The sequence below is a fragment of the Aegilops tauschii genome, chromosome 2 (assembly GCF_002575655.3).
Source record: "Aegilops tauschii subsp. strangulata cultivar AL8/78 chromosome 2, Aet v6.0, whole genome shotgun sequence".
NCBI classification, from domain to species: domain Eukaryota; kingdom Viridiplantae; phylum Streptophyta; class Magnoliopsida; order Poales; family Poaceae; genus Aegilops; species Aegilops tauschii.
The window spans coordinates 40,293,579-40,365,667 of NC_053036.3; the positions used below are offsets into that span (position 1 = coordinate 40,293,579).

Below are 72,089 nucleotides of genomic sequence, written 5' to 3' on the forward strand. Positions count from 1 at the left end.
CCAAAAAAACCTCGCGGAGCTTCCTCCCCCTAATCTCCCGGTGCTCCTCGCCCCTCTCCCGGCTCAGTTTCCCCGTTCCCTCGACCCCCAGCGGCAGCCTACGCCCTACAGCCTACAGCTTCCCAGACATAGACACAGAACCCAAACCCCGCCGGCTAATCCATGGCCCCGACCCCGATGGCGCCGAGGAAACGCGCCACATACTGCTGCGGCCTCTGCGGCCTCCTAAAGAAGGGCCATGTCTTCGGCGCGGCTGGTGCAGGGCCGAGAAGAAGCGGCGCCGCCGACGGACCCTGCTCCTGCTGGCGCCAAGAAGGAGGTCACCATCATCACCGCCCTCCCAAACGACATCCTGGGCACCATCATCTCCGCGCTCCCCATCGACGAGGCCGCCCGCACAAACGCCATATCCAAAGGCTGGTAACACCTCTGGCGCGACTACACTCTGCTCAACCTCGACGACCACTACCAGAATAACTAGCGATGCCGACGGCCGAACCTATGCCGACAGCCCCCGTCGGCATAGATTGGCCTATCCCGACGGCCCAGCCCAAGTCGTCGGCGTATATCCATCTAAGCCGACGGCCCCCGTCGGCAAAGCTCAGCCGTCGGCGTCGCGAGAAATATGCCTACGGCGGCCGTCGGCATAGAACATGGGCCCGGCTACCCGGGCGGAAACGGCCTTTTGACGGCGTCAGTCTACGCCGACAGGCTAACGGCGGCCGTCGGCATAGTCCCCACGTCATTGATCCGCGTCGCCCGCCACGTCATCGATCCGCGTCGCTCGCCGGTCCGTGGGGTGGCAAATCTATGCCGACAGCCTGGCCGTGGGCATACGCCTGGCCCATGGATGTTGCCACGTCATTGATCCCCGCCCTTTGCCACGTCATCGATCCGTGGCCGTGTGCGCAGGTATGCCGAATACCTCTATTTTTTTATATTATTTACTTTTTCCTGTTTTTTTTCACAACATAAATGTGCCTTATCTAACAAAAAAACATACCCCGATGGTATATCGATTGCCCCCCTCACGGACGTTGCTGCCGCCCTGCCCCACAGCGACGCCGGTGAGGGGGGGCACACCCCGGAGCTGCGTGCCGGGTGCCTGCGCCAGCCACCACGCTTCCACAACCGTAGGAGGGCCCAAAGCAACACCTAGCGACATTGCTACCCCCCCCAGGTACACCGTCCCGTCTAACCGGGCCCTCATACATGCGGGGCGGTGTGGTGCCATGTCTGAAGAGGCGGGACGGGGGCCCTGGGGGGATAGCAATACCACCGGAGCGTCGCACCGGGCCCTCATACATGCGGGGTGGTGTGGTGCCATGTCCAAAGAGGCGGCGCGCATCTCCGGGGTGTGCCCCCCCTCACGGACGGCGGCGCCGCCGGCACCTGGAGGGGGAAACGGACGCGTCGGGTCTACACGGAGGGGATCTTGCTGTGGGTCTGGCCCGGATGTTGCTCCAAAGTGTTCCTATGGGCTGACCTAACACAACCGGGTGGAGAGTTCCACTGGTCAAAGCCCGTCCGTGTAAAGTCAAAGGGTTAGATCTCGTGGTCTAACACTACATGGTTAGGCGGGACGGGGGCCCTGAGGGGATAGCAATGCCACCGGAGCGTCGCACCGGGCCCTCATATATACATGCAGGGTGGTGTGGTGCCATGTCCGAAGAGGCGGCACGCGTCTCTGGGGTGTGCCCCCCCTCACGGACGGTGGCGCCGCCGGCACCTGGAGGGGGGAAACGGACGCGTAGGGTCTACACGGAGGGGATCTTGCTGTGGGTCTGGCCCGGATGTTGCTCCAAAGTGTTCCTATGGGCTGACCTAACACAACCGGTTGGAGAATTCCACTGGTTAAAGCCCGTCCGTGTAAAGTCAAAGGGCTAGATCTCGTGGTCTAACGCTACATGGTTAGGCGGGACGGGGCCCCTGGGGGTAGCAATGCCACCGGAGCGTCGCACCGGGCCCTCATATATACATGCAGGGTGGTGTCGTGGCATGTCCGAAGAGGCGGCACGCGTCTCCGGGGCGTGGCCCCCCTCACGAACGGCGCCGCCGCCGGCACCTGGAGGGGTGAAACAGACGCGTAGGGTCTCCATGGAGGGGATCTTGCTGTGGGTATGGCCCGGATGTTGCTCCAAAGTGTTCCTATGGGCTGACCTAACACAACCGGGGGGAGAGTTCCACTGGTCAAAGCCCGTCCGTGTAAAGTCAAAGGGCTAGATCTTGTGGTCTAACGCTACAGGGTTAGGCGGGACGGGGGCCCTGGGGGGTAGCAATGCTACCGGAGCGTCGCACCGGGCCCTCATACATGCGGGGTGGTGTCATGGCATGTCCGAAGAGGCGGCACGCGTCTCCGGGGTGTGGCCCCCCTCACGGACGGCGCCGCCGCCGGCACCTGGAGGGGTCAAACAGACGCGTCGGGTCTACACGGAGGGGATCTTGCTGTGGGTTTGGCCCGGATGTTGCTCCAAAGTGTTCCTATGGGCTGACCTAACACAACCGGGGGGAGAGTTCCAAGCCCGTCCGTGTAAAGTCAAAGGGCTAGATCTCGTGGTCTAACGCTACATGGTTAGGCGGGACGGGTACCCTGGGGGTAGCAATGCCACCGGAGCGTCGCACCGGGCCCTCATACATGTGGGGTGGTGTGGTGGCATGTCCGAAGAGGCGGCACGCGTCTCCGGGCTGTGGCCCCCCTCACGGACGGCGCCGCCGCCGGCACCTGGAGGGGTGAAACAGACGCGTCGGGTCTACACGGAGGGGATCTTGCTGTGGGTTTGGCCCGGATGTTGCTCCAAAGTGTTCCTATGGGCTGAAATCGGGGGGAGAGTTCCACTGGTCAAAGCCTGTCTGTGTAAAGTCAAAGGGCTAGATCTCGTGGTCTAACGCTACAGGGTTAGGCGGGACGGGGCCCTGGGGGGTAGCAATGCCACCGGAGCGTCGCACCGGGCCCTCATACATGCGGGGTGATGTGGTGGCATGTACGAAGAGGCGGCACGCGTCTCCGGGGTGTGGCCCCCCTCACGGACGGCATTGCTACCCCCCCCCCCCCCCCCCCCCCCGCCCACAGGTACCCCGTCCTGTCTAACCCTGACACAGACGACCGCCGGGTCTAGCCCTTTGACTTTCGCCGGACGTGGCATGTCCATCTATGCTGACGGCTAAGCTCCAGTGGCATTGCTACCCCCACGGCCCCCGTACCGCCTAATCCCCAGGTTCCCGGTGTCAGAGGCGTCGCACCGGGTACCGGGTCCCATACAGACGGTAAACTAAGAATCTAAAAATGTAATAATTGAATTGATTAAAAACTCCGGTATTCATCATTGAAAATGTACTATCACTGTGAAACCTTTAGTGCCCGGGCACCGGGCCGGCTGCTCGGGCACTGAAAGTTTCACAGTAATTGTCCATTTTCTTCATATAAGTCTAATGAATACCGGAGCTTATAACGTATGGATTAGTGAACTATTTAAACAGGTCAAATTGCTTTTCCCTCGGCGAGGTGGGACTATTTTTTCAAAAAAAAGTAGTTGCCATCTATGCCTACGGCATAGGCCTCCTATCTATGCCGACGGCCTGGCCGTCGGCATAGAGCCACCCTTATCCACTCGATGGCCCTCTCGCTGTCAGGTGGGACCACTCCTATGCCGACGGCATGGCCGTCGGCATAGATCCACCCTTATCCACTCGGGCCACGCCGTGGCCACTCGTTTAACTGCCCCTCCTCAACCACTCCTCCTACTCCGACCCACGCCGCGCCGCCGCCCGACCCCGACCCCCACCCGCGCCGCCGCCGCCACCGGATCCCGACCCGCCGCGCCGCCGTCCACCCCCTCCACCCGCTGCCGCCGTCAGCCCCCTTCCACCCCAGTCCCGTGCCACTGTGCCGCTCCCCCCGCTGCTGCCTTGCTCCCCTGCCGCTGCTGCCTTGCTCCCCTGCCGCTATTGTGTTGCTAGATGAATGGATGGATAGATAGTTAGATAAATAAAAAAATTGTATGTTTTTTGTTCTTCTTGCTACTGTTTTTAGGTGGATGGATGTATGGATTATTTTTTGTTAGATGGATGCATGGATGTTGTTAGAATCATAGATGGTGGATGGATGGAATGTCGGTGATTTTTTAGAAACTTTGTTTGTCATAAATTTAATGTTAGGTCATGTTGATAAATGGATGTTGGTCAAGTTAATGATATATGAATGGATGGATGGATGTTGGACAAAATTTTGACACTTGACTGAGATGTGATGATCTTGCTATTTTTTTATACTCACAATGATCTTGATAAAATAATTGAAGACAAAATTTTGGAACTTACTAAGATGTGATGATCTTGCTAAAAAAAATGATAGTCATGATGATCTTGCTAAAAGAATAGAAGACAAAAGTTTGACACTTGACTGAGATGTGATGATCTAAGTTGTTTTTCGGTGGAATTTGCAGGCTTTGTGGTGTCACATTTCACCGGAGTGGCCGTTGTCCGACGCGTTGGTCCCTGAGCATCCCTCTGCTGTTCGACTACTTCCTCTACAGCGGAGGGTGAGCTACAAATCCATCACCTCCTTTTTCGTGTGACTAGATTTCATTCTCAATTCAACTGGTGTAACCTAGGCGTCTCCCGTCCGAAAGGGTTGCATCGATAAATATGCATTCAATTGCATATTTATCACCGCAGCTCTTTCGGATTGTCCAGCGTTTTCCACAGACAGCCCGAGGATGTGTAGATTGGGTATGTTCTCCATGTTCTACCCCGTTCCGAGACAGGATTTCGGCGGCGCCTCCCCATTGTTCTCCGGAGCACATTCTCTCGGCTATTTGCCGAGACGTGTATCTGGAGAACAGCGGGGAGGTGCTGCCGAAATTTTGTCTCGGAACGGGGTAGAATGGAGAACGTACTCAATCTACACATCCTCGGGTGGGATTAGGACCCATGTTTACCTATTAGAGATGTAGGTGGATTCAACGCGGTAGAAACTGAAAATTTGATGTGATTAATTTAAATGAATCCTTAATTATGTTGTGTGGCTTGCAAAAAAGCAGAGGATGGCAGATAATCAGTGGATGTACAGTGGTTTTATTCGTTGGAATCGAGTAACATCAGAGTGGATCGCGAAAACCGATGTGTATTTGAAGGAGATATTCCGTCGTCCAATGAGAATTATCCCACCATGCCCCTGTGCGAGATGTGCCAGACGTCATCGTAGAAATCAGACGGACATGAGTGAGCACCTTCGCACGCACGGATATATGCCAAACATTGACATGCCGCCGATAAACATAGCCGAGCAGGTTCGTGGTAGAGAGGAGGTGATGCGACAACGCATCGATGGATATGAGGACGACGGGGTCAGGGACATGCTAGATGATGTCACTGTTGCAGAAACGGGAAATGCGACACCTTCAGAGAATGAACCGGAGGAGCTGGAGGCAACCGCAAAGGCCTTCTTGGAGGTCTTGGCCTCGTCGAAGAAACCTCTTTATGCGGGTGCGAAAATATCTCAGCTGGATGCCATCTCGCAACTGATTGCAGTCAAGGCTGAGTACGGTTGTAGCCAGAAATGCTTCGAAGCATTCTTGGGAGTATGGGCTAACAGCCTCCCTGAGGGTCATGAACTGCCGAAAAGCATGTACGATACAAAGAAAATCATGAAGGCACTCTCTATGGATTATGAGAAAATAGATGTTTGCCCGAAGAATGCATTTTGTTTAGGCACGAGTATGCGGATGACAAGTACTGTAGGCAATGCGGTTCGTCTCGGTACATTGAGGTGGTCGGTGAGGATGGTGAGAAAAAGCAGCTAACCATCCCCGTTAAGGTTCTTTGGTATCTTGATTTTATAAAAAGACTGCAACGCCTTTTCATCACGAAGGAGTCTGCCAAAATGATGAAGTGGCATAAGGAAGGTATAAGGTACAATCCAAAAAAAATCGTACATCCATCGGAAGGGGAAGCATGGAAGTCGTTCGATGAAGAATACCCCGAGGAAGCAGCCGAGGCTGGGAATGTCAGAATAGCCATATCAGGTGATGGGTTGAATCCATATGGTATGTCGTCCAATCCATACAGCTGCTGGCCCGTGTTTGTAATTCCGCTCAATCTTCCTCCCGGTTCCCTAATGCAACGCATGACCATGTTCTTGTCGCTCATCATTCCGGGGCCTGATTATCCGGGGAAGCAATTGGGTGTGTTTATGCAGCCGCTGGTGGATGCTTTGCACCATTCTTGGTACTTTCCGACGTTGACATACGACCGGGATCTGCAGAGAAATTTCTTGATGAAAGTTTGGTTGCACTATTGCATGCATGACTTTCCCGGCTATGCTCTATTCTGCGGATGGTGTACAAGTGGGAAGATGCCATTCCCATTGTGCATGCAGGCTCTGCGAATGATTTGGCTGAGTAAGGGTGGCAAGTATGTAGCCTTTGACCTGCATCGACAGTTCCTCCTTCCAGACCATCCACACAGGAAAGACAAGAAGAACTTCACGAAAGGCCGGGTTGTTCATGAAGTAACCGAGATTCCAACATTTTCGGGGGCAGATGTTCTTGCTCAGCTAAAAGCTCTCCAGCCTAAAGTCAAAGGCAAAGCCAAAGCCAAAGCCAAAGGCTTCGAGGGATATGGTGAGACGCACAACTGGACTCACATTACCCCCTTCTCGCAGCTTTCCTATTTCAAGGACCTCAAACTTCCTTACAATATCGATGTGATGCACACCGAACAGAATGTGGAAGAGTCCCTTTTCCACACGATCCTCAATATTCCTGATAAGATGAAGGATAACGTTAAAGCTAGAGCCGATCAACAGAGAATTTGTGATAGACCACGTCTGAACATGAAGCCTCCCACAGGCGGTCGAAAAAACTGGTTCAAGCCAGATGCTGACTTTGTCCTTAAACCGCCAGAAAAAAGGAAGTACTTATCTGGCTGAAACACATTTTGGAGTTCACCGATGGTTATGCATCGAATATAAGTAAGGGAGTCAATCTTTCAACGGGCAAAGTGACCGGCCTGAAGAGTCATGACTACCATGTATGGATTGAGCGGATAATGCCGGTGATGGTTCGAGGCTATGTCCCCGAGCATGTCTGGCGAGTGCTTGCCGAGCTAAGCCATTTCTTCCGCACGCTCTGTGCTAAAGAAGTAAGTAAAGACGTGATTGAAAATTTGCATAAGAAGGCACCGGAGTTGATAGTCAAGCTAGAGAAGATCTTTCCGTCAGGCTTCTTTACACCGATGACACATCTCATTCTGCACCTCGCGAACGAGGTATTGTTGGGGGGGCTGTGCAGAATCGCTGGCAGTACGGCCCTGAGAGACAGAACAAGCATCTCCGACAGAAATGTGGAAACAAAGCTAAGATTGAAGCTTCCATAGCTGAGGCAGTTATCCTAGAGGAGGTGTCAGACCTCAGGACATCATACTATCCAGACCACGTTCCCCATCTGCATAACAAGGTGCCTCGATACAATATAGAAGAGCCGAAGTATCAACCCAGGCTCCATCTATTCAATGCGCAAGGTGGGAGGGCTGGGGCCTCTAAACCTTATAACATGCCACGACAAGAGTGGGAGGACCTCATGTTCTATATCTTGCACAACATCAGGGAAGTTGAGGAAGTGTGGATGAGGTAATACCACTACACCATTCCTTTATGTCTTCCACATCATCATGTTTTATGTTCAGTTAGTCCCGGTCTAACACCGCTTTTCTTTCTTTAGTGATTTCGTTCAAGAGGAATGGACGGGAATGAATCCTCCTACTGAGGCGGAGGCACTTACTCTTCTCCGTCATGGAAACCCTGGACGTAAAATTTTTGTTGCTTGGTTCATGGAGAAAGTAATTTTCCACACTCCCCTATTAAATACCTAGTACAACATTTATTAGTTAACTAATGCACACAACAATTTCAATTATACTTGTAGGGAAAAGATCCGAACATATCTATGGATGATGAATTGAGATGGGTTTCCATGGGTTTTGACCCTGCCGTCGTGACATTAAAAAGTATGATGTGAATGGGTATCGCTTCCATACAGAGGAGCACCAGAACAGCCGGCCTGATCCCAAAACTATAAATACCGGAGTGTACACCCCCGGTCAAAATTCAATAGACTACTACGGAAGGGTACAAAATATATACGAGATTAAATTCCACCAGGGGCGCGAGACCCTAAGTCTGCCTGTGTTCAAATGTCGATGGTTCGATCCGCGGGAGGGGGTAAAACATACGCCTTCCATTGGTTTGGTCGAAGTTAAACCATCAACCGTCTATGCCGGAGCCGATCTCTTCATTGCGGCTACCCAAGCTACACAAGTATATTATCTGCCTTACCCATGCCAGAAAGAGTACCTGAAGGGTTGGGAAGTTGTGTTCAAGGTGTCGCCACATGGTAAGCTACCAAACCCGAATGAAGACGATTACTACAACATTAACCCCATGACATACGAGGGAGTGTTCTATCAAGAGCAACCTGATGATGATGATGTGGTTAGAAACGATGACGCTAGACCATTGGGTGATGATGATGTGGATCCAAACGACGACGATGCACGGAATGATGGTGAGACCATTGTCAATGAAAATGACATACTTATGCTAGAAAAGTTAAACGAAGACGCTGACGATGAGGAAGAGCCTCCACCTCCGTCAGACAACGAAGATGATATGATTGATAGTGATGATGAGACGGACCGAGAAAGAGGTTACAAGAAAATGATTATGCTAGAAAATGATTCATATGGTTTCTAGAAGATGTACGTGTCAAGTCTTTTTTTCTATAGTTTAGGAATATGCTTTTTATGCATTTTTATTAATGTGTTTATTATCATGCATTTTCCTTCATTTCATTAATTTACTAATTTCTTATTCTCTTTTCAATGCAGGTTCGTGGAACATGGCCAAGGGGAAGGCCGACGGCGTGGGTTTCCTACGCAAGGTCGTCGGGCTGCCTAGTCGGAGTGGTCGAGCACGTAATCCCCCCCCCCCCCGGGCTATTTGACGGTGACTCCTCACAGGGTGGTCGAGGGAGAGGTGCCCCTAGAGGAGGAGGGGGCGGGGGGAGAGCCCCTAGAGGGCGAGGTGGTGGGGGGAGAGCCACTACAGGGGGTCGCGGCCAGAAAGAGCGCACCCTCACCGACTTAGGGGTGTTGTCTTCGAGGCCATCCTCTAGTGAGGTACCCTCCTCTAGTGAGGTACCGTCCTCTGGTGAGGAGGAGGAGGAGGACGAGGCAGGCGAGGAGGAGAAGGTTCGGGATGGGGCCGAGGAGGAGGTGGAGGAGGAGGACGAGGAGGAGCAGGATGAGGAGGAGGTTGGGGAGGGGGAGGCAGGCGAGGAGGAGGGTGGTGGCGGGGATGGTGGTGGTGGCGGGGAGGGGGTTGACAACAAGGGATGGCTGCGTGGTAACGCAAAGCTACCAAAGCAGGTTCCTGCTACTGAGGAGCAGAAGTGGCTCATTGAGCCCACGGGGAAAGAGTAAGTGCCACTTTATAATAATTTCATTATTTTGCTTGTCACATGCTCATTCCGGTTGTTATTTATTGTGCTTGTCACATGCTAATAGTTCATTCTTTTGCAGCAACTGGATATATTCTAAAGGGGTCCGTATTCCCAACGGCCTCATCACCGTCTTGCTGAAGTTACACTGGCCGGGGTTGTACCGTCCAAATCCAGTCAGGCACCCGAACCATCGGGTCTTGGCCACGAGCTGGGAGCACTGGGAAGCGGCCCTCCACGCGGACCATGGGACCCATGCCAAGGCCGTGATCACCACTTTCTGGGTGAGTTCTCTTCAGAAGAACAAGTCCATTCTAGTTTCATGAATGATTTAACTCATGGCTTCTTCCATTCTTGTTTCGTGCGTTGTAGAAATTCTATCGAGTTCTCCCGGAGCACAGGGCCAGAGCGGACCAGATCGTGATGCGCCAATGCAAGAAGAAGGCCCGCCAGATGCAGTACGAGGTGCGCTATGTGGCCATCTCGACATACCATCACGACTATCTTGGTGTGAAGATGACCAAGTAAGACGCGCGGAGGATGGGCATTACCTTGGAGAGGGACGAGTTCTTGAAGGTAAGTATAAAAGATTTTTCATTATGCTTTCATTATGCTTTCATTATGCTTTCATTACCTTGTGGTACATTTCACCGTTTCGTGTTGACATGCCATTATGCTTTCATTATGTAGGTGTTACCAAATTGGTGTTATGGAAAAGACGAGTCCTGGGCGGCATTGGTGGATCTTTGGTGTGATGAGGCTGGAGCCTGGGCGGCTATGAGAGTCAAAAACAAGGCTAACCGAGGGAAGGAGGGAGTACATGCTCAGGGAAACCGAAACCACTATCTCCACAAGGCAGTTAATGTATGACTAACCCCATTAAACATTCTTCTTCTTCTATTTACCATCACTTTCTTATGTATGACTAACCTCTGTTTGGTGGTGCAGGAGGAGAAACTGAAGCGGCCGCTCTCACACATGCAGGCGTGGGAGATCGCCCATACGCGGAAGAACCCCAAGCCTGGCGAGCCCAAGTACTACGGCAAGAAGACCGTGCATAGGAAGAAGGCCTACTCCGATGGGTATCTTGCGTTACATCCTGACACACCTGACCCCATTGCGGCGGATCTGGACGAAAGGGTGGTGGTGGGCATGGGGCCGAAGGAGCACGGTCGGGAGGCGGTTCTCGATGCTGTGATCACTCCTACTATCTGCTACACACAGCTCTGTCGGATCGACCCGACCCTGAGCCAGCGCACGAGCACGCCCATGAGCAGTGCACCATCACAGTCCCTCTTCCAGGAGCAGCAAACTGTAAGTATTTTCCCTTTTATCTTCATTGCTCACTTTATTTTCCGCATTTAATAGTTTTAAATCATGTCATACTGTAGGCCTACATGGAGTACACACGCCAGGAGACCATGGCGTGGCACGACCACCTTCATGCATACCATCAGCAGAGGGATCGCCAGATGCAGCATGCTTTTCAGGAAATGGCGGCCGGCAGGTGTCCTCAATGGCCATCAGCTGAGGGTCCTCCAGCACAACCAACGTTGCTGACCTTTGAGGAGTTTGTGGCACAGAACGCTGGCCCCTCGCCGGTTAGTTCATCCCCAATCTATTCACTCAAAACATATCATGCCTTTCAACACAGTCATATATCCCGTTAATATGTCTTTTCAACATCCAGGGAACCGGTGGATCAACCGTTGGCGGTGGTCTTCGCAGCACTCCCGAGTCACGGAGCCCGACCACTCCGATCCACGGAGGCGGAGGCGGAGGCGGTCTTGGCGGTACCGCTGCCGCTAGTAGTGACGACCTGGGCTTCGGCGGTCTTGGCGGTGACGACCTCCGCGGTGCTCGATGTCCTGGCGCTTAAGCCTTTGGGTCACATTGTGGCGGTTCTCGATGCTAGGATACTTATATGCTTGTGATGTTTCTTATCTTATTGTTGTTTGTGATGTTTCTTATGATGTGTGATGATGAATTTGTTGTGTGATGCTGCTCCTTATTGATACGTGATGCTGCTTCTTATATATGCTGCTTCTTATATATGTTGTGTATATTCAAATGAATTGAGCTGAAAAGAAACAGAAAAAAGAAAAAAAACTGGACAGAAACTATGCCGACGGCCTGGCCGTCGGCATAGGCCTGGCGTGAGCTCCCAGTGGCCGACACGTGGCAGGTCTATGCCGACGTCCTAGCCGTCGGCTTAGTTTGAAATTATGCCGACGGCTAGGCCGTCGGCATAGACCTGCCCCAGGAGGGCCCAGTTTCTCACATGTGGCATGTCTATGCCGACGGCCTAGCCGTCGGCATAGTTTCAAACTAAGCCGACGGCTAGGCCGTCGGCATAGACCTGCCCCAGGAGCAACGGCTTCTCGCCACGTGGTGAGAAGCCATTGGTCAACACTTGACGGCGGCCGCCGTTAGGCGATGACGTTGCCGACGGCCAGGGCCGTCGGCATAGATGTACGGCCACCGTCGGGATAGGGGCTATGCCAACGGCCTTTCTATGCCGACGGGCATCCTGGCTACGGCGACGGATATGTTGCCGACGGCGGCCGTCGGCATAGGCCTGTCCCGACGGCTAGTCAGGGCTATGCCGACGGCCCTGGCCGTCGGCATAGGGTGCGATTCCGGTAGTGGACCGTGACCTCCACAAAATGGCCTGGACCGGAGACAACCTAGTCGACCTTATCTCAGACATCCTCGAGGCTCCACGCGAGGTACGCGCCCGTCGTCTTTCTCTCAGCACGCTATGCCGGCACTCCGGCGACCGAGACCGCTACCCAATCTTCGACCGATGGTTCCGATCCAAGGTTCTGGGTCGCCTCAAAGATTTTCATTTCAGCTACCAGTGGGTGAACAACACCGAACCACTTCAGGCTGGCGAGTTGATGCCGCCGCTGCCGCCATCCGCGCTGAGCTTTTCCTCCCTCCGTGTCGCTAGCTTTGGGTGCTGCCATTTCCCTGAGAATATCTTAGCCTCGGGTGGCATCACTTTCCCATATCTCATCGACCTCACTCTCTGCCGGATCACAAACTCCGAGAACACACTGCATGCCATGATCGCCGCATCCCCAAATCTTGTCAACTTGTACCTTCACAGAAACTATCACTTCCGCCGCGTCCACATCAGCTCGCATACTATTGTAAGGTTCCGCATGTTCATTGACCCTGACAGTGATATCATGGAAGAACTCCTCATTGTCAGCACTCCAAGCCTGGAGGAAGTGATGCTCTGGGACCAAGGTTATTGTGGTCCACGAATCATACGTGTCCTGGTTGCCCCAAAACTTCACATGTTGGGTTGTCTGCACAGTGACATCATGTCCGCCGTACAGCTTGGGAAGACAATACTCCAGGTATGTATGTATCTGGAGCCACTTAGGGCATCTGTATATATCATTCTTTTGCAATCTTACTCATATACATATATAGTCACCACTTCTAATTTCTTTCATATTTTGATGATCCAGGCAATGGTTGACAGTAGTCCAGTGTCATCGCTGCATAATGTAAAGATCTTGAAGCTCGTTGTCCATGGTCTTAGGTTAAATCATGTCATTGATGTGCTCCGATGCTTTCCCTGCTTACAACAGTTTCACATAAACGTGAATTTTTTTATTTTTTTTTAAGAAAGAGGATGACCTCCGGCCTCTGCATCTGAGAGATGCATGCGGCCATTTTATTGATTATATATACGTGAGTAGGGTCGACTCTCTCTTTCTTTATGGAATGTTATCTAGATTTTATATACTCTGTATTTATGCGTTCCTATGTGGAGTAATTCTACTCTAATTTTTTCTCTTGCTTCGTTTTCAGACACTGATGAGCCATGTTCCAAACAAGCAGAACGGCATTCCAGTAGCTACTACTGTTGAGTGTGTTGACAGACATCTAAGAGCATCTCCAGCCGCGTCCGGCGCGCCCTCAGGACGTCGAAAAGCGCCGGTTCGGCCCGTTTTTGGGCCCGGCGGTCGCAGGCCGAACCCGGCGTACTGGGGGGCGATCGAGGGCTCCAGCGCAAGGGAAAAGCGCGGCTGGCCCACACCGTCAGGTGAAAAGTCAAGTTTTTTTTCCCCGACTCGCCTCCCACCCCCCGCGCCCTCAGCCGCCACTAGCTGTATCCCGGCGCCGCCCGCCGCCCTTCGCTGCTAGATAGCCAATCCCCGCCGAAAAATAGCAGAGGTTCGCTGAGGCAGCCCCTCCACCAGTAGCTGGGCGTTTCCGGCCGCCGTTTCCGGCCGCGGAGGGGCAGTTTGGCGGCGGGTACACGCCCATCGGGCGCAAGGTGTTCGGCGATTTGCCTGCCTCGGCGATGGACATAGATGACGAGGAAGCGCTCGCCGTGCTGCTGGAGGTAGAAGCTGAGGCCGACGTCCAGGAAGAAGAACATCTCATGGTGCTCGCCGCCCTCACCCAGCTGCTGGCGAGCAATGAAAAGCCGCGGCGAGGTGGCTCGGCGCCGGGGCGGGTGAAATCAAAGAACCGGCATCGTCTCGAAGGCTACTGCATGCTCTACTCCGACTACTTCGCCGATGCTCCACTTCATGGCGACAAAACATTTCGGCGCCGTTATCGGATGAGCCGAAAGCTCTTCCTCAGGATTGTGAATTCCATCTGGGAGTTCGACAGCTACTTCAAGTGCAAGATGGATTGCACTGGCAAACTTGGATTCACCTCGATCCAGAAGTGCACGACAGCGATGAGGATGCTTGCATACGGAGCTCCCGGTAATTCACTCAACGACTATGGGCGCATGGCCGAGTCCACTAGCATTGAGTGTTTCTACAAGTTCTGTCGGGCAGTGGTGGCAGTGTTTGAACCGCAATACTTGAGAACACCCAATGCAGAAGACACTGCTCGGATCCTAGCACAGAATGCAGCAAAAGGATTTCCTGGGATGCTTGGAAGCATCGACTGCATGCATTGAAAATGGAAGAACTGCCCACTTGCTTGGCAGGGGATGTACAAAGGCGCCAAAGACGGTTGTAGTGTGGTACTTGAGGCGGTGGCCACACAGGACCTCTGGATTTGGCACTCCTTCTTTAGTATGCCAGGAACTCACAATGACATCACGTGCTGCAGTGCTCCCCTGTCTTTGCCAAGCTTGTTGAAGGTCATTCTCCTCCGGTGAACTTCGAGGTCAATGGGAGGCACTGCAACAAGGGGTACTACCTAGCTGATGGCATCTATCCGAGATGGTCTACATTTGTGAAGACTATCTCAAACGTTGTGCCAGAAGGCAAGAAGTCCCACTTTGCCAAGGTGCAGGAGGCTTGCCGGAAGGATGTCGAGCGGGCATTTGGTGTGCTCCAATCACGATTTGCTGTTGTCCGGTACCCTGCTCAGACTTGGTCGAAAGATCAAATGTTGGAGATCATGACTTGCTGTGTCATCTTGCACAACATGATCATTGAGAGCGAGCAAGAAGAGTCAGTGTTTGATACTGAACCATACTATAGGCAGGGTCCTCTAGCCGAAGTTGATCACCAGCTACCGCCAACCTGGACTGCCTACCTCAGTATGCGTCAGGAGATCCGAGACCCACAGGTGCATCATCAACTGCAGCAGGATCTGATGGATCACCTATGGAGGCTTAAGGGCGAAGCCGGGCGCGATGTGTGATGAGTTTTTATTTGTTGAACTATATAATTTGTATTGAACGATTTGTTGTTGCACTATTTTGTTGAAGTATTTAATTTTCTGTGATGAACTATGTGATAAAAAAAAATTGTTATGATAATTGAAGGCCGAGCCACGACGAACCACGCCGAATATGGGCCTATTCTCGCCCATATGGGCCCTTTATTCGCCGAAAGTGGGCCTAAAAGTGGGCCAATATCGGCGCCTGAGGGCGACCTGGGGGCGACGGCTGGATGCCCAACCGCCCCCAACGCGCCTTGAAGCTCTAATTTCTAAAAAACTATGAGAGTGGGAGGGTCGAACTCAGGATCTGCAGTGCACGCGGGTTCAGAGCAGACCTCTTACCGCTGCGCTAGCACTAGTGTAGAGAACATTTTGTGCTCAAGGCTTTTTTATTCATGTCTTAAAAAAATTTGAATTCAAATTTTGATTTTATATTCTGCTTGATTTCTTTCAGAATTTCGTGGTTACCCTGGTAACCGAGTTTACCACCCTGAGAGAAAAATGTTCCATTTGGAATCCAAAACCTTGCATGGTACTCCAATATAATCCTAGGGAGTACCACCTCAAAGAAATATGGAGTACCTTGATGTTAGGGGTAAAATTGTAATCAATGAAGGCTCGCGGCTCCCCCTCCCTAGGGTTCCGCCCGCGCCGCCGCCGGCTCCCCCGTCGCGGGTAGCCGCGGCTACTGCCGGCGCCCGCCGCCGCTAGCCCTCCCCGACCCCGACCACCTCCCTTCCCGCCTCCCCCTCCCCATCCACCGTACCACCGCGTCGCCTCCCCGAGCGAGGCGACCGGGGGCTCCCTCCCCGCCCTCCCCAGCGCCTCCCCTCCCCTTCTCCCCCTCCCGCCACCGCCGGCCTGGACTACCGGGCCTTGCTAGGGTGGTGCCGGCGGCGGCGGCCCCGTCCTTTCCCCCCGTGCAGCGCCACGGCTCGGGCGGCTGGCGGCGGCGTACTTCGGCGGCAGCGGATCCGGCGGCGGCGTGGCACCTTGGGGGGGCGCGGTGCTGGGTGGCGAGGTGGCGGCGGCGTTGCTGCTTGGCGGCGGGGTGTCGCAGTGGCTGGTGGCGGTGCCCTCCCGGCCCAGATCTGGGCCCTTTTGGGCCCCATCTGGGTCTGGGTGGGCCTGGTCGGAGCTCCTTTGCGGCGTCTCCGGCGGACGGCGGGGCGACTCGTGCGGGGGGTAGCGGCGACGGCGGCTCGTGTACTGCAGCGCGGCGACGAGGGCTTCACGAGCCCGTCTCGGGCTCGGCCGGGCCTATCTGGGCCTTCGGCGCAGGGGCGAAACATGGTTTCACGAGGGAGCTGGAGCCGGCACAGCGCCGGTAGTGGCCATGGGCCACTTCTCCACCTTCCCTTTCCCCCGGTCGATTTGGTCGCGGTTGCCTGGTTTGCCCCTTTTGCTACGTCCGGCCGGTTCCCGCCATGGGCGGTGGAGGTTGTCCCCTCCTGCGTGGCTGCTGTTGCTGCCGCCCCTCGTTCCCGGTTGCCTTCTCTGTTCCCGCCGGTTTCGCTTCGTTTGCCACGGTGAGACGGCGATGGGGACTGCACGGCCGTGGTGGCGCATGTTGGTGGGCGGCGTGTTTGGTGGCGCACGATGGATCGTCTGGAGTCGTGGGTGGTTGGTGGTCCGGAGAAATCCATGTCGGCTTGTCCGGCACCGACGCGGTGACGTCTGTGGGCGCCGCCGTGCCTTCCTGAAGGGCGTCGGGTTTGCCCCTTCCCCGCAATCCTTTACATACCGGGGGAAACCCTAGGACTTGTCCGGGCAGCAGCGTCGTCGGCGTCGCGGTCCTTCTTGAAGGTGTTGCTTGGTATGCGGCAGTCCGGAGTGCTTGGAGTGTGGTGGAATTCTCCGGTGGGCGCAGTGGTTTTGGGTCTTCATCGTTTTCGTTGATCCGTCGTTGTTCGCATTTGTTTCTTTTTTTGTTTTCTCTTTCGTTTCTTTTGAGCGTGATTGTGCTGCTTCCGCCCCAGCACCTATCGTTGGCTGTATCGAAGTTGGTTGCTTTGTAATACAAAGCGGGCGGAAACCCTTTTTCGCAAATTGCAATCAATGGGTGATTTATTCATTTCTCAATCTTATATTAATTATTATAGAAATACTAAATAGAATGAGATGCCAATTTAGTAAGACTAGCTCGTAAGGGTGTGAACGCATACTTCAAACATAATTTTCCGATGAACCCTAATCCCAAATCAATGTCATTGGTAAAAAGTAAAATCCCAAAACATATAAGATAATCATGTGTGGCGGCGCATGATGATCGCATGGTCATCACCACCGAGGTGATTAGGAGAATGCCATAGCAGTTGATAATCCAGGTTCTGCACACCCGTGATGACCATGTCAGTGGCCGCCCCCAATGGTTGCACCTACGCGAATTAGCTAGGGATGACTCTGCCGGATACTTGCCCATCATGGGTATATGGGAGGAGCGCAGTCCTCCACACCAGTTCATAAGTTTGTGAGTTATTTGTGACTAACTAGCACAAATGCTCGTGAGTTGTGAAAACATTGGTTCCTAATTCCTATGTGTCAAGGTTGGCCTGGTCAAGAAACAGTGTTGTGCAAGAACAGTTGTGATGACAAAAAAGATATTCATTTGGGGATCACATCGTCAGCTCACCACATGGGTATGATTGTGAATAAATTAATTTGACTAAACAACATTAACTTGAGATTATTTGTTCTATAATGGTGAAGGAAGTGGCAAATTCATTTCTGAAGAGAAAATACATTTGTCCAAAAAATAATAGCTGCTTCTTTTACATATACACATAGAAAAGATTGAAGTAATATTCTTCACAGAGAATGCATATAGGTACTTTTGGATTTTTTAATAGACGTTAACAAATGTTTATGATGGCAGAACCACTATATGCACATAAGATATAAAATGAAACATTGAACAAAAACTCATGAAAATCTCAATTGATATATAAAATACGAAAAAGGGCTTCAGGTGAAGGAGAAAACTGATTGGGCATAGCTCACCACACAAGATTGGTCAAAGCTGCCATTGTTGTACGTGCGTTCACGTTCGAAAGATTGGTCAAGGCGTGCAGCACCCACATCACGTGCTCGCCGTGTCCGAGCATTGGTGTCCTGCAGCCGCACACCTCGACAAGCTCGAGTCAGAGGCCGGCGTGGAAGCCCGCCATCCCGTCTTCCCACATGCAGTATTGTATCACATCCTCGCCGTGTGACGAGACTTAACTACCCTCGTTTATCTTAGCAATTCTCGATCCAGCTAAGCCATGCCTCTTTCTTGCGTAGTATTCTTGGTGAGCCAGCACACTTTTAGCGCCACATCCATGGTGCGTGCATGTTCTTTTTTCATTGAGTATCTCTTATTATAGGAGAATCGATCGATTCCTTTATTTCACTCGGGCAAGCATGGCACTTTATCAACTGTGTGTTGATTTTCAAGCCGCTGCTGATTCTCATACAAATCCCGGGCAAATATAAATTAGTTGCGTTTCATGTAAATGCGCGAGGTGGGACTATTATTCAAGTAACAAACCTACAGTTGTAGCATGATCATCAATTGGCCTAGCTGGCCTAAGCCTTATAGCACGGGAGTGAGGTTTGGAGTTTGATACTCCAGAGGTGCATATTTCCAAATGTGGCGAACATCTATTTTTTTGCGTCCTCGTTGTTGCTTGGGCCGTTACTGCCGCTGGGCTAGCTCGCCGATTATATGGGCTGAGGCCCAGGCGGTGACGATTGAGCGGGCAGGCTCCGGTTCACGCATGCGTGCAGGTCCTGGCAGGCAATTTCAGCCTAGCCAAGCAGAAGAAATCAAAATTAGGTCCCCGAATTAGTACCACCTCACATATATATTGATTAAATAAAATCACCTAAGTGGGACGAAACCAAGAATATCACCTTGCTTTATTAGTAGGTATAGAGGTATAGATATAGATGTGAGTCCATGGATTATACACACTCCCATATTTTCGCAATTTTCTAGCCTCTTCGGTACCGTGCATTGCCTTTTCTCACCTCGAGAGTCGGTGCAAACTTCGCCGGTGCATCCAAACCCCGTGATATGATACGCTCTATCACACATAAGCCTCCTTATATCTTCCTCAAAACAGCCACCATACCTACCTATTATGGCATTTCCATAGCCATTCCGAGATATATTGCCATGCAACTTCCATTATTATCATATACATGACTTGAGCATTCATTGTCGTATTGCTTTGCATGATCATATAGCTGATATAGTATTTTTGTGCTCAGCTACCGTTCATCATTATCATACATGTTACGCTAGATCATTGCACATCTTGGTACACCGCCAAAGGCATTCATATAGAGTCATATTATTCTAGATATCGAGTTGTAATATTGACTTGTCAGTAAAATAATAGTGTGATGATCATCATTATTAGAGCATTGTCCCAGTGAGGAAAGGATGATGGAGACTATGATTGCCCCACAAGTCGGGATGAGACTCTCGACGAAAAAGAAAAAGAAAAAGAAAAAAAAAGAGGCCAAAAAGAGACCAACAAAAAAAAGAATAAAAGAGAGAGAAAAAGAGAAAACAAAAGAAAACAAAAAAAAGAAAAAGAGAGGAGGGGCAATGTTACTATCCTTTACCACACTTGTGCTTTAGAGTAGCACCATGTCTTTCATATAGAGAGTCTCCTATGTTGTCACTTTCACGTACTAGTGGGAATTTTTCATTATAGAGCTTGACTTGTATATTTCGTTGATGGGCTTCCTCAAGTGCCCGAAGTCTTCATGAACAGGTAAATTGGATGCACACCCACTAGCTTTCAATTCAGCTTTCATACATTTATAGCTCTTAGTGCATCCGTTGCATGACAATCCCTACTCCTCGCATTGACATCAATTGACGGGCACCCCATAGCCCGTTGATTAGCCGCATCGATGTGAGACTATCTTCCTTTTTATCTTCTCCATATTAATATCTACCACTGCATCCTATTTCACCCATAGTGCGATGTCCATGGCTTACGCTCATGTATTGTGTGGGGGTTGAAAATATGAAGCGCGTTAAAAGTTATGAAAAATTGCTTGGATGACACCGAGGTAGTACATGATTTATAGTTTGTGTTAAGAAGATGGAGCATGACAAGGGATAGCGTTCTTTAGCATTTTTATTCTGAAAGGAATGATTGTTTGTTGGTATTCCTGAGTATTGATGTCTTTATAACAAATTATAAACTAATCATTTAAATCACTCGTATCTTAATATTCATGTCATGATTAGATTATATCATCAAAATTATGCTAGGTAGTATTCCTCATAAAAAATATCTTTTTTTATCATTTACCTATAGGACAAGCAGAAATTAAGCTTGGGACGCTGATACGTTTCCGTCGTATCTGTAATTTTTATTGTTTCATGCCAATATTCTACAACTTTCATAGACTTTTGGCAACATTTTATATTATTTTTGGGACTAACACATTGATCCAGTGCCTAGTGCCAGGTCATGTTTGTTGCATGTTTTTTTGTTTCGCGGAATATCCTTATCAAACAAAGTCCAACGCGATAAGAATTTATGGAAATTTATTTTGGAATATATGTGATTTTTGGAAAGAAGAATCAATGCAAGACGGTGCCCGAGGGGGCTACGAGGCCCTTGGGTGCGCCCAGTGGGGTTGGTTAGCCACTTGGTTTCAGGAGGGGTTTCCCACCTTCAGTACGCAGACGATACACTACTGCTGTTTGAGTCGGACGGGCATAGCATAGCCACAGTCAAGGCTATCTTGTTGAGCTTCGAGCTCATGTTCGGTCTCAAAATCAACTTCCAAAAGTGTGAAGTGGTGTCCATGGGGTGTTGGGGAACGTAGTAATTTCAAAATTTTCTTACGCACACGCAAGATCATGGTGATGCATAGCAACGAGAGGGGAGAGTGTTGTCCACGTACCCTCGTAGACCGAAAGCGGAAGCGTTAACACAACGCGGTTGATGTAGTCGTACGTCTTCACTATCCGACTGATCAAGTACAGAACGCACGGCACCTCCGAGTTCAGCACACGTTCAGCTCGATGACGTCCCTCGAACTCCGATCCAGCCGAGTGTTGAGGGAGAGTTTCGTCAGCACGACGGCGTGGTGACGATGATGATGTTCTACCGACGCAGGGCTTCGCCTAAGCACCGCTACGATATTATCGAGGTGTAATATGGTGGAGGGGGGCACCGCACACGGCTAAGAGATAAATAGATCAATTGTTGTGTCTATGGGGTGCCCCTTCCCCCCGTATATAAAGGAGCAAGGAGGAGGCGGCCGGCCAAGGAGGAGGGCGCGCCAAGGGGGGAGTCCTACTCCCACCGGGAGTAGGACTCCTCCTTTCCTTGTTGGAGTAGGAGAAGGGAAGGGAGAAGGAGAAGGAAGGAAGGGGGCGCCCCCCCCCCCCTCCCTAGTCCAATTCGGACTAGTCCATGGGGAGGGGTGAGGCCACCCTTTGGGGCCTTTCTCTCCTTTCCCGTATGGCCCATTAAGGCCCAATACGAATTCCCGTAACTCTCCGGTACTCCGAAAAATACCCGAATCACTCGGAACCTTTCCGATGTCCAAATATAGTCGTCCAATATATCGATCTTTACGTCTCGACCATTTCAAGACTCCTCGTCATGTCCCTGATCTCATCCGGGACTCCGAACTCCTTCGGTACATCAAAACACATAAACTCATAATATAACCGTCATCTAACTTTAAGCGTGCGGACCCTACGGGTTCGAGAACTATGTAGACATGACCGAGACACGTCTCCGGTCAATAACCAATTGCGGAACCTGGATGCTCATATTGGCTCCCACATATTCTACGAAGATCTTTATCGGTCAGACCGCATAACAACATACGTTGTTCCCTTTGTCATCGGTATGTTACTTGCCCGAGATTCGATCGTCGGTATCTTAATACCTAGTTCAATCTCGTTACCGGTAAGTCTCTTTACTCGTTCCGTAATACATCATCTCGCAACAAACTCATTAGTTGTAATGCTTGCAAGGCTTAAGTGATGTGTATTACCGAGTGGGCCCAGAGATACCTCTCCGACAATCAGAGTGACAAATCCTAATCTCGAAATACGCCAACCCAACAAGTACCTTTGGAAGCACCTGTAGAGCACCTTTATAATCACCCAGTTACGTTGTGACGTTTGGTAGCACACAAAGTGTTCCTCCAGTAAACGGGAGTTGCATAATCTCATAGTCATAGGAACATGTATAAGTCATGAAGAAAGCAATAGCAGAATACTAAACGATCATGTGCTAAGCTAACGGAATGGGTCAAGTCAATCACATCATTCTCCTAATGATATGATCCCGTTAATCAAATGACAACTCATGTCTATGGCTAGGAAACATAACCATCTTTGATTAACGAGCTAGTCAAGTAGAAGCATACTAGTGACACTCTGTTTGTCTATGTATTCACACATGTATCATGTTTCCGGTTAATACAATTCTAGCATGAATAATAAACATTTATCATGATATAAGGAAATAAATAATAACTTTATTATTGCGTCTAGGGCATATTTCCTTCAGTCTCCCACTTACACTAGAGTCAATAATCTAGATCACATCGCCATGTGATTTAACATCAATAGTTGACATCACCATGTGATTAACACCCATAGTTCACATCGTCATGTGACCAACACCCAAAGGGTTTACTAGAGTCAATAATCTAGTTCACATTGCTATGTGATTAACACCCAAAGAGTACTAAGGTGTGATCATGTTTTGCTTGTGAGATAATTTTAGTCAACGGGTCTGTCACATTCAGATCCGTAAGTATTTTGCAAATTTTATGTCTACAATGCTCTGTACGGAGCTACTCTAGCTAATTGCTCCGACTTTCAATATGTATCCAGATTGAGACTTAGAGTCATCTGGATCAGTGTCAAAATTTGCATCGACGTAACCCTTTGCGACGAACTCTTTTTGTCACCTCCATAATCGAGAAACATATCCTTATTCCACTAAGGATAATTTTGATCGATGTCCAGTGATCTACTCCTAGATCACTATTGTACTCCCTTGCCAAAATCAGTGTAGGGTATACAATAGATCTGGTACACAGCATGGCATACTTTATAGAACCTATGGCCGAGGCATAGGGAATGACTTTCATTCTCTTTCTTTCTTCTGCCGTGGTCGGGCTTTGAGTCTTACTCAATTTCACACCTTGTAACACAGGCAAGAACTCTTTCTTTGACTGTTCCATTTTGAACTACTTCAAAATCTTGTCAAGGTATGTACTCATTGAAAAACTTATCAAGCGTCTTGATCTATCTCTATAGATCTTGATGCTCAATATGTAAGCAGCTTCACCGAGGTCTTTCTTTAAAAACTCCTTTCAAACACTCCTTTATGCTTTGCAGAATAACGCTACATTATTTCCGATCAACAATATGTCATTCACATATACTTATCAGAAATGCTATAGTGCTCCCACTCACTTTCTTGTAAATACAGGCTTCACCGTAAGTCTGTATAAAACTATATCCTTTGATCAACTTATCAAAGCGTATATTCCAACTCCGAGATGCTTGCACCAGTCCATAGATGGATCGCTGGAGCTTGCATATTTTGTTAGCACCTTTAGGATTGACAAAAACCTTCTGGTTGCATCATATACAACTCTTCTTTAATAAATCCATTAAGGAATGCAGTTTTGTTTATCCATTTGCCAGATTTCATAAAATGCGGCAATTGCTAACATGATTCGGACAGACTTAAGCATCGCTGCGAGTGAGAAAATCTCATCGTAGTCAACACCTTGAACTTTGTCAAAAACCTTTTTTCGACAAGTCTAGCTTTGTAGATAGTAACACTACTATCAGCGTCCGTCTTCCTCTTGAAGATCCATTTATTTTCTATGGCTTGCCGATCATCGGGCAAGTCAACCAATGTCCACACTTTGTTCTCATACATGGATCCCATCTCAGATTCATGGCCTCAAGCCATTTTGCGGAATCTGGGCTCACCATCGCTTCCTCATAGTTCGTAGGTTCGTCATGGTCAAGTATCATGACCTCCAGAACAGGATTACCGTACCACTCTGGTGCGGATCTCACTCTGGTTGACCTACGAGGTTCGGTAGTAACTTGATCTGAAGCTTCATGATCATCATCATTAACTTCCTCACTAATTGGTGTAAGCATCACTGGAACTGATTTCAGTGATGAACTACTTTCCAATTCGGGAGAAGGTACAGTTACCTCATCAAGTTCTACTTTCCTCCCACTCACTTCTTTCGAGAGAAACTCCTTCTTTAGAAAGGATCCATTCTTAGCAACAAATATCTTGCCTTCGGATCTGTGATAGAAGGTGTACCCAACAGTAACTTTTGGGTATCCTATGAAGACGCACTTTTCCGATTTGGGTTTTGAGCTTATCAGGATGAAACTTTTCACATAAGCATCGCAACCCCAAACTTTAAGAAACGACAACTTTGGTTTCTTGCCAAACCACAGTTCATACGGTGTCGTCTCAAATGGATTTAGATGGTGCCCTTTTTTTACGTGAATGCAGCTGTCTCTAATGCATAACCCTAAAACTGTAGTGGTAAATCGGTAAGAAACATCATAGATTGCACTATATCCAATAAAGTATGGTTATGACGTTCGGGCACACCATTAAGCTGTGGTGTTCCAGGTGGCACGAATTTGTGAAACTATTCCACATTGTTTTAATTGAAGACCAAACTCGTAACTCAAATATTTGTCTCCGCGATCAGATCGTAGAAACCTTATTTTCTTGTCACGGTGATTTTCCACTTCACTCTGAAATTCTTTGAATGTTTCAGACTTATGTTTCATCAAGTAGATATACCCATATCTGCTCAAATCATCTGTGAAGGTCAGAAAATAACGATACCCGCCGCGAGCCTCAACACTCATCGGATCGCATACATCAGTATGTATTATTTTCGAATAAGTCAGTTGCTCGCTCCATTGTTCCGGAGAACGGAGTCTTAGTCATCTTGCCCATAAGGCATGGTTCGCAAGCATCAAGTGATTCATAATCAAGTGATTCCAAAAGCCCAACAGCATGGAGTTTCTTCATGCGCTTTACACCAATATGACCTAAACGGCAGTGCCACAAATAAGTTGCACTATCATTATTAACTTTGCATCTTTTGGCTTCAATATTATGAATATGTGTATCACTATGATCGAGATCCAACGAACCATTTTCATTGGGTGTGTAACCATATAAGGTTTTATTCACGTAAACAGAACAACAATTATTCTCTAACTTAAATGAATAACCATATTGCAATAAACATGATCAAATCATATTCATGCTCAATGCAAACACCAAATAACACTTATTTAGGTTCAACACTAATCCCGAAAGTATAGGGAGTGTGCGATGATGATCATAACAATCTTGGAACCACTTCCAATACACATCGTCACTTCATCCTTAACTAGTTTCTATTCATTATAAAACTCCCGTTTCGAGTTACTACTCTTTAGCAACTGAACCAATATCAAATACCAAGGGGTTGCTACGAACACTAGTAAAATACACATCAATAATCTGTATATCAAATATACCTTTGTTCACTTTTGCCATCCTTCTTATCCACCAAATACTTGGGGCAGTTCCGCTTCCAGTGACTAGTCTCTTTGCAGTAGAAACACTTAGTCTCAGGCTTAGGTCCAGACTTAGGCTTCTTCACTTGAGCAGCAACTTGCTTGCCGTTCTTCTTGAAGTTCCCCTTCTTCCCTTTGCCCTTTTCTTGAAACTAGTGGTCTCGTCAACCATCAACACTTGATGTTTTTCTTGATTTCTACCTTCGTCGATTTCAGCATCACGAAGAGCTCGGGAATAACTTTCGTCATCCCTTGCATACTATAGTTCATCACGAAGTTCTACTAACTTGGTGATGGTGACTAGAGAATTCTGTCAATCACAATTTTATCTGGAAGATTAACTCCCACTTGATTCAAGCGATTGTAGTACCCAGACAATCTGAGCACATGCTCACTGCTTGAGCTATTCTCCTCCATCTTTTAGCTATAGAACTTGTTGGAGACTTCATATCTCTCAACTCGGGTATTTGCTTGAAATATTAACTTCAACTCCTGGAACATCTCATATGGTCCATGACGTTCAAAACGTCTTTGAAGTCCCGATTCTAAGCCGTTAAGCATGGTGCACTAAACTATCAAGTAGTCATCATATTGAGCTAGCCAAACGTTCATAACGTCTGCATCTGCTCCTGCAATAGGTCTGTCACCTAGCGGTGCATCAAGGACATAATTCTTCTGTGCAGCAATGAGGATAATCCTCAGATCACGGATCCAATCCGCATCTTTGCTACTAACATCTTTCAACATAATTTTTCTCTAGGAACATATCAAAAATAAACACAGGGAAGCAACAACGCGAGCTATTGATCTACAACATAATTTGCAAAATACTATCAGGACTAAGTTCATGATAAATTTAAGTTCAATTAATCATATTACTTAAGAACTCCCACTTAGATAGACATCCCTCTAATCCTCTAAGTGATCACGTGATCCATATCAACTAAACCATGTCCGATCATCACGTGAGATGGAGTAGTTTCAACGGTGAACATCACTATGTTGATCATATCCACTATATGATTCACGCTCGACCTTTCGGTCTCTGTGTTCCGAGGCCATATCTGTTATATGCTAGGCTCGTCAAGCTTAACCTGAGTATTCCGCGTGTGCAACTGTTTTGCACCCGTTGTATTTGAACGTAGAGCCTATCACATCCGATCATCACGTGGTGTCTCAGCACGAAGAACTTTCGCAACGGTGCATACTCAGGGAGAACACTTATACTTTGATAATTTAGTGAGGGATCATCTTATAATGCTACCGTCAATCAAAGCAAGATAAGATGCATAAAAGATAAACATCACATGCAATCAATATAAGTGATATGATATGTCCATCCTCATCTTGTGCTTGTGATCTCCATCTCCGAAGCACCGTCATGATCACCATCGTCACCGGCGCGACACCTTGATCTCCATCGTAGCATCGTTGTCGTCTCGCCAATCTTATGCTTCTACGACTATCGCTACCGTTTAGTGATAAAGTAAAGCATTACAGGGCGATTGCATTGCATACAGTAAAGCGACAACCATATGGCTCCTGCCAGTTGCCGATAACTCAGTTACAAAACATGATCATCTCATACAATAAAATTTAGCATCATGTCTTGACCATATCACATCACAACATGCCCTGCAAAAACAAGTTAGACGTCCTCTACTTTGTTGTTGCAAGTTTTACGTGGCTGCTACGGGCTTAGCAAGAACCGTTCTCACCTACGCATCAAAACAACAACGATAGTTTGTCAAGTTGGTGTTGTTTTAACCTTCGGAAGGACCGGGCGTAGCCACACTCGGTTCAACTAAAGTTGCAGAAACTGACACCCGCCAGCCACCTCTGTGCAAAGCACGTCGGAAGAACCAGTCTCGCGTAAACGTACGCGTAATGTCGGTCCGGGCCGCTTCATCCAACAATACCGCCGAACCAAAGTATGACATGCTGGTAACCAGTATGACTTATATCGCCCACAACTCACTTGTGTTCTACTCGTGCATATGACATCTACGCATAAAACCTGGCTCGGATGCCACTGTTGGGGAACGTAGTAATTTCAAAATTTTCTTACGCACACGCAAGATCATGGTGATGCATAGCAACGAGAGGGGAGAGTGTTGTCCACGTACCCTCGTAGACCGAAAGCGGAAGCGTTAACACAACGCGGTTGATGTAGTCGTACGTCTTCACTATCCGACTGATCAAGTACAGAACGCACGGCACCTCCGAGTTCAGCACACGTTCAGCTCGATGACTTCCCTCGAACTCCGATCCAGCCGAGTGTTGAGGGAGAGTTTCGTCAGCACGACGGCGTGGTGACGATGATGATGTTCTACCGACGCAGGGCTTCGCCTAAGCACCGCTACGATATTATCGAGGTGTAATATGGTGGAGGGGGGCACCGCACACTGCTAAGAGATAAATAGATCAATTGTTGTGTCTATGGGGTGCCCCTTGCCCCCGTATATAAAGGAGCAAGGGGGAGGCGGCCGGCCAAGGAGGAGGGCGCGCCAAGGGGGGAGTCCTACTCCCACCGGGAGTAGGACTCCTCCTTTCCTTGTTGGAGTAGGAGAAGGGAAGGGAGAAGGAGAAGGAAGGAAGGGGGCGCCCCCCCCCCCCCCTCCCTAGTCCAATTCGGACTAGTCCATGGGGAGGGGTGAGGCCACCCTTTGGGGCCTTTCTCTCCTTTCCCGTATGGCCCATTAAGGCCCAATACGAATTCCCGTAACTCTCCGGTACTCCGAAAAATACCCGAATCACTCGGAACCTTTCCGATGTCCAAATATAGTCGTCCAATATATCGATCTTTACGTCTCGACCATTTCGAGACTCCTCGTCATGTCCCAGATCTCATCCGGGACTCCGAACTCCTTCGGTACATCAAAACACATAAACTAATAATATAACCGTCATCTAACTTTAAGCGTGCGGACCCTACGGGTTTGAGAACTATGTAGACATGACCGAGACACGTCTCCGGTCAATAACCAATAGCGGAACCTGGATGCTCATATTGGCTTCCACATATTCTACGAAGATCTTTATCGGTCAGACCGCATAACAACATACGTTGTTCCCTTTGTCATCGGTATGTTACTTGCCCGAGATTCGATCGTCGGTATCTTAATACCTAGTTCAATCTCGTTACCGGTAAGTCTCTTTACTCGTTCCGTAATACATCATCTCGCAACAAACTCATTAGTTGCAATGCTTGCAAGGCATAAGTGATGTGTATTACCGAGTGGGCCCAGAGATACCTCTCCGACAATCGGAGTGACAAATCCTAATCTCGAAATACGCCAACCCAACAAGTACCTTTGGAAGCACCTTTATAATCACCCAGTTACGTTGTGACGTTTGGTAGCACACAAAGTGTTCCTCCAGTAAACGGGAGTTGCATAATCTCATAGTCATAGGAACATGTATAAGTCATGAAGAAAGCAATAGCAGAATACTAAACGATCGTGTCTAAGCTAACGGAATGGGTCAAGTCAATCACATCATTCTCCTAATGATATGATCCCGTTAATCAAATGACAACTCATGTCTATGGCTAGGAAACATAACCATCTTTGATTAACGAGCTAGTCAAGTAGAGGCATACTAGTGACACTCTGTTTGTCTATGTATTCACACATGTATCATGTTTCCGGTTAATACAATTCTAGCATGAATAATAAACATTTATCATGATATAAGGAAATAAATAATAACTTTATTATTGCCTCTAGGGCATATTTCCTTCATGGGGATGGGGACCGCCGAGGGACAAGTGGTGGAGGACTTGCTCAACTATAAATTGGGCTCTCTCACATTCCAGTACCTCGGCCTACCGATCGCGGCAAGGGCGCCTACCAGTCAGGACAGGGCCCCCCTTTGCACTACGGTAGCGGGCTGGGTAGGCCCTTGGAGAGGCAGATTTATGTCGTCTGGAGCTCGACTCATCCTTACCAACTCGAACCTCTCATCTCTGCCCATGTTCACCATGGGCCTCTTTATTTTGGCCGACGGTGTGCATACCAAGCTGGACACGCCACGGTCGAGGTTCTTTTGGGAAGGATCCTGCACAAGGCGCAAGTACCATATGGTTAAATGGGCGGCCGTTTTGTCGCCCCAAGTCCCAGGGGGACCTTGGGGTTATGAACTCCAAATTGATGAATGTAGCGCTTATGTGCAAATGGATCTGGAGATTGTCTCAAGGGGAGACAGGGCTTTGGGTTGATTTGCTCAGGGCCAAATACTTCCCGTCCGGCAACTTCTTCGAGGCCACGGGAAGGGGGTCTCCTTTCTAGAACTCTATCCAAGCGTTCAGGCCCATATTCGCCATGGGGCGATGTTTTCCATCAAGGATGGGCGCTCGACGCGTTTCTGGCTGGACCTCTGGATTGGTGAACAACCCCTCTGGTCCAGGTTCAGAGATCTCTACAACATAGCTCTTTAGCCCAACCTCTTTGTGTCTCAGGCTATGGGTGTGTCCCCACCGGCACTGCTCTTCCGCCACGAGCTTACCGGCTTGGAGACAACAAGTTTGGGAAACTTGTTGTCTCTTGTAGGGGAGGTATCGCTATCCCAGGGTTCGGATATTGTGTCCTGGCACCTCAACGCCTCTGGCAAGTTCTCAGTCAATTCCCTCTATCGAGTGCTTGCCCGGAGAGCTTATCAATAGGCGGCATCCGGGCTGTGGAAGCCTAGGATTCCCCTCGAGATTAAGGTATTTCTGTGGCAGATGTGTAGCGATAGACTTCCAACGTCCGTCAACATAGCCAAGCGCAATGGGCCGGCCAGTGGGCCCTGCCAACCATGTTTTTTTTTTCAACTACCACCTGTCTCGCTTTGCGTGGAGCGCGGTCCATGAGGCTATTGGACGGGATTGGGATCCCAGATCCAGTGCTGAGCCGGTTGCCCTCCTGTCCTCGGTTACTGGTAGCGCCCGGCGTGTCATGTGGCGCTGCGTTGGGGCTTTACTATGGGCTTTGTGGCATATTAGGAACAAAGTAACGATCGAGGGTTCCTTCCCGTCTCATCCCTCTGACGTGATCTCCAAATGTGTCATCTTCTTGCAGCAGTGCACGCCGTTGGGAAGGCACCAAGACGCTGATCTTCTGCAACTCGCTCTTGCCCGTCTCCGTCAAGTCTACACTTTGGCAAGAGCTCCTGCGCCGCCTCCATAGGGTCGTCAGGCACCTTTTGGCATCACTTGTGCGAGCCTGCGTGCTCTGATCTAGCTGGCTGTGGCTTGTAATCCAAGACTTCCCCTCCTTTAGATCGATCTTTTGAGGGTGTTGGTGTTATGTAAGACTTTGATTTCGTGTACGCTGTCTAATGTGGACTTTATTAATTCCCCTGGTGTCTTTGTTCTAAAAGAAGAAAGAAAGAGAGAGAGAGATAGATAGATAGATAGAATATCTTCCGCTGATTTGATTTGCATGCTGACATGCAGAGCATACAGAGACTCGTAGAGCGATAATTCTAAAGGCACGGAAAACTACAGACGTTTTACGAGCATCTCCACAGTAATTACTTCTCCCTTCCCCCACCCCCATTTTCACTGAGGTGGGGCCCGCCTCACTCTCTAATCTTCAGTAAAAAAACCCGCCAGCTAGCATCATTCCGTAAGCTCTGTAAAATATGTCTGCTCTTTTAGCATCGCTCCCCGTAGAGCACGAGCAAACCAAAACCGTGACCTAAACTTGCGGACGCAGAGAGATAGAATGCTAGAAGAAACCGATTCGAATCCTGCTGGCATGCAGCACCTGGCCAGATTAGAAACTGTTCCGTAGAGCACGACCAGACCAAAAACTGAATCCGGTCATCCCGTGGCGCAGGTCAACTCTCCCTCCTTCGCTCGCATCACATGTCACACGCATAGCAGACGGAGACCCAAACACCTAGCTCGGGGAGCCCCAACAATGGCTTTCTTCCCCTAATCTTCTGGTGCTCCTTCCCCATCTCCCCCACTCAGTTTCCCCATTCCCTCGATCCCAAGCCTCCCAAACACTGACACATAACCCAATCCCCGTGGGCTACCCCATGGCCCCGACGGCGCAGAAGAAACACGTCAGATACTGATGCGGCTTCCCGAAGAAAAGCAATGCCTGCCGCTTTGTCGACGGATCGTCTTCCGCGCGACTGGTGCAGGGCTGAGAAGAATCGGGGCCGCAAGCGGCTGACCTTGCTGGCGTCAAGAAGGAGGAGGAGGACCGCATCACAACCCTCCCCAACGACGTCCTGGGCACCATCATCTCCGCGCTCCCCACTGACGAGGCTGCCCGCACAAACGCCATCTCCAAAGAGTGGAAACACCTCTGACGCAAGTCCACCCCGCTTAACATCGATGACCGTGACATCTAGAAAAGGGAGGTATGGGGAGACAACCTAGTCGTCCTCATCTCAGAGATCCTCGGGGTCCATGCAAGGTACCCGTCCGTCGCCTTTCCCTGAGCACGCTATGCCATCACTTCGGCGACCGAGACAGGTATCCCATCTTCGGGGCAGGTTCTGATCCAAGGTTCACCATCACCTCGAGGTGTTTCATTTCAGCTAACAACGTGTCAACAAATTTTCCGGTGCCGTGACATGTTGGTTGGTGGACACAAATACCAAGTTAGGGTTTTAGGGCGTGAGAGAGAGAGAGAGAGAGAGAGAGAGAGAGAGAGAGAGAGAGAGAGAGAGAGAGAGAGGGGTATTTTACATGGTTGTCCTGGTGTGATAGATAACTATATTCATGTCATACTTGATTGGGTAGAAATTATATCAAGCCCGTTTCATCTATCCATCATTGTGGTTCCATCAATACAGTGCGAGCTTGTTAATGTTTCACAAGAATCTCGGTCATTCCCACCTAGCCCAGTCACAACCTACAACATCCGATAACTCTTCTTTTGTGGGTAAGTCATAACTACAGTAACTATGAATCACTCTTCATGAGATAATAAATCCATTTGTTGTTTTGTGAGAGAGAGACAGAGATAGTATTTTCAATTATGCCGACAAAATAGCGTTCATAAGAGAATATAAGGGTGTGTTTGTTTTGAGGGATATGTTTGAGTGGTTGTGGGTATCCCCAACCAATCAGCCAGGTACCATTTTCCCTGGTTTCAATGAGTGTGAGTAGCCAGAAATTTATTTGGTTTGATGGATAAAAGGGGGGCTAGTAGTGGTGGATAGAGGTTGTGGTGACTTTTTTTATTAAGGTTGCGAGATTACCCCATAGCTTGTAATTTTTAAACATAGAACAATCAAATAAGATAGTAAAAAAATATTTTTTAAAAAGCAGAGCAGATAACAACCTGGACCAGTCCTACAAGGGAAAGAGAGTGAAAATACTAAGACATGACACCATGCTTAATTTCTAATGTGTTCAGGACTTGAGGTACAGAGAACAGACACCAGAAATAGCGCGTGCAGCCTCCATCAAAGTCGTTGTATTAACGTCTACACACACACACACACACACACCTGTCTATCTGCCGAGCAGCCTCCATCCACATGGCATCAGCGTCCGCATGCGGCACTCACATGTGTCTGCCGCCATGACCTGTGTCGTCCTGAAGCTCGAGCGGTGTAGAAAAAAAGGAAGGAGAGAGTGCACGGCAAGAAGGAAGATATTAGGAAGGAGGGAGTTGCCACGCACTGACCTTTGTCGTCCTCTGGCTCCAGAGGGAGAGAGATCAGACAAACACGGTTGCACCTAAAGTTTCAGTGTCGACCATCTTCATTCTTTTTGAGAGATAGAGAGAGAGAACACCTTCTGCTGATTTGTTTTGCATGCTGACAAAAGTGTAATGCTGCTCGCAGCCCTAGGCCACCCGTATAGCACGAGTGATGTCAGGAGTGTGGAGTGGAAACTGACCCAAAAAAACCTCCGGGAGCACGTCAACTCTTCCCCTCACATATCACACGGAGAACACACGCAGACCCAAAAAAAACCTCGCGGAACCTCCTCCCCCTAATCTCCCGGCGCTCCTCCCCCCTCTCCCGGCTCAGTTTCCCCATTCCCTCGACCCTCAGCGGCAGCCTACAGCTTCCCAGACATTGACACAGAACCCAAGCCTCGCCGGCTAACCCATGACCCCGATGGCGCCGAGGAAACGCGCGAGATACTGCTGCGGCCTCTGCGGCCTCCCAAAGAAGGGCCATGTCTGCCGCTTCGCCGGCGGACCGTCTTCGGCGCGGCAGGTGCAGGGCCGAGAAGAAGCGGCGCCGCCCATGGACCCTCCTTCTGCTGGCGCCAAGAAGGAGGAGGTCACCATCATCACCGCCCTCCCCAACGACGTCCTGGGCACCATCATCTCCGCGCTCCCCATCGATGAGGGCGCCCGCACACACGCCATCTCCAAAGGCTGGAAACACCTCTGGCGCGACTACACTCCGCTCAACCTCGACGACCGTGACCTCCACAAAATGGCCTGGACCGGAGACAACCTAGTCGACCTTATCTCAGACATCCTCGAGGCTCCACGTGAGGTACGCGCCCGTCGTGTTTCTATCAGCACACTATGCCGTCACTCCGGCGACCGAGACCGCTACCCCATCTTCGACCGATGGTTCCGATCCAAGGTTCTGGATCGCCTCGAGGATTTTCATTTCAGCTACCAGCGGGTGAACAACACCGAACCACTTCAGGCTGGCGAGACGATGCCGCCGCTGCCGCCATCCGCGCTGAGCTTTTCCTCCCTCCGGGTCGCCAGCTTTGGGTGCTGCCATTTCCCTGAGAATATCTTAGCCTCGGGCGGCATCACTTTCCCACATCTCGTCGAGCTCACTCTCTCCCGGATCACAAACTCCGAGAACACACTGCACGCCATGATCGCCGCATCTCCTATTCTTGTCAACTTGTACCTTCACAGAAACTATCACTTCCGCCGCGTCCACATCAGCTCGCAAACTATTGTAAGGTTCCGCATGTTCGTTGACCCAGATGGTGATGTGATGGAAGAACTCCTCATTGTCAACACTCCAAGCCTAGAGGAAGTGATGCTCTGGGACCAAGGTTATTGTGGTCCACGAATTATACGTGTCCTGGTTGCCCCAAAACTTCACATCTTGGGTTGTCTGCACAGCGACATGATGTCCACCGTACAGCATGGGAAGACAATACTCCAGGTATATATGTATCTAGGAGCCACACAGGGCATCTGTATATATCATTCTTTTGCAATCTTACTTATATACATATTCTTTCGTGCTTTGACGATCCAGGCAATGGTTGACAGCAGTCTAGTGTCATCACTGCATAATGTAAAGATCTTGAAGCTCGTTGTCCATGGTCTTAGGTTAAATCATGTCATTGACGTGCTCCGATGCTTTCCCTGCTTACAACAGCTTCACATAAACGTGAGTTGGGTCGACTCTCTCTTTCTTTCTACAATCTTAGCTAGATTTTATATACTCTGTATTTATCCATTCCTATGTTGAGTAATTCTACTCTAAATTATTATTCTTGCTTCGTTTTCAGACACTGACAAGCTATGTTCCAAACAAGCAGAACGACAATCCAGCTGCTACTACTGTTGAGTGTGTTGATAGACATTTAAAGCAAGTAATAGTGAGAAATTATTCAGGCAAGAAACCCGATTATAAGTTCGCCAAGTTTTTCGTTTTGAATGCAAGAGCACTAGAGTCAATGAAGCTCCATGTCCCTTTTAGCTGGAACAACGAATGGCGCTCTAGACAACGTATCAAGATGGATTTTAAGAACAGAGCTTCTCCAAATGCTTTGATTTGTTTTGAGGGCACCGAGTGAGCACATGATCAACCGCACAAACGAGGTGTCAAATTGTGTACCCCTTTGGCACTTAAGTTGTGGTTTTTTTTCCGCAATTAACTGTTGCCGGTCAATTTATCCTCTAATCTCTAATCACCCCTAATCATTCCAAATCATCTAACTTCCCGAACGGTCAACCATCCTCCCACTCCCCCAGCCTGAGCACGCTTAACTTCCGGGTTCTATTCTCCCTCGTTTCCAAGTCTGCACTTGTTGTTTTCCTAACAATAATAAGATGTCAATCTATTAACCCTCAGGAATTTAGCTTGAGCATGAAGTGACACATTTCACTGTTTGAGTTTGAAACTATTGTTTTAAAAAACAATAATTATTTAGTAACACTAATATTTCTTGAATAATTAGTTTGACCATTGTTTGACCATAGTTTGACCACAGTTTGACCAGATTTGACCAAAATTCAAAAAAAACTGAAATAATTATTTAGTAACACTAATATTTTAGAATAATTAGTTTGACCATTGTTTGTCCACAGTTTGACCAGATTTGACCACATGTTTTCCAAATATAAAATTTGAAACTATATTTTTTTCTGTTACTAGTAAGTTTCCCACTAGTAAGTTTGAAATTTTTTGAATTTTTTTGCCTCTAGATCTTGAAAGCCTCATAACTTTTTTTCTGTTAGGTTTTTGAGGATTTTGAAAATGTTCAACGGGGTTCCCACGGTTAAATTCGGATGTAACTTTTCGAGTAGATGATTTTTCATATAAAAAACTTTTTAATCCGAGTTCGTATGCAAAAGTTATGCCCATTTTACAAATTCCACAGAGATTTTGCAAATAAAGTCGAAATTCATATTTGTAAATTTTCCCAACAACTAGACCACATATCACATGGGAACTTATTTTATTTTATTTTTTTGACATTTCCATCATTTTCTTTTGCTTTTACGAAAACTGAAAAGGCGGTCGCGGGGGGGGGGGGGGGGGGGGTAGAGTTTGAAAATGAGACCTTTAGTACCGGTTCGTGCCATGAACCGGTACTAATGCCTCAAAGCCCATTAGTACCGGTTGGTGGCACCAACCAGGACTAAAGGTCCAACCTTTAGTCCCGGTTGGTGCCACCAACCGGTACTAATGGGCATCGCACTCTTTAGTCCCGGTTCGTGGCACCAACCGGGACTGAAGGGCCCAGGTGAACCGGGACTAATGCCTTAGCCGCACGAACCAAGACCAATGCTCACATTAGTCCCGGTTCGTGACTGAATCAGGACTAATGTGAATATTGCCCTGTGACCAAAGCCCTGTTTTCTACTAGTGCATGTATGTCCTTGTGGAAGTGTATTGAAAATTGTGCATGTGTGCAGTGTTCCACCGAAATGTTGTGGGTATGATGAATTACCTTGACTTTATGGGAAAAGAATGAGTTCATGATTCCAATTTATGGCTAATATATAGAAGGTTCCTTAGGGCATCTCCAAAGCTGACCCGCAAATAGCTCTGGTATATTTCTGTTTTTATGTCCGGACGTGGTCTGCGGACAAGATGCGGGAGCCGCCCATCCAACCGTAGCCGCAAACATCTGCCTCTATTAATGATTTTCAAGAAATTAACTCCGCCAAATTAATCTTTAGCCAATAGAAAATCCACCTTCCGCCGAATAGAAATCAACCTTGAATCATTTGAATCAACCTTCTGCCATTTGAGGTATAATTATAGATACATAATTACTCCCGTAATTTTAGGTGCGGCAGTTAATGTGGAATTCTTTACTCTTTTAATCCAACGAGCTAATTAATCCCAGATTAATTAATGGAGTAATAAATCTATGATTTTAATGCGTAGCCTCCTTTCCGGTTTATAAGATTTGCGCGTATCTCTAGGTTGACAAATAGACCAACGTATCATTATAAACTTCAAATCGTATACTTTCTAATGTTATAATTTTGACACTATACAACTCATCTTATGTTGGTCAAATTATAGATCTAGGGATGCATGCAAGCCTTATAAACCGAAAAAGAGGTAGTATTGACAAACGAGGAAGAAATCTGCATTGTTAATGTGGAGTAATTAATGGACGATCCTAAACAGCTCTCGGCCCAACCCGTCGTGGGGTATGCGGTGGCTTTTGATTGGCCACGCGGATGTCCGGACTCCCGAAGCCCCACACGTTTGGTTCCGGTTTGCGGGGAATACATGGTCCGGACCACTCGGCGGCCGATACAGGACCGCGTTGAATGGCACAACACATCTGGACCGTGCGGTCCGGATTGATGCGGGCGGTTTGACGGCCTGCCTTGGAGATGCCCTCACATGACAAGAAGCGTAACTAAATACCCTAGTTATTCAAGAAAGTAGGTCTCTCTCTCTCTCTAAATTTGGAAATGTGAGAATGACATAAAAATAATATACTGGAAATTTTCTAATTTGTTGCTCTATTTGATACCTAAATGTCGGTGTACAAAAATAGGGGCTCTCCTTTTTACCCCTCTACTTGTGCGCGGGCAGTCAGAGCCGCACCTGCGGCCACACTTAGCAGGGCAAAGGGAGGAAGCAGAAGCACAAGAATACCAGAGCAACGCTCCAGCCAAAAGCACAAGACGGGCAGAGCAACGCCAAGACCAGAGGCACAAAGAGCAAGAGGGCGAGGTGGACTCCCCCGGCAAGACCCTTGCCGGGGCGGCATCCGCAGCCCCGGCAAGAGCCTTGCCGGGCCAGCTTGCCCAACGCCAGCAGAGCGCGCCACCCTTGAGCCCAAGGGTTCCAACACCATCAACCACATTGGAACCAAGGCTCGGGAGGCACCTCCATGGTGGCATGCAGATCTTTGTGAAGATCATAAAGACACGAGATCAGATGAGGACCAGAAGACGACGATCCTCGCGAGATCCTCGCCGAGGAAATCCACGAGACCTCCGGCAAGATCCTTGCCGGGGACGACTGCGATGCCACGGCAAGACCCTTGCCAAGGACACCTGCGGGGCCGCATCCAGGCCCACGTCTGCCAAGACTCCACTGCCGTTCCCATACAGCTGCCAGCCCAACCAGTTGGGCAGGCACCCGCGTGGCAACACACGGCCTCCAGGCCAACTCAGCAAGTACCTGCGTGGTGGCATGCAGATCTTCGTGAAGACCCTACCACCACGCCATCTCAGCAGCTTGTCAGCCTACGTGGCGCTGCATGCCTCGTTGGCCTCGACGCGTGTCGGAGCGAGGCGGAGCGGCGATGGACGGGACGGGCCTCGTTACCGTCCCCAATAAAGCAACGGGACACCTAAGGGGCGCATTTAGTGCGCCTTGTCCCGTAATGACAGGCGATACCTAAGGGACACTGTATACCTTTCCACCTCCTGTGTGCCACTGTGGCGACCCCTTTGACTATAAAAGGAGGCCCGAGGCGTACTGGAGAAGGATTCAGATCTTTTGGACTACGCATGCACCGCAGCTAGTTCGAGAGCTCAAGAACACTCAAATATACACCAAAGCAGGACTAGGGTATTACGCATCCTCGCGGCCCGAACCTGGGTAAATGATCCTTGTGCTGACTACCAGACCCGCTCTTTGCACAACCCCGCGCCCGCCAACCGTAGAAGGGATCCAGTGATCCCATAGGTGTCATTTCCACCGACATCTTTGACGCGCCTGGTAGGGGCGCGCAGTTGTGAAAATCTGGTCTAGCAGTTAGTTTAGCACTTCTTCATCGAAATGGCTCCCAAGAAGAAGACGATCACAGCGATCGGTTCACCGGGGGCCGAACAACCCGTACCAGTGCGGGCGAGTGGTGGGGCGGTCGCGAACGGAAGCCGAGGCGCGGCCCGCGAACACCCACATCGCTCTGGCAGTCAAAGCCTGGCGAGCGGCGTCGTTCGTGCGCGAGACGACAGGCCGCACACCGCCAAATCCAAAGACGGAGCCAGGCCCCCCGCAGGCGGCGCGGGGCCCTCCAAGGGAGGCGTCGTGCCATCCACGGGCGGCGCGGCGACTTCCAAGACGCCTACGCCGGCGCCGATGACGCGCTCTTCCCAGGTTGCGCGCGACGAGCAGCATCACCACGCTGGTGACCCCGGGCGCCGCCGTGGGAAGAGTCCTGTGCCTCATTCGCGGGACGTAGAAGGCCAGCATGCACGCCGAGGCGCTGGCGAAAATGGTGCACAGCCGCAAGGCCCTGATAGAGCTCCTTCTAACGTGTTAGAAGTCGGAGCGTGTCACGGTCCACGCAGCTTTCGCCGCCACCCACGCCAATGAAAGCTTTGGTGCGCGCGCGCAGTTGCTCCTCGACTTTCCTCCTGCTGCGGAAAAGCTCGACGAGTGGATAGCCACCATCCGGAGCCTCGTCGGCTTTGCCAACAAAGATGAGCCACGACCAGCGGGGCCCTCAGGCCAGCGCTCCGTCGAGCCACCGCATGCCAGTGGTGGAAGGACCGGAGGTGCTGCGGCCACGGTGCACTCTCCTCCCCCACGCCAGCCACCGCGGGGGTCAGTCCGTCGTGATGACGCTTGTGATAACATTTCCATACACTACAAAAAAAAGACACATCCGTGACATTTTGGGCCGAACAAATTTTTTTCTGTCATACATATGACACTTCTATGACGATAATTGTGACAAAACCCGGTATCATCATAGATGTAGTGGGCTCCTACTTCTATGACAAAAACTCATGACAGAAAATGGGCTTTTCGTCCTGGGCGGGCCGGAGACGCAGCTGCATGACATTCTTTGGGCCGTCCATCACGGAAAAAACCGTGGTAGAAGCGAGGGCGAGGAAAATTTCGGGGAGTTCCCGGTTACGGTGAGAGGTCGGGGGCCGAGCGATGCATGTTTCTCTCGTACATGTACGCGCGTGTGTGCGAGGCGTTGGCTCTAACTGAACCCGAGCGAGGCGTTGGGCTCTAACTGAACCCGAGTGATTGCACTGCAGGCTATGCGTTACTGAACCTGAGCGATCGATCGATGGCTGTTAACTGAACCCGATCAAGCGATTCCTTCGCTACTGCTGCTAATTGAAGCCGATCGATGCTGCCTCTGGATGAACAGTGAGTGTTGCTGGGGGGGTTTGGATGAACAGTTCCCGGTGAGGGTGGATGAATAGGACCCCGTGGTGTTGCCTCTGGATGAACAGGACCCCGATCGATCGAGCCGGTTGGGGCTGGATGAACAGGACCTCGTGGAGGGCAGGATGAACAGGACCACCCCATGGAGGGTAGAATGAACAGTAGATGGTGGAGGGGTGGTTGAACAGTAGCCCGTGGAGGGGTGGTTGAACAGTAGCCCGTGGAGAGGGCTGATTGAACAGTAGCCGGTGGAGTAGCGCGTGGTGGAGGCTGGATGAACAGGAGCCCGTGGATGAACAGTCGCAGGTGGAGGCTGGAGGAGGTCGACGATGGATGAATAGTAGCCCATGGAGGCTGGAGGTGGTCGACGGTGGAGATGAACAGTGTCTCGTGGAGTCCCGTTTTGCGGTACGCCACACCCCTCTCGATGAACAGGACCCCCGTTTCGACCGTAGCGCTCCAACACAAGTCCGTTTCCTCCGTTTTGCAGTACACCACACCCCTCCCGATCAACAGGACCCCCGTTTCAAACGTGGCCGGTCGAACACAAGGCCGTTTCCTCCGTTCTGCGGTACGCCAGGCCTCGTTTCCATCGGCTGTTCCGTCCAAGCCCTCCCGATGAACACGACGACGCATTCCGTTCTGACCCAGCCGGTTGGCTCCCCATGAATACGACGACGACGCTGTTTCTCCGTTCCGACCCAGCCATGTACACGAGCCCTGGCCGTACGTATGCGCGAGTAGGCGTTCGAGACCCTGCCCGTATGTACGTACATGGCCGTATTTTCTTTCTTGCACACTGGCCGCTGTACGTACGTGTACATGCTACGTGCATGCCTCTACTACGACACGTGCGCGCCTCTATATCGACCAGTATGTACGTACACGTTCGCGACCAGAATGACAATGCTACGTACGCTTCGACCAGGTGGGTCCCGATTGTCAGGCACTTCCTTGCCTGCGAAGATGTAGCTGGTGGGTCCCAGCAGTCAGGGGGGCGAATCATTTTTTTGCCCGGACGCACTTCCTTGCGTGCGAAGATGTAGCTGGTGGGTCCCCGCAGTCAGGGGAAATGTTTTTTTCACGAAATACGGTGGCCCATCCGGTGGGTCCCTGCTGTCAGGTGGAGGAATAATTATTTTCCGCGTAATAAGGAGGCACTTCCTTGCTACGGCTGTGGACCCAGCTGTCAGCCTCTCCATGTACAGTCCACGTCCGATGGAAGCCGTTCCTTGACCACGTTGACCACGCCGCGCCGAGAGCATCAGGGCGGTGGACGACGGCGAGGCCTAGGAAGGGGATGATGCGGAGCCGGGGAAGACGCGGCAGTGGAAGCCCGCACGGAGAGGAGTACGAGGGTTCACTGGTTCGGCTGCGGTGTGAGGCTGCCGTCGCCGCAGGGCCTGGCCAGCGGTGGGAATAGTAGGGGGCGGTGAGTTCTCCGCGGCAGCACAGCCGGCCACGGGAGGCAGGAGCATGCGGCACGACTAGCGCTGCTCTGGGCGGCTGGAGCAACAAGACCAGTGGTTGAAGAAGCACTACGGCCGTTGGATGGACATCATACGGTCTGGAGCTAGAATCGTGCATATTGACTAAGTTGACAAAGCCCTCCGTCCCCGTCAACTTAGTAGGCCCACAAGTCAGCCTGCCACTATACTGGGTCCCAGCTAGCAAGGGGAGCATTCATTTTTTTTGCGTAATAAGGACGCACTTCCTTGTGTGCGAAGATATAACTGGTGGGTCCGAGCTGTCAGCGGCGGTAACGTTTTTTTCGCGAAATACAGAGGCCCTTTCGGTGGGTCCCAGATGTCAGGCGGAGGAATCATTATATTGCGCGTAATAAGGAGGCATTTCCTTGCGTGCGGCCGTGGACCCAGCTGTCAGCCTCTCCACGTACAGTCCACTTCAGATGCATGTCGGTCGTTGAGCACGTTGACCAGGCCGCGCCGGGAGCACCAGGGCGGTGGACGACGACGAGGCCTAGGAAGGGAACGACACGGAGGCAGGGAAGACTCGGCAGTTGTTTCCCACGCGGAGGGGAGTACGACTATACGAGGGTTTACTGGTTCGTCTGCCATCGCCGGAGAATAACAACAGGTGTGGGTGAGTAGAGGGATGGCTAGGCCAGCGATGGGAGTACGGTGGGGCGCTGAAGCCTTTGCGGCAGCACAGCCGGCTGCGGGGAGGAGGGAGCAGGCAGTCCCGCCGGCGCTTGTTTGAGCGGCTGGAGCAGGAAGAGCAGAGATTAAAGAAGCACGACGGCCGTTAGATGGACATCCAACAGTCACTGCTTGTGCGTCAACCTTTTTTTAGGAAAGCCTCAAATCTATGGAAAACAGCATACAACCCATCTGCCATTATTTCTAATAATTTACAGCCCATTTGCTAATTCTGAAGGTTTTTTTTGGAGCCCATATTCTTTTTGTTAGCATTACAGCCCATATTGTGGCCACGGTTAAAAAATTATACGAAATGTTATATATTTCGGTGTGGTTCGAACTGTTTTTAATCCCGAAATTTCGAGTCACATTCAAACTGATTTTAAAAATAAATGTATATCAATATAAAATCCAACAAATTTTCCACGCATAAAAATTAATGCAATTTAAAATCTTGAAATGAAAAAAAGAAATTTGAAAGTAATTGCCGGTTTGATGTGTTTTAAAAATGTACAGCCCATTTCTCATTACTGATAGGCCATTTTCTCGTCCAGCCAAATGAAGCTCTCCTCATCTTGAAAGATTTGCAGCCCAATAGGCCTGAAAAAGCGACTTACTTGGCAAATCACAAAAAAACTGGGCTAGCCATTTTCAGAAAGAAAAAAAACTACTTGGATGGTCTGTGGTAAACATAAAAGAGAAGGCTGTCTAGATATGCCAGAGTGCCCCGCACAGTCCAGTTGACACCCTGCTTCCGTCTCAAAAACAAATTAGATAAATGCCACAACAAATATGGTGATTCATAAAAATGCCACTGTAATTTCCAAACTTTGAAAAATGCCACTTCAATTTTTGCAAACTTTGGAAAACGCCACTGCAATTTGCAAACTTTGAAAAACGCCACTCCAGACTTCGAAAAATGCCACTGGGATGGCATGAAATGGCATTTTTCAAAGTTTGGAAATTGCAATGGCATTTCTTAGAAACACCAGATTTGGAGTGGCATTTATCAAATTAACCCAAAACAAAAATAACTGGGCGAGCTGCTGGGTCCCTGATGTCAGCCACTCGTTGTGCAACTCTCTCGTTTATTGACTACGTTGACAATGGCATGGGACCTAGATGTCGGAAATCCATTTCGAGGAGCCATTTTTTTATTGGATTGAAATAAGGAGGCACTTTGCTTGCGTACTGCCATGACCTTGGCGGCTCCATGCTGTCATCCTCTCCACGTACAATCATCTCCTGGTTGTGTACGCGTCAACTTGGTAGGCCCACAAGTCAGCCTCTAAACCCGTGGAGGACAAATACAACCCATTTAAAAAAATAACAGCCCATTCCATATGTTCAAACGGAAAGTTCAACATTCAGAGTAAAGTAACAGGTCTGATCCACATATAGAGTACTGAACTTCCACGTCGACAACCATCATAGCCAAGTTAACTATCTACTTCCACTAATACTCTAGTAGCGTACAAGTACTAACTTACTCTTAGCTAACTAGACGATGCCGGCCGCCATCTGCGATACACGCTAAACGCCGGCACCGGCGTCCTCCGCCTCGCCTCGGACTTGCCAGAGGTGCGATAGGGCGCGTTGCTCACGCGCATTGGCCTATTCCATGCCGGCATGGTCCACTGAAGCTTCGGCTTCTAAGCGGGAAAACCACTTGACGAGCTGGTAGTAAAAATCGGCGTCGTGAACGCGTGCGTGCCCGACAGCCTCCAGTGCTATTTGCCGGGCGCCGGCCTCCACGTAGTCGGCCAATGTGCGGGCGCTCTGCTCGCGACTCAGAGCGTCGGTGCGCTGCTCTCCATGTCCCGCTGGCGGCGCAAATCGGCGATATGCTGCTCATCCGCCAAGCGGTCGCGCTCCAACAACTCCTGCTCCTCCGCCAGGCGGTCGCGCTCCAACAAGTCCTCGATCTCCGCATTGCCATCTAAAGACCGATAGAATGCCTCCTCCCTCCGTCTGCCTTCCGTTGAAAAACCAAACACTAGTTCCGGCGGTGACCGCCTCCGGCCACGCCTATCGCGGACGGGCGGGGGCATGGCGGACGTGGCGAGAGCGAGGATAAGTGGCGAGCAACGTCGGGCCGGTGGGGGCTTATGAGGATAGGGCGAGTTGGGTCACGGTGCCACCATAGAAGGCCGAGAAACAGTACTTATAAGCGGAAGGTAGCGCGACGGTCATCGGAATTCAATGCATAATGAAGCAGGCATGGCTTAGCACGCCAGCTTGCCGTGGAAAACTAGAGAAACTGAAATTCTAACTGTGCCGTCCCGTCCCGTCCGTGCTGGGTCGCACGCCGGCCTTACGGTCAAACTAGTGCACTCGAATCATCTCCCTCCTTGTCAATAATGATTCCACGGATTTATAAGGCCCGCAACAATTAAAGCGCATCTTTTTTCGCATCAGTTAGCTACCTTAATTACGGCCGGCTGCATGCGGGCACTCAAAATTGCTCGCAGCCAGTACGCGGAGCTGCATGCAACGAGTCGCAGCCGAGGGCATTAATTGATGAACTTTAGCTGGGAGATAAGGCATTTGCGAACGTTTTTGCTAGCAGTTTCTTCATATTCGCATGGCATTTTCTTTAGAGCAACTTGTCAGTTTCTTCAGAGGTAGGCATTTCTATTCAAAAAACGGCCACTTCGGATCTTGCGTCGCAACTAAAACAGCCAGGAGCGCATTAGTAGGCTAGCTAGTGATCGATCGGTAACTTGTAAACACTGAGCGAACAGATATAAGGAACCGTTAATGCATCTCAATGATTCACAGATCATATACAAATATGTAGCTCCGAAAGCAAAGATCAGCCACAACTAAAACCAACTAGTACGATTCCCATACATAAGATCAACATGTTAATGCATCTCAATGATTCACAGATCATATACAAATATGTAGCTCCAAAAGCAAAGATCTAGAAAAAACATATGTTCTTCCTACTAACATGGATGCTTCTCTTGGCCAACATTCAGTACAGACTGAATGACAAATTTGTTTGTGAAGTCTACAATTCCTCTGGCAAACGTAAGTGGTTTCACCAACAGCTGGAACCATGGGAATGAACCACACATGATGGAGGAACATCCACTGCAATATGATTTGGTCTTCTCTTGATCACACGGCGAGACTATTTTCAGAATACAAACTTTAACTTAGGCAAAATGATGCCCATTGTATAATCAGACCAAAGCAATGAAGCACCTAGTGTTGGGCAATAAATAGTACAGTACTACTTTTCTGCAGTCCATGAAGTGACTATCCAATCTTTCTGTGTCTATTTTCAAATGGCACTGCATGCAGTGACTATACTATTCTCTAGTGCGGTTCAACCAAAATTGCGGTCACTTTGTGTGTTTGCTAAATAGCAACGGGCAGACATCTCTGTCTGCACAAATATCAAGCAGCTAGTAAACATATACCCCACCTTGTATTTTCGGTTTAAACATGTCTCTTCCGCTTAGATCTGTCATGTTTTGCACTGGACAATTTGATATAGTCATGTTTTGCCCTGGACAATTTCATACTGAATTGATTTGCTTGTTCAGAGCAGAAATATAGCGCCTATTCTTCATCAGACCAAGGATATCCATGTTTGCAGTGATGGAAGAGGTGAAATCGATACAACCGAAATTGAGCATCCAGTCATTGAATCATGTCCTGCACCTCCAATGTAGGCCCACCCTGCCAATAAATTCACATGCAAACCACTAGTATTACTATCTAATGACAGTACAAAAAGAGTAGCAAGATAGTAGCAAACCATGTACCTTCTTAATGAACAGCTCATAGTGCCACCAATTGGATATAAAGGTTTGGGAGAAAACATGCTCCTAATGTTGAACTAGTTGGACTTTTTGTGCAGTTCCACTAAACTCGAGCATCCCTGTTTGCATAGATATTGAAAGTGTGATTACTATAAAAGTGGCACTAGTTGAAGCATAGACTCACAAATATAAGCATTCCAATTTCTTAATGGGAAAAGGTAGCAAGACTGTTTCTAACCACCTTTTTGAAGGAATAAATAAGGCAACAGAGGCTGATGTCAAAAAGGCATATATAGTTCTTTCTGAAAGAATGATCGATTCCTGACCTTTCCTCTTCTTTTAAGCATATTTTGTGCAGTTCAACTAAAATAAAATGCCATCACCGCCTTGACAATTCAGTGACACTGTACAAAAGGAAATGACTTAACATTACATCATGATGTCAGGTATGTAGTCGACAGGCATTAGAGACAAACTTACAGACCTCCTCCGATAACATAATGAACATTAATTTAACAAAGGTGTGACTAGCTTTACCGGGATAATTTGAGTGAACTGTACACCCTCTGTTCCTTAATATAAGAGGTTTTTGCGGTTCAGTTTAAAGTACCCAAACGTCTACTAGTATTTAGAAAAACAGGTAGTAGTTTTCTTGAGCACATATCTGGGAAAGCTTGCCACCCTTTATTTATGTCCATACGCTAATGCAACACCATTCGAAATTTCGAATACTACAAATATACACTAATCCAGTGGCTAGTGCAACAGTAGAGTAGTTATTTTATTACAGGGTACATTACAATGGTTTTACTGAACAGATTTCAATAAACTCTGGCACTGGAAGATTTCTATAAGAATTAACAATACAAAATGTAAAGGTAACACGTTTCAGCATTGGTATACTAGCTGTGCATGAGCATTAAACCAAATACAAAAGTCTGAAGGTAACTAGCATTATTAACTAATGACAGTATAAAAAAATTGCAAACCATGTACCTCCAAAGTAAATATCATTTCGAACTCGGGGGGACCTTAAAAATTGCTATCCCAATCTTGATAATCGATCAAACATAAAAACTTGATCGAACGAATCAAGAGAACAGCCGGAGGAGGAGGTGCCCACTCTTAACCTTTCCTCTTGTCTTCATAAATTTTTGTGCAGTTTAACCAAAATAAAATGACATCAGCGCCTTGGCATTTTGGTGACACTGTACAAAAAAATTAACTTATCTCATGAAAGTGAGGTATGTAATCTATAAGCATTAACAGTGCAAAAATCTGAAGGTAGTAACAAGTTTCATCGTTGGTATACTGGCTATGCAACATCATTAGAATGCCTTAGTTGAAAAATCTTTAATACATCCACAATCAACAGCTAACCCTGAAATAATCTAGTGACATTAAATGCATTACTTAAATTTATCGATGGCATTAGACTGAGTGCGGCATTAGTTAAATGTGGCATCACTTTAGCAGTAGCATTGCTTGACTTGACTGCTGGCGTTATACTAACAGCAAAAAAGTTAGACTAAGAGCATGCGAGGCCCATTCGGACAATGGGCGCACCAGTACGATGTACCTCCACTGACGCATAGAGTGGTGAGGGAGGTATGGTTGCCCAGAGCAACAAATATCCAGGCAGCATATGTGGATTACGTCCCATTTTTGTTATGTTTAGCCACCTTTTTCCTATGTGAGGACAACAAACCGATCGACCTGGCCATTCTCTATTGCGTTGTCATGCCTTTCTACCCTTCTTCAACCAAGAGACACGAGACTCGTTCCTTAGCTACTGATTTTCCCCTTCTCAACCTAGATGCGGGTTCGATGCCTACTCTCTTGGACAGTACAGTCTCCCTTCCTTTCCTTATTCAACCCAGACATGGATTAGTCTGCATGAAGTAGGGTTTCCTTTAATAGTGCAAATTAAGGTTTTCGTCTGCGTGACCAGCAGAGCAGAGGATAGCAAATTGGGAAGATGGTGGAGTGTAAAAAGATCCACATGCAGCGACATGGCAAATGGGGCAATAGAACAAGGGTATGGTTCGAAAGAGGTAGCATACCTGAGGGTCGGCGGGAAGTGGCTTCGCTCGTGGTCCTCGTCCTCCACACGCACTACGACAGCGAGCTTGGGGACGGAGGCCATCCCGCACGGGCGCTAGGTCTGAGAGGACGGCCTTGTTGTCAGTGCGTGACCTCGCTCGCCGACGACAAGTGCGTCAACACTGCACGTCCTTTTCTTCCCCGGCGTATCTGTGACCACTGGTGAGGAGGGAGAGAGAGGCCGTCTTTTTTAGATCTGGAGAGAGGATGATTGTGTGAGAAGCAAGTGGGCAGCCCTTAGCAAGAAAGCTCTGAAGCTCCAGCCTATATATCTTTTCTATACTACTAGTACTAGAGGTGGAGTGGTGGTAGAGTAGTTTATATTTTCTCTGCAAACAGTACCAGTTAGTCGTGCTTCAAAACTGAACGGCACGCCATTAAAAAAATAAAGTCGAGAAATAATGCGGCACCTCAGGCCAACGCGGCCAGATCGCATTTTGCACGAGAAATTACACACGATGTTTCATTGACATGTGGTCCCGTTCCAACATGTCAGTGAGACGACGGCGAGTCCTTTTGTACAATTTCCGAAAGGACGTGTAGGCCGGGGCGCCTCTTCGTGTACCGTGGCAAACTGGCAACCGCCCACCGACTCTTCGCCTTTCCCTCTCGATTTGGAACTGCTGTCGCACGCTCTTCCTCCCTCCTCCATTTACCGTCACCCTTCCTTTTGCCATTGTTCGATCGTCTTCTCCATGGAGGGAACAAGCTGGAAATGACCCCGTTATTCTTGCCCCGATCTGAAAGATGACGTGGTGGGGGAACTCATTGATCGGTGCGACGTCATCACCTCGGCTAGCATGGCAGGTTCGTTCAAGCCCATTCTCGACTCAACTAATAACATCATTACAAGGAACCCAAGGGTCCAGGAGCGGTTTGATCTCCCTTGTCTTCTTCGCTATAAGCCGGTTCGCATGGGCGCGGATGATGGAGGCCTCGCCTTGTGCAAGTTGATGCCACTTGATAATGATACGTGTGATGTCAAGATGCCATCGCTTAAGGGTAAGTCCTGGGCTGGCACAAATGGAGATTGGGTTGTTTATATTTGGGTACAATTGCGAGTGGGAACTTGTGAATGTGTACACTCGTCAGCGGATTCCACTTCCAAAAATCTCCGAGTGCCCTGAGGTTGAGCACACAGACGATCTACGTACGTTCAAATACGATCATGGTGACTGTCGTCTACTGAAGATAGCATTTTGTCGAGTTCCCAACCGCTCTTGGAATTACAAGAACTATCAAGTTGTTGCTATCTTCGACAAGCTTGTTGCCGTCCTTCGTGGTTCGACTAGATGGATATTGCTCAAAAATCAGTTTCTATACACGGATGTGTACTGTGATGCAATTGAATACGAGGATCTTGTGTTTCCTGCCACCACTTGTGGCACTGTTTTTGCATGGGATCCTCGTAGTTTCGGTACGTTTGTCTTCCACCGTAATTATAATTGTTTCATCCACATGCATGCGGGTTAGCAAGTTTCCCTTTACTAATTAACCTTCTTCTTGTGTTTCCAAGGTCCTGTGAACATTCCACCACCTATACTTGAAAAAATTTATAAGCAAGGGGGAGATGACGATGGTGATGATCACGAGCATGAGGAGGAGCAGAACTTATATACTCAGTGGCGCCTGGCAACTAATTCCGATGGATCACCTCTTCTTGTCTGTATACAGTGCACTCAGACTGTTACTACTAAGGAAGTAGGTGTTGTCTCCCATGGTCGCCCTCTCCTAACCTATTCCAACACCCGTTGCATGGTATTCAGGATGGATACTAGTGTGCTAGCGCAAACACCTTCTCCCTGGTTCAGTATTGATAGTCTTGGAACAAACTCGCTCTTCCTTGGACAAAACTATCCAATGATGGTGAAAGGCGATCCAGCTGTTGTTGACACAACGTTACTACAATTTATGAGAAGCAACTGTATCTATACGTCGGACATTTCGGTGGTTACCTACCCTGGTCCTGATATATGCCGCTTCAGCCTGGATGATCAGTCCTGCGTTGCTCTCGATATTGACAATAGTTGGCCCTTCCCAGAGCACCTATGGTTCAAAGCAAGCGTTTCCAGCCGAGGATTAGTTGAGTTGAAGTTCATTTCATTGCTTGTTATTTGTTGTGTGATGAAAACTTTAGTATTTATAATCTATCCTCGTTGTTGTTGTGGGTTGATGACCTGTTCTATGTAATAAAATGATATGCCTGTGATAAACTTACTAAATTTATGAATGGCTATCGAGTCGCTTCTTTGAGTGGGTGCTGCGACGAGGCAAAAAAATAATTTCCGAATACACAATTGTACGTGCATTGCAACAGGTTATCGAATGAGGCCAATCAACAATAGTACACTATTTGTACTAGCTTCACATGCTGCACTATCTCTACGTCTACGTACGTAATACAACAATTTTTAAACTTGAGACCAGCCACCCATCCTCACAAAGAACAATTTTTAACCTAGCACAGACTCCAGGAAATTTGGCCACAGTGTGAGGTGGGCCATATGTTAATGTGTTCGATGTACGTAACCAACACCTCGAATCCTCGATACTACTACTATAAGTAGTACTAGGAGTAGTAGGGTGGCATGGGCCAGAACAAGCATTCACGTCCAGGAGTACGGCACACACCACCAGCACGACTTCCATCTGACACCATACTTCTTGGAGTCCGTGCTACAACAATCTCTTCAACCTAGTCGTTTCTCTAACTCAGCCATCGCGCGGCGGGCGAGGTGGAGGTTTGCCGATAGTCGGTTTCCTCAACTGCGGTCCCACTTGTAAGGCCAACTCCAACGCACGACCCCAAACGGACCTCTGTTTTGCCCGGATTCTATCCGTTTGGGTAGGGCAATGGGGTCGTGTCCGGGCCATTTCTCGGATGCGGTGGTCGTGCGCCGAACGCGCGACCGCATCCCGGCCACGTACATTTTTCTTTGCAAACACATATCTTTTTTTCATCATTGATTTTTTGGTACATGGAAATACATCACCAAAATTTTGACTAGAAAAGCAAGACCAAAGAAAACAAGAACCACAAGAATACATTTTAGAAGATATCCAACTTCCATAACTGCTCCTGTAAGTTGGATTAGTGCCTTCTCGATGCATTCATTGTTGATCTGTGGAGGCTCGATCTTGCGTGCTTCTTTCTTCTTCGAGTGTAAAGAAGTAGACGTGTCTAGCCTCTATTCTATCAACAAGTGCACTAGTCTCATCTCTAGCCTCTATGCTAGCTAAAAGTGCTAGAACATCTACTAAATTTTGCTCTATCAATATATCATTGTACACTTCTTCTCAATACCAAAACTTGCATCCATTCTACACAATAAATTTTAAGTTAGCACAACCGAAGATTTGGTCGAGTTCTTCCTCCTTTTGCTGACACGTGGGACATCCAGCATCCAGGTCGTGTCATGCAAGAAAATAGAGTGGTAGGTGAAGCCACATGATGTGCATCTTGGGTTAAACTGTAAATAGAATCTTACTACTCTTGAGTAACTCCAAAAGCGGCCACCGAAGATCTTTATTGGATTTGTTTTTCATCACCAGCACGTCGAGGTGAAAGATGTGCAGGTTCAGTGGGTCCTCTTGCGTTTTCACTGACATGTGGGACTGCATATGAGCAAACAGACGATGGGCTCCGCGCGTCTGCTGGCTGGCTGAGAAGAGAGATAGAGGAGGGCCGAGCACGGACTCCAGGAAATTTGTTCTACGTACTCGATATAGTGGAGTAACCAGCACCTCGATATAGTGGGGTGGCATGGGCCATAACTAGCATCCATGTCTAGCAGTACGGCACACGCCACCCACATGAGTCCCATCCGACACCAATTTTCTTGGAGTCCGTGCTAGCTACAGCCATCTCTTCTCCCTCCTGTTTTCTCAGCCATCGCGCGGTGGGCGGGGTGGGGGTTTGCCGATGGTCGGTTTGCTCAACTGCGGTCCCACTTGTAAGTGAAAATGCAACACAACACGCATTCCCCCTTTAGCGGCGTGCCGGACAAACCGTGTGGGGGTGCGACGCAAACACGGCAGGCTTTTCCTTTTGAACTTGTAACTTGTAAAATTTGGTTCTGCTCCATGGGGTGACCGATAGATAGAAATAACGATTTTCCCTAGATTAATGAGAAGTTTGGTTCTAGCACAGTTCATGCATGGAGTACGTAGGAAAATTATGAAGTTGATGCGAAAGGTAAGATAATTACTAGTAGTACCATATACTACTACATGGATTTGACGGAAAGATAAAGATACATACGGATCCATCAACGACATCCTCACGCCCTAGTGCAGCGGGTCACCAACCGACGTGTGAGGAGCAGCGGCGTTGGCGGCAAGCTCAACGTGCTTCTAAACAATGCCGTCCAAGGTTGCCCTGCGGTCCAAGAAGGCCAGCGTCCTATCGTCCTCCTCTTACATGTAGTAGTCCTTGTGGACGATTTGCGCATAGACGTGGGTGATTATGTCGATGGTGTCTTGCTGCGCTAGGCGCTGCGCGGCGAGCGCAACCTCGAGGTGGACATTCTCCGGCGCGACGGCGGGCAGTCGCAGGGCCACCAGTGCGTAGAAGAGGTTGTCACCATAGAGGCTGTTGAGGGTGGCAGGCATCGCAGAGCCTGGGCGCGTGGGCTGGAGGCGTACGTCAAGGTCGTCCGCGAGCTTCTTGACGACGGTGAACTTGTCGAGGAAGCCGACGAGGACCTCGTCGAACAAGGAGACGAAGCTGTCGTCAAAGTGGCCCCTCGCCCTGGCGGCCTCAAGCACTACCTGGAGACATTCCTCGGTGCCAGGATGCAGGCCGGTGTCGCGGACCATCTGGCACAGCCGGCTGATGCTCGCGCTCATCGCCTCCATGGGTCTAGCTTCTAGTCAACTGATCTTGCGATTAGAGTGATCACTCTTGCCCTTAGGTGCGTAGGTGCGTAGGATTTCGTAGATTGGACTGGCGGGAGCCTTTATATGAGAAGTGCAGACTGCGTTGAATTCACGTGCGTGTTGGCCATCTACTCCTCGCCCCTCTACTGCACCTGCCTTTTGCTGTATGACAGGTTGGCCAACCACCCGTTGGACCCACGTGTCATACACCCAAAGGCAGGTGCAGTAAGTCAATGAAGCTGCGTCCCCCTCCGTGCCCGTGCATGCTTTCAATGACTTGAGACTACCAAACATCACATGCGGTGGTTAGTTCATTGCATGTAAACCTATTAAGTAGCAAAAAGACATTAAGTTACCTCGCCGATAGGAATAAAACAATACACCATGTATTTATTTACAGAGGGAGTATAGCCAGCATCTGGTTAGTATATGAAGTTGCCACATCATATAGAGCCAACCTAATATTGGAGTATGCTAGCCCTCCACCAGCGCGCCGCTTCAAATGGCGGAGGAAGTGAGAGGTCGCGTCACCTTGTGTCCAGATCTGAGATGCCATGTGTACCAGATGAATGACTCCAAGTTCGACCACCGTGATGCTAGGTGCGAGCCAAGGAACACTGTTGGAGAGACCCCCCTCATAATTTTCCTACATTGTCGACGATGAGGTGCCTATGGTGACTTCGTAAATTTCAAGATGATAGTGTCGTGCGTGTGTGCATTCATAGGGGTGAGTGTATGCGCGTGTATATGAGCGCTTGCGTCTGTACTGTGTAAAAAACGTAAATGCGTGTCAAAAAGAGACTAGTCAGTATACTCAATATTGTGCACCTCGGAGAGGAAAATGATAGAACTAGTACGTATTTACCTACGGTGCAGATTCACTCATTTTGCTCCATATGTACTCCGTCTCGGTGTAGTCTAGTCACTTGTTGAAATATCTAGAAGGGCAAATACTCCTTTCTGGTTTACAGGGCTATACTAGCAAGTAGTTGTATGTACTAGTACAATAGTGGGCTCACATAGAAATTTTGTCTCATGCAAGAGCCTGGCTATATGCGTGCTCCAATGTTCGCAACTGCAACGTTCGGTTTGCGCTTGGCTCTTCGCCTCTTCGAGAAGACGAACAATGATGTTACTACTACTGCTTCTACAGTGTCGAATCCACTGCTGCATGTCCGTTCACCGCGAGCGGGACGGATAGCTTGTTGTAGAAGTACTACTAAGCAAAAGCCTGTCCTCGTTTGCGAGCAACCACACGCATTGGTGAGGGAGAAGGCGTGTAGTAAAATCAAGCTTCTCCTCGTTGTACGAGTTGACGCGACACATCATAGCACTGGCCCCACATGCTTGCCTCTAAACTTGGCTGAAAGACCCGCAGTGTACAATATATTTGCTGCAACCTCTAACATTTACCCACCACAAATTAAAATATATGTGGCCGTATGCATCGTTCTGATGCAGAGGCCGGGGAGTCCCCCCTTTTCGAAAAAAACAAATTAAAATATATATATTCCTGTCTTGACCAGATGAGCGTGCAAACTACAATCACCAGGGTGTCAGGTAGGGCCAGAAGACTATTTTAATTTTTTTTAAACTTTGAGACGGCCACATAGCATGGAGCCGACCCCAACGATTTTAAGCTTACAGGCACGGTACACGCTATCCTAGACTACTCTACACATGAAACTGCCACACGAGCGTCCGGGCTGCGCTTGGCTCTTCGCCTCTTCGGGAAGTCGAACAATGATGGAGTACTACTGCACTGGAGGAGTACTACAGTACGCTTCTGGCCATCTGACACCGATTGAACTGCTGCATGTCCACCGCATGCGGGAGGGAGAGCGTGTAGCGAAAGCTTCTCCTAGTCTTGCCAGCAACCACGCTCATGGGCGAGAGAGGGACGCTCCTGCCTTTGCGTGTATGACAGGTGGGCCCGACAGGTGTGTGGCCAACCTGTCATACAGCCAAAGGCAGGTGCAGTTAAGTCCGCGAGGGAGAGGATAATCAAACTTCTCGTTGATGTACGAGTTGACACGACACATAAAAGCACTGCACTCGATATATTTCAATAATTTGCGTTTACCGATGCATTAATTACAACGCATGCATGCATGCCGTGACTCTCCTTTTGATACTTGGATGTGTTGATTTAATGCACCCTGAAGTAGTATAAAATATGTGACGGTAAAGCTTTCTAATACCCCGGCCCAAGTCGAGAGATGGTTGTGCACGAGGAGGGCGAGATCATGCAGACCGAACAGGACCCGACGATGGAGCTCTCTAAGGTCTCGATGGACCTCACCGTGCTCCATTGCCCCTTGTGCCTCCGCCCCTTGAATTGTGGTTTCTCAACGAGTTGTGCTGAACTTCTTGTGAATTGTGGTGGTTTTTAGTAATGAAAATTGGAAGGGGCAAGCCCTTCTTTGATCAAAAAAAAATTAATCGTCCTTATATATTCATCAGTCTTGCTATAAGTCGCAGTAGATGCTATATAGGTCCGTCGGATCTTACATCAAGATCCGTGCTTTCAGATTTTCTTTTTTCTCTCTTAAATCTCAGTCGAGTGAGACATAGCCACGCCATTAAACAGAGGCTCGGGCGCCATTAATGGAGACCTTGGGAGAGAGGTCGACGGCAGATGGAGGTCAAAGGGCTCTCCTCCCGATAAGCACGCGCAGGGGTCTGATCGCACGCCTCTCGTACTCAAATAGCTACCCTGCACGGCGCCTCCTAGCTAATAAAAAATGGGGACGCGTGGCGGCACGTAAATGGTACTAGTAAGTAGAACGCCCACGGTTTCAATAATACTTGTGTTTCCGATTGTAACGTGACAGCACTTGTTCCAAGATGACTTTGTTGATTGTTAATGTGTGCGCCTTCGCAAATCGGACTGCAAATTTACCACAGCATGTTGGTGCCATGTCATGGCACCAAGCCAAGTTTCATTATTTTCATGCGTGTTTTGGATTTACAGGAATTAAAAAACTAAGTTTCTCAATGTTTCCAACCCAGCCACGACGCCCAGAATTTTGAATTTCATTCCCATTTCTTGCATGGAACCTAGAAATTTACCCGAGGACACACAAGTGATTTTTCAACCAACTTTGGTGCACTGGAACATGTGCTTGTATTTCAAATTTGAATTATACACACAAAGGTGACACGTTCCCTCCCAGAACCACGAGCCTTCTTGAGAGAAGCTCCGATTTGCAAGAAGCTTATACCAAAATTTGTTCCTATTCGGCCATTTTTTTACCACGGCATGGTACTACCATGACATGACACCATGCCAAGTTTCATGATTTTAAAACCAAGTTTCTCAATGTTCTCGACCGAGCCACGATGCCCAGATGTTTGAATTTTATTCTCATTTTTTGCATGGGACCTACTCCCTCCTTCCATCTATATAGGGCCTAATGTGTTTTTCAAGACAGCCTTTTACTATTGACAAGATTAATAGCACATGAGATGTATACTATGAAAATTATATTATTGGAAGCTCCTTTGACATACAAATTTGAAGGTATGCTTTGTGTAAGTTGCATGTCATATATTATTGCTCTAACGTTTGGTCAAAGTTAGCCTCGAAAAACGCATTAGGACCTATATAGATGGAAGGAGGGAGTAGAAATTCACCCGAGGACACATATGTGAGTTTTCAACCAACTTTGGTGCACGGGAGCATGTGCTTGTAGTTCAAATTTGAATTATGCACATTAAATGACCAAAAACTCAATTAATGTGTAAATAAGGCCAAACGAAGCCGGAATAATTCCAAAATTTAACAGGGCACTCATGTAGTTCTATGTTGCCTTTGTAAATAAACTCAAGGGGGACAACGTATATCGTTTCGCACTCAAAGGTGGCACGTTCCCTCTCAGAACCACGAGCCTTCTTGAGAGAAGCTTCGGTTTGCAAGAAGCTTATACCAAAATCTGTTCCTATTCGGCCAATTTTTTTCCCACAACATGGTAGTACCATGACATGACATCCATGCCAAGTTTCATGATTTTCAGATGTGTTTTGGATTTACAAGAATTTTAAAACCAAGTTTCTGAATGTTCTCGGCCGAGCCACGATGCCCAGATGTTTTAATTTTATTCTCATTTCTTGCATGGGACCTAGAAATTCACCCGAGGACACAAATGTGAATTTTGAACCAACTTTGGTGCACGAGAGCATGTGCTTGTAGTTCAAATTTGACTTATGCACATTAAATGACCAGAAACTCAATTAATGTATAAAAAACGACAAACGAACACGGAATAATTCCAAAATTTAACAGGGCACTAATGTAGTTCTATGTTGCCTTTGTTAAGAAACTCAAGGGGGGCAGCGTATATCGTTTCACACTCAAAGGTGGCACGTTCCCTCTTAGAACCACGAGCTTCCAAATCGGCCCCAATTTTTTACCACAACATGTTAGTGCCATGACATGACACCATGCCAAGTTTCATGATTTCCAGGCGAGTTTAGGATTTACATGATTTTAAAATCAAAGTTTCTCGATGTTCTCGGCCGAGTCATGACGCCCAGATGTTTGAATTTCATTCTCATTTCTTCCATGGGACCTAGAAATTCAACCAAGGACACACATGTGATTTTTCAACCCACTTTGGTGCACCGGAGCATGTGCATGCAATTCATATTTAGATTATGCACATTAAAAGTCCAGAAACTCAATTAATGTATAAAAAGGCCAAATGAACCCGAAATAATTCCAAAATTTAACAGGGCACTCATATAGTTCTATGTTGCCTCTGTAAATAAAATCAGGGGTGAGGCAGCGTATATCGTTTCGCACACAAAGGTGACATGTTCCCTCTCGGAACCACGAGGCTTGTTGAGAGAATCTCCGGTTTTGCAAGAGGCTTATACCAAAACTTGTCCCAATTCAGCCAAAAATTATACGTATGAAAACAGGGTTTAGATTATCCCAAACATCTCGCTACCTAGACCAATAATGTACTATGATTTGAATTCAACATAAAATGGATACAAATATTTGAATTGGAGAGCGTATGGTACATGTAGTTCATAGTGAAATATGATTACTGCTATATGGATGTTTTTTGTTATCAAGATAATATTTTTATTATTGTATAACTTGACAACAATCGTATTCAAATAAGGAAAATTGATTCAAATTTAGTCCATATGGTAGACGACAATATATATGTTCACATGGTGGAGTAAAATGTTCATATATGATGGAAGATCAAAATGTACGACTACATCAATTATAAACCGACAGGTCACCTAACGATATATTTGAATTCAACATAACGTGGATTCAAAAATTCAAATTCGAGATCATGGCATCTGTAATCATATAAAAAGGGACATTACCCTTTCTTTGGTGGGAATTGATTTGTTTTTTGTTGTTGTTGAGGGAAGTGCGAATCGATTTGGTACTGTGCAGGGTAATCTTGTTCTCCCGATTTTTTTACATTTTTCTTGTTGTTTTTTCAATGGCATTTATAGCAATATAGTAAAAGGGGACATGACTCTCTTGTGTCTTGTATGAATTGTTTTTTTACACGTTAAGTTTGTTCTGCCGAACAAGGAATCCGCACCTTGTTATCCCGAAATTTTCAAGCTCGAGTATCTTTTGTCTCACCTGCTTTGAAACTCCCGCTTCTTCAACCCGCGCCGCGCCTTGTCATCCCGAAATTTGGACGCGCGCGAGAACTCCCTCCTCATCCGAAATCGCTCCCGCAGCCCAGACACGCGAAATCCCCCTTCTACCCCTCAGCCGGAAATGAAGCTCCACGTCGCGGTGTCAAAACCGGTGGGGGTACGCTGGTAACTTACCCTACATTTCGGACAAGCGCGTCCCTAAGCTTGGCTCCCCCATCCTCCTTCGCCCCCCCCCCCATTCGTACACCGAGGCCGCCAAAACCCGCGAAACCCCACGCTCCTCCGTCGGCCTCCCGACCGCCGCCCAGCCGGAGACTCTTCCCCGACTACGTCGTCCACCGCAACAGCTCGCCGTCCCTCATCCACCGCACCAGATGAGGATCCGTTGTCGATCTCGTCGTCCCGCCGGATCAGCCGCCCCGTCCTCCACCTCCAAGGAGCTGCCCCGACGTTCGCCTCGTCTATCGCGCCACCTCAATCCCCACAGCGCCGTCTTGACCTGCCCCACCGGAACCGCAGCACCCTCACCAATTCCTCCGATGAAGCTGAGGCCAACTCAGCGCCACCAAGGAGGTTCTGCACTCACCCCTGCATTTTATCTTTTATTCGATCTCACGGGGCTACCGGTGCTCGATACCGAGTAGACATGGCGTGTCTCCATCGACGGCGCCGTCGCCGGCCACATCATCCACGGCGTCTCTCCCCCATGTCGTTGCTTCCTCGGCGGCGACTTCCACAACGGCACTAGCTGCAGCTGCTCCGGCTCTCGCTCGCGCTGCGGCTCTGTTCTTGCTGTCGGTCGCGCTGCTGCACTGCTCCTGCTTTCGTTCATGTTGCTGCTCTGCTCTTGCTCTCGCTTGCGCTGCTGCTGCTGCTACACGACCTCCGGCAGCTACAGGAGTTGCTGCTTTAGCACTTGCTCGCGGTGCTACTGCATGACTTGCTCTCTGCTAGTGCGTTCCCTGCTCGAGCGTCTGCTGATTTAGATCACTGCTTCTCTGCTACTAGTGCTCGAACGCCCTAAACATCTATTGCGATGCTCTGTTACTAGTTCAATCAGTTTCGATAGTAAAATTCAGTTTTGACTGTGAAGTTCATTTTCTTCAGTTAAGTTCAGAGTGAACAGTACTTACAGCATCTGTCGGAGCGGCCGTGGCGCGGCTAATGCGTTTTACATCTAGCACTTTTTGGTGATGTATTTTACATCATCTATTGCAGATGATATTAGGGTCCCACTTTAGATTAACGTTGTCTGTCTTGTCATGCTTCAGCCTCGTCGCCGTACACCTTAGCGGAGCTGCTCCAACGACGGAACCGTCCATCACAGCGGAGCAGTACCCTCGGCGCCGTTTCCAGAGGCCTCGGATCTTCTTCCCCGCCTCCGACAGTCACACCAGCATCATCACCATCCTCCACGTCCAACCCAATGATGGTGAAGTCCACAAGGCTATGCCAAAGAGGTTGTACACTCATCGCATCACTTTGTTTCTCCATTCCTTTGTTCTTCCAATTCATGTGAGCCAAACACCCAGGTTGACTGAAATCCTATGTTTCCAAATGCTCTGTTTTGCACGTGCATTCCTATCCTATTCTTGTGTTTTTCCTGTCCCTGCGTTTATAGAATCCTCCAATTCTAAGGAGCCCTTACAGATTTACTTCATTTTCAGATAGGCGTCAAAGAAAACTCTGTGTGTTATGTCCTGCTCCTGACGTGCCGTCATCCACCCCACCTGAGGTGCACCATCGACAGAAGCGTTCACTGCAGCAGAGATCCCCCTGCAGACTTCGTTTCGCCGCCTCAGATCATCTTCCCCGTTGCCGGCAGCCACGCCAACTGCATTACCATCATCGACTGAGCAGATGAACCTGAGGACTACACAGTTCCGGAAGAGAGGTCGCAGTCTTTCGTGTTTGCTTACGTTATACATCGGTTATTATTACCTGCTACTTGATCGTTCAATCTTGAGTTTTGAATTGCCCATGGGTCTCATATCGAGCCAGCAACGAATAGTATCTGTCTACTATCTGGTTCATCTGGGGTCTTCTGTCTGGTTCATGTTGGGTGGGCAACAAACAATAGATGATCCATTGTCTATCTTTTTAAACTGAAGCTATAATCTACCTGCTATCATTAGTTTTGGATCCATCCACTCGTTTGCTACCATCAGGCCTTAGGCCTTACAAAATCTAACTATTTTTTTATTATGCATGTCAGATATTGTACACAATCGTACTGAACATGTAGAGAAAATGAGAAGACCGCTGCATGCGAATATAATGTCATGCAGACGCCGCTCCATGGTGGGCGAAGTGCCCCCCCCCCTCCTGCATTTCCAGATTGTATTCCAGAGGAAGATAACTGTTCAGATGGAGATTCAGAAGGAGCCGACCACGCTTGTTTACCACCTGAGGTGTTTGCTCTAACCTGGCATGCTGATGTTGGTCATATCATGCATATGGCGCCTTGCATTGCTTACATTATACATCTTATATGTCATCAGCTTAGTTTAGATTTGCTTTGTGTGAATGCCACCTGTTTGGTTTCTATATCATACTCCCACCATTCCTAAATATTTGTCTTTTTAGAGATTTCAACAAGTGACTACATACGGAACAAAATGAGTGAATCTACACTCTAAAATATGTCTATATACATCCGTATGTGGTAGTCCATTTGAAATCTCTAAAAAGACAAATATTTAGGAATGGAGGGAGTATATGGGAATTATGCAATGCCATCTTCTTTAGCCAGGCATCATATACGTGAATCATGCAATGCCATCCTGTTTAGCCAGTCATCGTATATGTGAATTGTATTGTGCCATATTTTTTCCATAATGTATTCCATTTGTCAACAATGTTTATACATTCATCTACTCTTCCTGTGCATCAGCCATTTGAGTCGGCCATGGGAAAATCTGGAGTGAAAACAAGGTCTTCTGAGTAGTCAGTGCTACCTGTCGATGCAGATTTCTTGCTGGTTACAGATAGCTCCTCAAAGGAGGATTCAGAGAGAGATGACCAGTCGTATCCCCCCCCCCCCGAGGTGCATGCTCTAACTTGGCTGGGTTATATTGCTCATATCATGCATATGGTGTCTTGCATTGCCATGCCATCTGCTTAGATTAGACATGCTTTGTGTGAATGCCTCCTATTTGCTTTCTATATCAGATATGTGAATTATGCAATGCCATGTTTTTCAGCCAGTTATCATATATGTGAATTATGCACCGCCATGGAGCCAGGCATCATATATGTGAATTATCTCATGCCATCTTTTTTTTATTACGTATTCCATTTGTCGACAATCTGTGTACATTGAACTACTCTTCATATGTATCAGCCATTTGAGCCGGTTATGGAAAAATCTGGAGTGAAAACAAGGTCTTCAGAGCAGGCAATGGTACCTGTTGAAGCATCTATCTCAATGGTTATAGGGAGCTCCTCAGAGGAGGATTCAGAGACATATGACCAGTCCTATATCCCACCCGAGGTGTATGCTCTAAGTTGCAATGTTTATATTTCTCATATGATGCATATGGTGTCTTACATTGCTTAGTTTAGACATCATATGCACAATATTGAATTCTATCTGCTTAGTTTAGAGATCATACATGCGAGTGCCAGCTGCTTAGTATATGAATCAATTATGTCAGTTATATCATGCCATCATGTATACTTAGACAACATGTATGTGAATTATTTCATCCCAACCTATTTTAGAAAGACATCATATAGTTTTGTCATGTCATCCTGTTTAGGTACTCATCATATGTTGAATTATGCCATTATAACCTGTTAAGTTATCCATCATATATCTGAAACTGTGTCATGCTATCCTATTTAGTTAGGCATCATATATGTGAAATTGTGTCATGCTGTCCTGTTTGGTTAGACAACATATATGTGAATTACCACATCTGTATATCATACAATGTCTGTACGTTCAATTTCTTTTCTTGTTTATCAGCCATTTGAATTGGAGGGGGTGATGGCAGTATCTAAGGGAGAAAAAACCCGTTCTTCACAAAAGACAGTGCTACCCGTCGATGCAGATAGAACCATGGTTGTACTGGCCGACAAACTAGCCCCGCCACACATAATCGAGACTCTTCCAGATTGCACACTTACACCGTTGGGCAGAGAACCAGCTACAACCCATCTAACCGCAACCCCAGCGGATAGTAACCCACTTATAGTTGACAAAGCACCATGTCCACCACAGAGTACCCCCACACGAGCAGTTTGTAAAGCTAATGCAGTGCCCAAAGCACGAAGACCACCACAGCTAACCCAAACTCCACGTTTAAAGCAGAAGAGCAACTGTTCTCAGGTCAGATTCCGTAGCTATGGTCCATACTCCTTTGCTGTTGCATCACTTTATTTACTCATACCAACTACTTTCGAATTTGAAGGATCCAATTGAGACTCCAATGGCGCAACAGGTATGTTTTAAACCTATTTCTTTAACTGGATTGCTGTTCTAACTTGTTGCTCTATGTTGATTTCAGTTTAAGTTGTATAAACAGTTATGTTCTCATGTGATGCACATTACAAGTGCTGCCAATGCTGTGTAGTTTCTCACACTTATATTCTGTCTATGCTGCTGTGTCTTAAAAATATATGAGTTGAACTGTGTCTCTATCTTGATTAGGGAACATAAACTAGAATGATATGGACAATACAGTGACCATAGTACATAGATATATGTTTGTTTCATGCTGTTATCCTGTCCACCTTACTACTAAACCAGTTTACCAAAATGAGTTTCGTGTACTACAAGCTAAACCTGTGATGTGTCTGCTTGTTTCTCTTGTAGTATGCAAACAGAATACTGGAGAAGAGCACCCCACTATGCAATGGTAGAGAAAGTAATGCAGATAAGGTTCAAGATAGTGAGACAACCCTGTTGGTCTCCAAGAAAGGTGATAAAAACGACCTTGTAGACAGTGAGAAAACCCCACAGTCCTGTGTTGATGTAGTGTTCGAGTTACTGGCCAGTACCGCTGGCACAAGCTCTTCAAACTCGCTGCCTGAATCACTTCGGCTTCTTCAGTCTCAGCTACAAGCTGAAAGGCATCAGTCAGCTATGTTGCGGCAAGAAGCCGAAGGACTGAGGAAGTCCCTGCAGAATTCAGATGCATACTTTCTTGTGCAACAACAAGCGCTGGAGGATTTAAGCGCCAAACAAGAGAAAGTTAATAAGCTTGCTAAGCATCTTGCCAGCATTATGGGTACCCAGGATATTGTTTCTTGAACTCTTCTGAAGTGGTTTCAGTTCTGGACTTGCTTTGCTGCGGCGTTTATATGTTGCTTTGTTCCCTATATTTGCACTGGTGGCGAACTTTGATGCCCAGTGGATGTAATATTTGTAATAGCCGTGATAGCCTAGCATAAGTTGCTTGCTTATTTATTTCCTTGTTGTCTTGTTTATTTGTTTGCTTGTAGTCAGTGCAGTTCTTTTTCCGCGGTTTGCTAGTGGCTGCAATAACCTGTTTTTTAAAACTAGGCCACAATAACCATGGGCTAATATTTACTGTAGTGACACTGGGCCTCCTACGGGCCGTAGAAACAGTGGGCCTTCTACGGGTCGTAGAAACAGTAGGCCTTCTACGGGCCGTAGAAACAATGGGCCTTCTACGGGCCGTATCATCAATGGGCCTTATACGGGCCGTATGATCGATTGGCCAAACATGGGCCAATAACAGGCCGCATTATGGCCGTAAACGGGCTAGAGTTGGAATCGTCCGTTCATGGGCCGACCATAACGGGCCATCATTAATAGGCCGTATTTGATGACGCTATGAAAACGGCCCAACGTATTAACGGACCACAAACGGGCCGACTATAACCACGGGCTGAATTTGGCCCACAAGCAGAAAATGACAGTAACGGGTCGTAAGTAAACGAATGCTGGAAATGAGCCCAAGAATAAATGGGCTCTGAGAAGGCCGAAAGATAACATGGGCTGGAAACGGCCCAACGGAATAACGGGCCGTTAATGGGTATAAAGTGATACACTATTCATTACGGGCCAGTTTCACCACGGGCCGTTAATGGGTGTAAAGTGGTACACTGTTCATTACAGGCCAGTTTCACCACGGGCCGTTAATAGGCCAAGAGTTACATAGGGCCTCATATGGACCGAAAGACGTCATGGGCCATACATGGGCCAGAAGTGAAAACAGGCTGGAAACATATTGGATGGCCCAGATGACGCTACTGGGCCTAATTCGGATAGGGCGTAACGGGCCTTGGGTTAGCGGGCTGTAAATGGGCTATATGCGAACAGGCCGTTAAGAGGCTTTCCATGGGCCGGCCCGCAACCTTTTGACCAAGTCAAACGGGCCGGCCTTTTCACAGGAATGGGCCTCTGTTGGGCCGTGCCACGTGTCGACGTATCATAGGCGCCTTCTGTCCAATGAGTGGGTGACATCTGTCCCAACGATGAGCCGACACGTGTTTCCTCCAGCCAATGATGATTTTACACGTGGAAAAATCCCCATTGGTCGGGGCTGTTAACGGGTTATCGGATCCAAAAACCGACCCGATAGCGTAACGGCGTTCCGTTACGGTGGATGCCACGTGTCGGTCACCCTTGACGAAAGCACTTCTGTGACGCGCGATTTATCGTCATGGAAGTGGACACTTCCGTGATGATAATTTTGGTAATGTCATGGAACACTTCTACGACAGCATAGGTATGACTATCTTGATTCTGTCATAAATTTGTCATGGATGTACATGCATGACAAAAAACGCGACCTACTATGACAAACACGTATCATCACGGAAGTGTATTTTTTTTTGTAGTGATAGCATCGTCTGACCTAGGGACCCACCGCGATCAGCGCCAAGTTCTTCGGGAGCGAGTCCATGAAGACACTCGAACCACCATCGAGCGCCGGCGCGAAGCACGCCACCAGTCAGATAGGCAGGCGGGGCCCACTATGGACCACCCTGCACCGGGAGGCTCTGGCGGCCTACCCTACGAGGTGGGTTGCCCAGCCTTTACCCGTGAGCTGCGACAGTTCCAGTGGCTCTCCCACCGCACGTTCAAGCCCGACGTTGGCGAGAAGTACAATGGCAAGACCCACCCGTCGGAGTTCCTCAGCATCTACACCATCGCGATGCAAGCTGCTGGAGCTCGCGACGACAAGGTGCTTGCCAATTACTTCCCGTTGGCACTTAAACCCCATGTCATGTCCTGGTTGATGCACTTGCCGGCGGATTCCATTTCTTCTTGGTCAGATTTTTGTCATGAGTTCGTTGGCGCCTTCACCGGAGACCACCAAGCTCATGGCCAGGCAAGCGATTTGCATATCATCCCCAGAAGGAAGGTGAAACCTTGCACAAGTACATAAAGAGGTTCAGCCGGGTGCAGTACAACATCCCAGATGTTCATCCTGCCACCGTGATCAGCGCATTCCATCAGAATGTGTGCAACCGCAAGATGCGTGAAGAGCTGGCGATGAACAAAGTCAAAGATGTGGCCAAACTTTATGTTCTGGCCGATAGGTGCGCTCGAGCTGAAGAGGGGAGGAAGTACCCCGGTGAGGACGCCGGTGCGGAAACCGACTCCACAGACGAAGACACATCCGCCCCGACGAAGAAGGGCCGGCGCCGCAACAGGAAGCGCAAGGGCAAGACCGTGCTTTCCGTCAAGGGATCCGAGGACACCAGCAAGGAAATTGCCAGGTGCGCCGCTTGCCGGGCCTTGGCGGCTGCCGACAAGCCAGGAGGCTCCGACAAGCAGTACTGCAAGATCCACCGCACCAAGGGCCACGACCTCTAGAACTGCCGGCAAGTTGAACTGCTTGCTGAGAGGAAAAAAGCTGAGTATGAGAGGCGGGACAAGGAGAAGGGTCAGGATGGTGCCGAGGGATCCGGCAAGAAGCATGGTGGCCAAGGAGGTCCCCGCGGCAAGGATAACCAGCAAGAGAGGCCCGCTCGGGGCCGCGACAAGAAGCAAGAAGACTATGATCATGACGAGGACGACGAGTCCGGCGAGCATGCGTTCCAAAAAGCTACGTAGGCCATGTGCGTCGACGGTGGCGCCTCGCTGCACACCTCTCACCGCCAGCTCAAGCAGTGGGCGTGTGAGATCACAGCAGCGGAACCATCATTCGATGCTCAAAAGCCACTGAAGTGGTCCAGCACGCCTATCATTTTTTACAATGAGGACCACCCTGATCGCACAACTGCGGTCGGGTGTTTGCCGTTGTTGGTTTCGCCAACAATACGCAACCTCAAGGTGACAAAAATTCTAGTTGACGGCGGGGCCGGTCTGAACTTGATCTCGCCTATTGTGATGAAAAGGCTGTAGATTCTTGATGGAGACCTCGAAGAGACGGGCACATTTCAAGGGGTCAACTCGGGAAGGAATCAGCCGAAGGGTGAGGTCACACTGCCCGTGACGTTTCGAGGCGAGTTAAACTATAGGACAGAGAGGATTGTTTTCGATGTAGCCGAGATCCCCTTGCCCTACAATGGTATCCTCGGCCGCCCAGCACTAGCCAAGTTCATGGCGGCCTCACATTATGCCTACAACACGCTGGAGATGCCTGGGCCGATGACCATCATCACTGTCTGAGGAAGTCCTGGATTAGGGGGTCCTCGGACAGCCGGACTATATCCTTTGGCCGGACTGTTGGACTATGAAGATACAATATTGAAGACTCCGTCCCGTGTCCGGATGGGACTCTCCTCGGCGTGGAAGGCAAGCTTGGCAATTCGGATGTGTAGATCTCCTCCCTTGTAATCGACTCTATGTAACCCTAGCCCCTTCGGTTTCTATATAAACCGGAGGGTTTAGTCCGTAGGACAAGAACAATCATAATCATAGGCTAGCTTCTAGGGTTTAGCCTCTACGATCTCGTGGTAGATCAACTCTTGTAATACTCATATCATCAAGATCAATCAAGCAGGAAGTAGGGTATTACCTCCATCGAGACGGCCCAAACCTGGGTAAACATTGTGTCCCCCGCCTCCTGTTACCATCTGCTTTAGACGCACAGTTCGGGACCCCCTACCCGAGATCCGCCGGTTTTGACACCGACATTGGTGCTTTCATTGAGAGTTCCACTGTGTCGTCATCATAAGGCTCGATGGCTCGTCTTGTTTTCAAGGACAACATCACCTCGAGGGGAGCCCTGGCTGTAGGCCAAACCCTCTGATTAGGCGGCTTCCTCATGACCGCCCGTTCGGCCATTGCGTCGACGATGACTTCTCGGGTCATCGAAAACAGCCTCCACATCGGCTCGGGATTCGCCGAGCAGATGGATCCAATGGAGCTCTCTTCCCTGAACGAGCTCTTGGATCGCATCGCCGCCTTGGGAGTCGCTATGGACTATGATCGGATCGGGCTTAAAGCCGACCAAAGGGAGATTAATTCTGCGCAGGTCACCCATCAAATAGCGGTGGTGGAGGAGCAACACAGCAATTCTTCCTCTATCTTGAGGACGAACTATGTCCGGATTCCCGAGCTCTCCGAGCCGGATACCCGTCTATGGGAGGACATGGCCCAAGCTTTGAACTTAGAATCAGACAGCTGGCCAGATCTATTGGGCAACATCTCGGAGCCCGAACTGCCAAGCTTGGAAACTCCTCCGCCCCTTGGTCTCAGATCGGGTCAGGGTTCGGACCTAAATCTACCCACCCACCCAGATATAAGTGATCTTTCCCACATTAGACAAGAGCCCCAAGAGACAGTACATCACTATTGGGCCAAATTCCTCCTTGTAATGAGCAAGGTCAAGGACTGTCGCGAGGAAGACGCAATTTCATTCTTTTGCAAAAATTTGAAGGACAAGGGAATCCTCAACGCCATAAGTCGTCATCACATAGCACACTTCGCCGACTTGGCGGCCATAGTACAGAAGTACTGCGCGATGGAAAGCGCCTGGAAAACCCAAAAAAATTCTGGGATCCTCCGGCCCTCACCAAACCCCCCGTCCGAACTAAAAGGGTGTACTCTCGTAAGTCACCCGATCCAATTACAAAGAAACCAAAGACCACTACAGGGCGTGGAACTGTATTGGAGGGATGGCTCAATGGGCCATGCAAAATTCACAGTACAGCGGATACCATGCCAACACATAGCCTTAGAGCATGTAGGATACTCTAAGGTGAATTGGGAAGCCTGCAGGGTGATTGTGAGAGAGGTGAGGTGGTCGAGCACCTAGACGAGATCGTCGAGGGCAAAACCATCGGCAACGAGGCTCCGACGTACTACGTGCACTCCTAACGCCGGCCTAAATTAAGCCATTTTCGATTGAAAAAGCCGGCGATGGATCGGCTCAAGTTGAATCGAGTGGACATGTGGTGTGAGGATGGAAGAAAAGATGCGATCTTTATGCTCCGTACTGCGTGCGATTGACGGTCCTGCCGGAGTGCGAAAAAAATAAAGATGTGCCCTTTTTGCCCCGTCGCCCTCCCTCCCTCCCATCTGGCACCTCGCCGCTGATGCACGTCCATCGGCGGCACGATCGAGTAGGCAGGAGGAAGTAGCGGGCCAATTAGTAAAGTAAAAAAAAGAATGAAAAAAAAGATGGAATTGAATACGCGACGCGGTCAATCACTACCGGAATCGCACCCTATGCCGACGGCCAGGGCCGTCGGCATAGCCCTGACTGGCCCTCGGGACAGGCCTATGCCGACGGCCCCCCGTCGGCATAGGGCCGTCGGCAACATATCTGTCGGCGTAGCTGGGTGGCCGTCGGCATATAAAGGCCGTCGGCATAGGACCTATCCCGACGGTGTCCGTACATCTATGCCGACGGCCCTGGCTGTCGGCAACGTTACCTCCTAACGGTGGCCGCCGTCAAGTGCTGACCAACGCCTGCTCGCCACATGGCAGGCCTATGCCGACTGCCTGGCCGTCGGCTTAGTTTGAAACTATGCCGACGGCTAGGCCGTCGCCATAGGCCCCGACGGCCTAGCCGTCGGCATAGTTTATGTCTGCTTTTTTTATTTTTTTCTGTTTTGTTTTAGCTCAATTCATTTGAATATATACAGCATATATAAGGATCATACAACAATATATGCATCACATAACAATAAGGAGTAGCAGCACACAACAAATTCATCATCACACATCATAAGAAGCATCGCAAAGCATAAACATATAAGTATCATCACCACCAAAGCATATAAGAATCTCACAAACAACAATAAGAAACATCACTAGCATATAAGTATCATCACCGCCAAGACCGCCACAATGTGACCCAAAGGCTTAAGCGCCAGGACGTCGAGCACCGCGGAGGTCGTCACCGCCAAGACCGCCGAAGCCTAGGTCGTCACTGCTAGCGGCAGCGCTACCGCCAAGACCGCCTCCACCTCCGCCTTCACCTCTGTGGATCGGAGTGGTCGGGCTCCGTGTCTCGGGAGTGCTGTGAAGACCACTGCCAACGGTAGATCCACCTGTTCCCTGGATGTTGAAAAGACATATTAACGGTATATATGACTGTGTTGAAAGGCATGACATGCTTTGGGTGAATAGATTGGGGATGAACTAACCGGCGAGGGGCCAGCGTTCTGTGCCACAAAGTCCTCAAAGGTCAGCAGCACTGGTTGTGCTGGAGGACATTGTGTTGGCTGCAACTGAGTACATCTGCCGGCCGCCATTTCCTGAAAATCCTGCTGCATCTGGCGATCCCTCTGCACCTGGTGTTCATAAAGCCTCTCATGTCACGCCATGGTCTCCTGGCGTGTGTACTCCAGGTAGGCCTACGGTATGACATGATGGAACTCATAAAACTACTAAATGCGGAAAATAAAGTGAGCAATGAAGATAAGAGGGAAAATACTTACAGATTGTTGCTCCTGAAAGAGGGACTGTGACTGTGCACTGGTCACTGGCTGGCTTGTGCGCTGGCTCAGGCTCGGGTCGATGCGACGGAGCTATGTGTAGGAGATAGTAGGAGTGATCACAGCATCGAGAACCGCCTCCCGACCGTGCTCCTTGGGCCCCATGCCCACCACCACCCTCTCGTCCAGATCCGCCGCAATGCGGTCAGGTGTGTTAGGATGTAACTTCAGATACCCTTCGGAGTAGGCCTTCTTCCTCCCCGCGGTCTTCCTGCCGTAGTACTTGGGCTCGCCAGGCTTGGGGTCCTTCCGCGTATGGGTGATCTCCCACGCCTGCATGTCTGAGAGCGGCCGCTTCAGTTTCTCCTCCTGCACCACCAAACAGAGGTTAGTCATACATAAGAAAGTGATGGTAAATAGAAGAAGAAGAAGAAGAAGAAGAATGTTTAATGGGGTTAGTCATACATTAACTGCCTTGTGGAGATAGTGGTTTCGGTTTCCCTGAGCATGTACTCCCTCCTTCCCTCGGTTAGCCTTGTTTTTGATTCTCATAGCCGCCCAGGCTCCAGCCTCACCACACCAAAGATCCACCAATGCCGCCCAGGACTCGTCTTTTCCATAACACCAATTTGGACACACCTACATAATAAAAGCATGATGGCATGTCAACACGAAACGGTGAAATGTACCACAAGGTAATGAAAGCATAAAGAAAGCATAATGAAAAATCTTTTATACTTACCGCCAAGAACTCATCCCTCTCCAAGGTAATGCCCATCCTCCACGCTTCTTCCTTGGTCATCTTCACACCAAGATAGTCGTGGTAGTATGTCGAGATGGCCACATAGCGCACCTCGTACTGCATCTGGCGGGCCTTCTTCTTGCATTGGCACAACACAATCTGGTCCGCTCTGGCCCTGTGCTCCGGAAGAACTCGATAGAATTTCTACAATCATGCATGAAACAAGAATGGAAGAAGCCATGAGTTAAATCATTCATGAAACTAGAATGGACTTGTGCTTCTGAAGAGAACTCACCCAGAAAGTAGTGATCACGGCCTTGGCATGGGTCTCATGGTCCGCGTGGAGGGCCGCTTCCCAGTGGTCCCAACTCGTGGCCAAAACCCGACGGTCCGGGTGCCTGACTGGATCCGGACAGTACAACCCCGGCCAGTATAACTTCAGCAAGA

General features: G+C 48.7%; 2 protein-coding genes across 2 annotated transcripts; both read left to right on the top strand.

Annotated features, from left to right (window-relative positions):
* The first annotated feature begins 9,582 nt into the window (after positions 1–9,582).
* On the top strand, positions 9,583–11,597 carry LOC120974381 (uncharacterized). The gene is made up of 6 exons (XM_073509518.1): positions 9,583–9,778; positions 9,867–10,070; positions 10,185–10,358; positions 10,443–10,808; positions 10,886–11,095; positions 11,185–11,597. The coding sequence occupies exons 2-6, from the start codon at positions 10,035–10,037 to the stop codon at positions 11,371–11,373; spliced, it is 975 nt and encodes a 324-aa protein (XP_073365619.1). The 5' UTR covers positions 9,583–9,778; positions 9,867–10,034; the 3' UTR covers positions 11,374–11,597.
* A 22,083-nt stretch (positions 11,598–33,680) lies between these two features.
* On the top strand, positions 33,681–35,592 carry LOC109771036 (FBD-associated F-box protein At5g56370-like). Its single transcript, XM_020329753.4, has 3 exons — positions 33,681–34,857; positions 34,954–35,088; positions 35,210–35,592. Exons 1-3 carry the CDS (start codon positions 33,820–33,822, stop codon positions 35,495–35,497), a joined length of 1,461 nt encoding a protein of 486 aa, XP_020185342.2. The 5' UTR covers positions 33,681–33,819; the 3' UTR covers positions 35,498–35,592.
* The last annotated feature ends 36,497 nt before the right edge of the window (positions 35,593–72,089 follow it).

Coding starts and splice junctions, on each gene's coding strand:
- LOC120974381 (XM_073509518.1), top strand. CDS start 10,035: ATGGGCATTACCTTGGAGAGGGACGAGTTCTTGAAG. Junction 10,071..10,184: donor AGAGGGACGAGTTCTTGAAG/GTAAGTATAAAA, acceptor TTCATTATGTAG/GTGTTACCAAATTGGTGTTA. Junction 11,096..11,184: donor AGAACGCTGGCCCCTCGCCG/GTTAGTTCATCC, acceptor TTCAACATCCAG/GGAACCGGTGGATCAACCGT.
- LOC109771036 (XM_020329753.4), top strand. CDS start 33,820: ATGACCCCGATGGCGCCGAGGAAACGCGCGAGATACTGCTGCGGCCTC. Junction 34,858..34,953: donor ATGGGAAGACAATACTCCAG/GTATATATGTAT, acceptor TTGACGATCCAG/GCAATGGTTGACAGCAGTCT. Junction 35,089..35,209: donor TACAACAGCTTCACATAAAC/GTGAGTTGGGTC, acceptor CTTCGTTTTCAG/ACACTGACAAGCTATGTTCC.